Source organism: Cryptomeria japonica, chromosome 10, assembly GCF_030272615.1.
Source record: "Cryptomeria japonica chromosome 10, Sugi_1.0, whole genome shotgun sequence".
Lineage (NCBI taxonomy): Eukaryota > Viridiplantae > Streptophyta > Pinopsida > Cupressales > Cupressaceae > Cryptomeria > Cryptomeria japonica.
In genome coordinates this window covers 652540452-652612540 of record NC_081414.1, presented here as the reverse complement: position 1 = coordinate 652612540, position 72089 = coordinate 652540452, and positions in this window count along the sequence as shown.

Here is a 72089-nt window from a genome sequence, read left to right as displayed (position 1 = left end):
TTAGTAGATATAAGATAGAGGATGGATGGTTGATAAGAAAAAGTTTAAGGCCATTTTGATGTGTATATGAATCATGGGTGTGAGAACTATTAGCATATTCATGGGAATAGATGGGTGTTGGATGTGTGTTGTGATAAGATGGATAGTGGTGGATGAGATAGCCATGAAGGTAATATAGAAGAAGATGGGAAATTGGTGTAAGGATAAACAATGGATAGAGTGTAATAGTGTAGGTACAATCGAACTACTACAAGGTTATAAAATATTAGTTGGAGTAATGTTGAGTATGGTCTAATTGTAGTGTTGGCTAGATTTAGAAGGTTTTGAGGTAATACAAATATGATTTCAATGATTTCTAGACTCATATATCCATTATATAAAATGTAAAGAGACCTAATTCGTGTCTAATATGCTTAAAAAAACTATAATAGTGTAAAATTTTATAAAATTAAAAGGTAGATTGTTGAGAATAGGATAATTTCATATTATTATAAAAATATATGATGGAACCTAGTAGTGCAAGAAAAAAAATGAGACACTATATAAACAAGGTAAAATTATGACATAAGAGTGTGAATCATAATCAAATTAGATTCAAATGAGATAAAGAAGATGACTTAAGTGAGAGTAAAGAATGCAAAATTTAAAATAAAAATCTATAAGAGAATTAGGAATTCTAATATATAATGTAATGGGTGGATATATAAGAATGTATATAATTTAGTATAATTTAATTTATACTTATTGCACAATGCATATCCGGGTTCTCCCTTTTTATTGCCTCGCATAGAGGTTTACTACATATAACATAATATTAAACCTTTGATTATGGTCAATGTTTTGTGTCATCACATAGAAGAGGAAGATGTAGTATATCCTTTAAACAAAGTAGATGAAGCAATTTTAGTACTAATAGTTGTTTAGGATGAACATGGAGCAAGGAAAGATTAGGGTTAAGATCCAATTTAACACAAACATTAGAATATGAAGCCACAAAGATGTGAATGAATTTGACTAACTCTTGACAAAGAAAGTCAAATGGTACTCTCGGGATTCTATTTGTTTTCTTCTTTGGAAAGTGTATGGATTTGAAATGATATTCAACTAAGATCTATATATGATGCAAATGAAAACCTAAAATGCTATAACAAATTAATGCAAAGAAAAAAAACTTCACAAAAAGTATAGAAATGAACATTAAATATAGAGGTGCACCTGTTACTAAAATCTAGGGCCAAATTCATTTGATCGGGTCACCCAAAGTGGTCTAGTCTTCTAACGTTTGCACATAGACTCAACTAATACCTTATAATACCTTATACTCTACTCACCCTAAATTTGGTGTAGATTTCTAAGGACTAGGATTCCTGGAGTACCATGGTCTTTGATAGGGGAGCCTGAAGTGCCCTAATCTAGGGCATTTTTGTCCTAATTTACGGTAGTAGTTTGTATCTGTCTATGGATCTCATATCTTTTTCATAAACCTCTAGTTGCACCTGCAAAATAGAAAGAGGGTAGGGAGGCACAATTATATAAAGTTTTTCCTTGCTTAACCACCTATTTTGGTGATTTCCACCTCAACAAATTGTTAGTATTGAAATTGGAATAGTGTGTGTTCTCTTGAACCTTAAGTGTGTCTAAGATTTCTATGAGCTAAAGTGCATAAATGAAATCTAGACTCTACTCAAATATATTCGAGAGAAACCCTAAATGATATGATTTGAATGTAATAACATATTAATCACATAACCTAAACATAAAAATGTAGATCTAAAGCTTAATGAAATAAATATGGAGAACAACATGAAACCATACCAAATCCCTTAAGAAGAGGTACAAGACAATAATCAGTCAATAATTTTGTATTTTCATCCAATATCTCTTGAAGCTTCTATTGTTGATGAATGTTGATAAAGATTTGGTGATGAATATTTTTTAGATCTGAAATTCCTCCTAAAAGTAGCACAATTACTTCATAGGGATATCTTCAATTTTCACCTTTAATTGTTAATTTTAGATAGATATCACAAATGAGGAAAAATCTGCTATGTATATGAGTTTCCAAGTTTAATTTGATGGATAGTTGACTTAGATTTTTTTATTTTTTTTGCATAGAGCTAGATTTGAATAGGATATGACTACCTTATTATCCTCCCATAGTTGATAGAGAAATTTGTCAGATTGGGATGCTTGGGGTGCACCCGTCCCAACAATTTTAGGCCAACTTCTTAGGGGTGCAAGATAATAGGATCTTAATGCCAATAAAAAGTTTGTGTGACAACACATAATGTTTAGGTAAGGAAAACATGTTTTGATATTAAAATAGGGTAGGATATATGATAAATCAAGATGATTAAAAGATAAAGGGTATATTTAAAATGAAGGAGCCAAATGAGAGTGTGATAAGGTTAACATCAAGAAAGGGCTCATATTTTAAAATAATTATTGATTAGATGCATATGAGATTCCTATAATGCATAGTATAATGGAACATATTAGAATGAGTGCTAATAGAGCATGGAATTGGACACCCTAATTGAAGTTGTATAATTTATGATGCGACATTTAGACCCCACTTTAGCAGTCATATAACACTATATGCATATGCAAGTTACAATGCAAAAAAGTAAACATTCATGTAATAAATGTAATGAATTGATAAGGATGAAGGGAAAGAGTGAGGATAGGTGAATAGCATATTGAGACGGATAAACCTACAAGTATGAAAGTCCAACAACCTACATAGACTAGGGATTTTACTGGATAATACCTCAAACATAGAAATTTTTGGATTTCTTTCAACTATTATTAAAGGAAGAATGATGCAAGGAAATACTTAGAAAAAATTGACTTATGGGACAATAATTTAGACTATCTAAAATTAGTTACAGTGATGATTTTAAAAGAGTGAAGATACATAGTAGGGAGGGGACTCAAGAAAAATTAAATTAAACATTTGAGTCCCAACTTGAGGGTAGTAAAAAAACCATTCTATAGCATAACCCTTAAGACTTATTAGAAATAGTTGACATAGAAGTTATCCTCATATAAAAATTATACTTGTGTGATAATAAATAACCTTAAATATGTATCAAGTTCACCCTTGGCATTATATATGAAGAAAGAAGGTGCCACAAATATCATATGTAGTGGATGTACAACAATATTATCATAAGCCCATGGATTATATTGAGCATATTTTAATTCTTTTTCACCTTTCCTATTGGTTCTTAGTTCTACTATTTTTTCCTAATTCATGTTATGAATTAACACATCTAGGGTAGAGGATGAATGGTTGATAAGACAAGGTTGATAGAAATTATGGTGTGTATATGGATGGTTGTGATAATTATGAGGGATGAAAGAGGTAACATGTTAGGAAAGAGAAATGGAAGAGTAAGGATAATGAAGCATGTACATGGGAATATATAGATGGAGGATGGATGGGTATGATAAATGTGAGGGATGAAAGAAGTAATAAGTTAATAAAGAGACATAATAGGAAGGATGGTGAAATTTATGCATGGGAATGGATAAAGTGGTAGAGCAAGGAATATACATTATAGGAGAAATGATTGTAGATGTAGGAATGCAATGACCAAGAATGTTGTGACTAGAAAGATAATGATGCATTAGATAGGCATGAAGGTAATATAGAAGGTGAGATATAGGAGGAAGGATAAACAAGGTATGGTGTGTGCTAGTGTAGGTGGAAGAATTACTATGAAGTTAGAAACTAGTAGGAGTAATGTAGAATACGAGCTAATGATAGTATTGCCCTAATATAGAAGGTTTTAAGGTACCACAAATATGGATCATTTATAGTCTCATATAACCATTATATCAACTTAAATAGTTCTAAATCATGTCTAAGATACTTAAATAAGATATAAAAGTATGAAATATAACAAAATAAAAAAGGTAAATTTTTGAGAATAAGATAATTAAGTGTTATTATAAAAATATATGATGGAACCAGACATTAGGAATAGGCAGTAAGAGGTTATATAAAGAAAACAAAAATGGGAGATAAGAGTGATTGAACACTTAATACCTACTATATTATTATTTTTTAATTTTTTGTTATTAAGGACTAGCAACATTTAAAAATACCATAAGGATGTCAAATCACTAGAGACAAGTTCTCCTAGGGGCAAGTGCACAAAGCTATGTCCACTTAGTGTTGAATTTTTACACTTGGAAAATAATGACAAATCACACAGAGCACATGAGAAATGAAATGGGATCCTGTTTCACATCGGGATCCCGAGCCAAAATTTGAAACGGGATCCCATTTAGTGTCAGGATCTCGAGCCTAGATCTAAGAAACGAGATCTCCTTTCAAAAACAAAATGGGATCCCGTTTCCCTTTTTTTAATTTTATTTTTAAGTTTTTTTTTGAAGAAAAAAACAAGCTATATATACATGAAATATAACATTTAAGTATAAGTCACATTTCTCTTTGTCTTTTTTTAACTTTCTTTTACTTTAAGTTATATTTCATGTAAATATTGGGAGGATGTTTGAGAGTGGTTTCAAATCTCTAGGAGTTATAATGCAAATTCTAGATTTTAGAAGATCTTATAAAATTTTAGACTTGAGTCAAATTTCAGTAATCAACAATTCAATATTTGGTAACTTTTTTTATGTCAATCTCTTAATCTTCCTTGAGATCTAGACTCATCTCCCTCCATATCTATATTGGCAAGATTTTTGAGAGTGATTTCAAATCTCCAGGAGTGATTTTTGCAAATTCTAGATTTTAGAAGATCTTATAAATTTTTATACTTAGTCAAATTTTAGTAATCAGCAGGCTCCTATCAGCATTTTGTAGCTCTCTTTATCTTTCTTGATCTCTAGACTCATCTCTCTCCATAGTACTCTTCCTCTATCCCCTCTCTACATCTATATCTTACCTTTTTCTCTCTCACATCCCTAATTCTCTACTATCTGTCTCCTCTCTCTCTACACACCTCCCCTCACTCCATGCCTATCACTATTTTTCTACATATATACCTCTCTCTCTCTCTCTCTCTCTCTCTCTCTCTCTCTCTCTCTCTCTACGTACCTTTGTTACTCTCCCTACCAAGATATCTTTCTCTACATACATCTCTCTTCCACTCGAGATCTCTCTCTCTCTCTCTCTCTCTCTCTCTCTCTCTCTCTCTCTCTAACCCTCCCTCATTCCCTCTCTACTTTTATGTCTACTCTATCTCCTCTCTACCTCTCTCTCACATACTTCACTCTCTACTATCTATCTCATCTCTCACTACACTTCCTCTTACTCCCTACCTACCTTTATTTCTCTACATATACTATATATATCTCTCTACATACCTTTCACTCCCTCCCTATTAACATCTCTCTCTCCCTCTATCTCTTCACCCTTCCCTCATTCCCTCTCTAATTTTATGTCCCTTATATCCCCTCTCTACCTCTCTATCTCACTTTGTCCCCTCTCTCCCAAAATCTAAAACTATGTCTCTACCTCTTTCTCACATCCTTAACTCTTAACTCTTTATCTCCGCTCTCTCTATACACCTCCCCCTACCCCCTACCTACCTACATTTTTCTATATATCTCTCTATCTCTCTCTAAACGTTTCACCTCTCTCTTACAACCAACTTGTCTTTCTCTACAAATCTCATAATAGGTCCTACTAAGGGCTCTTATGTCATAATAGGTCCTAGTAAGAGGTATAATGTCATAATAGGTCCTCTTAAGGGATCTTATGACATAATAGGTTGTATTATGACATAATAGGCCGTATTATGACATAATAGGTCGCATTCTGTCATAATAGGACCTATTATGTCACAATGGGACCTATTATGACATAATAGGTCATACTATGACATTATAGGTCCTATTATGTCACAATAGGCCCTATTATGACATAATACCCCTTAATAGGTCCTAGTAAGGGGTATAAAGTCATAATAGGTCCTCTTAAGGGGTTTCATGATATAATATGACCTATGGTGTCATAATAGGACCTATGATGACATAGTAGGACCTATTACATCATCATAGATCCTATTATGTCATTTTTAGTCCTATTATGACATAATACCCTTTAACAGGTCGTACTAAGGGGTATAATGTCATAATAGGTCCTCTTAAGGGGTCTTATGACATTATAGACCCTATTATGACATAATAGGTCCTATTATGTGATAATTGATCCTATTATGTCATAATAGGTCCTACTAAGGGATCTTATGTCATAATAGGTCCTAGTAAGAGGTATAATGTCATCATAGGTCCTCTTAAGGGGTCTTATGACATAACAGGACCTATTATGACATAATAGGTCGTATTATGTCACATTATGACCTATTATGACACAAAAGGACCTATTATGTCACAATGGGACCTATTATGACATAATAGGTCATATTATGACATAATAGGTCATATTATGACATTATAGGTCCTATTATGTCACAATAGGTCCCGTTATGACATAATACCCCTTAACTCTCTTTGAACATACCATCTCTCTCTCCCAACCAACTTATCTTTCTCTACATATGTCATAATAGGTCCTACTCAGGGGTCTTATGCCATAGTAGGTTCTATTAAGAGGTATAATTTCATAATAGGTCATATTATGTCATAATAGGACCTATTATGTTACAATGAGACCTATTATGACATAATAGGTTCTATTATGACATTCTAGGTCCTATAATGTAACAGTAGGTCCTATTATGACATAATACCCCTTAACAAGTCCCAGTAAGGGGTATAAAGTCATAATAGGTCCTCTTAAGTGGTTTTATGACATAATATGACCTATGATGTCATAATAGGACCTATGTTGACATAATATGACCTATGATGTCATAATAGGACCTATGATGACATAATAGGACCTATCACATCATCATAGATCTTATTATGTCATTATTAGTCCTACTATGACATAATACTCTTTAAAAGGACCTCCTAAGAAGTATAATGTTATAATAGGTCCTCTTAAAGGGTTTTATGACATAATACGACCTATTATGACATGACAGGTCCTCTTAAGGGGTCTTATGACATTACAGGACCTATTATGACATAATAGATCCTATTATGTGATAATCGATCCTAATAAGGGGTCTTATGTCATAATAGGTCCTAGTAAGAAATATAATGTCATAATAGGTCCTCTTAAGGGGTCTTATGACATAATAGGACCTATTATGTTACAATAAGACCTATTATGACCCAAAAGGACCTATTATGTCGCAATGGGACCTATTATGACATAATAGGTCGTATTATGACATTATAGGTCCTATTATGTCACAATAGGTCCTCTTATGACATAATACCCCTTAACAAGTCCTAGTAAGGGCTATAAAGTCATAATAGGTCCTCTTAAAGGGTTTTATGACATAATATGACCTATGATGTCATAATAGGACCTATGATGACATAATAGGACCTATTATGTCATCATAGGTCCTATTATGTCATAATCAACCTGATTATGACATAATACCCTTCGAGGACCTATTATGTCATCATAGGTCCTATTATGTCATAATCAGCCTGATTATGACATAATACCCTTCAAAAGGTCCTACTGGGGGGTATAATGTCATAATAGGTCCTCTTAAGGGGTCTTATGACATAATAGGACCTATTATGACATGACAGGTCCTCTTAAGGGGTCTTATGACATTATAGGACCTATTATGACATAATAGGTCCTATTATGTGATGATCAATCCTATTATGTCTTAGTAGGTCCTACTAAGGGGTCTTAAGTCATAATAGGTCCTAGCAAGAGGTATAATGTCATGATAGGTCGTCTTAAGGGGTCTTATGACATAATAGGACCTATTATGACTTAATAGGTCGTATTATGTCATAATAGGACCTATTATGTCACAATATGACCTATTATGATTCAATAGGACCTACTATGTCACAACGAGACCTATTATGACACAATAGGTTGTATTATGACATTATAAGTCCTATTATGTCACAACTTATAAGATCTTCTAAAATCTAGAATCTGTATTATAACTCTTAGAGATCTGAAGCCACTCTCAAACATCCTGCCAATATATACATGAAATATAAATTAAAGTATAAGAAAGGAAAAACAAAAAGGGAAATGTGAATTGTACTTAAATGTTATATTTCATGTATATATATAGTTTGTTTGTTTTTTTGTTTTTTTTTTTAAATTGAAAAAAGGGAAACAGGATCCTATTTTGTTTTTGAAAAGGGATCTCATTTGCTTAATATTTTTTTAATTATTTTAAAAAACAAAACAGGTAAACGAGATCTCATTTCTAAAAATTTTAAACTTTGGTTCGGTTGTAGCTTTAGTTTTGGCTTGGGAAGTGGCTTGGAGAGCTAAACCTTTGGCTTGGACCTAGTTTGACCTACAACTTGAAGGCCAAATCAATCTTCATATAAAATATTGACTTCAAAAATATATCTGAACACCAAATTTTTAGAATTTTTTTAAACAATGAAAACCCATTATAGTAGAGACTATCTAGATTCTAAATATGTAATTTTTTTAGAAAATGGATCAATATTTTTATTTTTAAAATAATTACTAATGAAAGAGGTCCATAAACTTGAAATAACAGGGCTTTTTAGTTTTTTGTAATCTTTTTTGTCTGTAAGCCTTTTGGAGAAAACATTATATGGCATCAAACTAGAGAGAATTTTATACAGTTTAAAAATTAAAAAAAAAAAAATTAGGTTAAATTATGCTTGCCGTACACAAGAATTTTTCAAAACAATGATTATGCATAATAAAAAATTAACAAAAAAAAATATGTAGAAAAAAATTACAAAAAAATATTCTCCTCCAAGGTGAGTGAGTTGCAGATCTTTTCCCAAAAAGATTTATAAAAATAATTTCATTTAGGTCAAATTATGCTTCCCATACACGGGCATGGTATGGTCCTGAAAAAGTGACTTTTAAACTATAGGTTTTAGTAATGCCTATTCAAACTTCATTTTTAAGATCTGGGTATTAAAATAAATTACATATTTGGAATGTAGACTTCGAGCACTACATTTTCTATTGTTGAAATTTTTCAAGATTCACTCTTTAAGTGTGTCAAATCTTTAGGTCAAATAGGATGAAAATGAAAAAAAAGGGAAAAAACTTCCACTTTTTGGCCAAAAAGGACACAACTTCTTGCAGGTGCCCCTAGGTGAAACTTGAAGAGAGACTATCTTTTTGGAGATGTTAAAGATCAAAAAAATATCAGGTACATAATTCTTCTAGATGATGATTACAAGGTAAACATTGTCCCTTCTTAAGGCATCAATTAAAGTATTTATCTAATAAACTATGTTTATATATAAATGTTTATTAAATGGTTTAAATTGATATGAATTAATGTCCATGTGAATAAATATTAATACTAGTATATCAATAATAATGCAAAAAAATTGTCAATCGATCTCAAGGTAGGATTGAAATAGGCACAAATAAATCAAATTTGAAATTACTTTTTTGAATTCCAGGGGTTAAAAATATAGATACAAGATCAAATCCATGCTCTCCAATTGATCCAAGAAGACATGGAGGTGCCATAAATATAAATTACACAAGAACATGTACAAAAAATTATAAGGCACACTTAGATATGTGGGAATGTGTGTAAATGGATATAGATAAATGACAATAAAATAAGCCAACTCTATATGAGATTGTACCATTTATCGACATCTAATTATATTAAGATACTCTTGTAGAGAACACAAAAATAATCTAGAAATTTCTACAAAGATGCAAATTTTATCACTATAATAATTTAAAAGAGAATAATATCTAGCAATTGTGCTTTGGTGTGCAATGGGTACGTTAAAGAGCCATGGAAGGTCAATTAGGGAATTTTTTGGTGTATTTTGCATACATTTGTTTAGTGTGTAAGGTCAAGTTGTAGGCCATTTAAAAATTGATGTTATTTGTGCAACCAAAGTTTCAATCAAGAAGTGATAGCTTAAAATGAACTATGCATCTACCTATAGGGATCCAAACATGACTAAAAAGGCTTTAAATTAGGAAGCTAATTAGATTCCATTACCAATAGGATCATGTTATGTTTGCAATAGATATAGAGGGAGATAGATATATTAATAGAGAGAGAGAGAGAGAGAGAGAGAGAGAGAGAGAGAGAGAGAGAGAGAAGGTAATAAAGAGAAGAAGAGAAGGTGATAGAGAGAATAAGAGATAGGGAGAGAGATAAAGATAGAGATAGAGATAAGAAAGAAGAAACAAGGATTGTCTGAGTAATAATTAGAGAGATGGATAGATAAAGGATAGAGAAATAAAGAGATGTAGGAAGAGGGAGTATCATAGAGAGGAGAGAGAGAGGTACAAATAGGGAGAGATAGGGATATAGAGAGGGAATGATAGAGATAGGCATAGTGGGAGAGAGAGAGAGACAAAGAGAGACAGAGAGATGCATGAAGAGGTGAGAAGATAGAAATAGGGGAGAGAGATAGAGAGAGGAATGTGGATACGGAGAGGGAGATGGAGATGAGAAGATAGAGAGATCAAGAGTGATGGAGAGATAAATTAAATGTATTATATAAATAAAAATAGAAATTCAAAATATAAATGTTCTCCAATAAATTAAAATTTAAATAAGATAAATAATTATAAATTAAATTAATTTTAATAAATTTTAAGTACTATTTATAATTTTTTAAAAAGACATAAATAATTATAAATAAATTTCAAACTTAAGTCTGAAAAAAAATATTAAAATAGAATAAACTAAATGCAAAGTCAAAAATATATGAAAAACCAAATATTAATAAAAATAATAATTAAAAAATTTATACTAAATGATAAATATTTTAAATTTAAAAAATAATTAAATAAAAAATAAAACTATTTTTTTTAATTTACTAGATCAAATATATACCTAAAAAATATTTAATAGATTAATGAACATTAATTGAATCACAGTCCAAATCTTCACCTAAGGTTTATATGCATTATGTAGTTAGTTAGGGTATGTTCTCTCATTATTAAGATCATATCTTTGGAAATTGTATTGTGCCTAATATATGAACTAGTACTTGTTTTGTTTCTCTGTGGGATTAAATATTATTGGATCTAATATTATTAATCAAATCACTACAATATTAAAAACATTAAAAAAAACATTATGTTTTATTTAAAAAATCACTTTTAACAAGAAAATAACTTAAAATAAAAAAAAACGGAGACGCGTTTATTCTGGCTGCGATTGACTAACCTGTGGCTAACATGCTGTACGAAAAGTATGTTTTATGCCCAAATCAATATAATTAATCCCGCAGCAATCTATCTAAATTTTATAAATGCCTCTCCAATCATAGAAAGGGAGGGTTTCCACCACATTAATCACAGCCCTGCAAACCAGAATGGGCAGAATTTATTATTTTATAAATGCCTCGTTCTACAATTATCTTCCCGTTTCCCAGATACTCCAGACACCCCAACAGAATAGGCAGAATAGTTTCCCTCACTGCGGCTTCCATGGTCGTCCTATCACACTGAACAATTACATTAAAGGGCCACAGCAGGGAAGGATCATTTCCATAAATAGGGGGAACAGCGGTTTTACTTTAGACACATATTAGCAATTTTAGCCTCCAAAGCCTCTAATATTGCCTGCACGTATCTGCAATGCCTGAAGATGCATCTCCCTGCAAATTGGCTCACTGCTTGTCGAATATTTGGTTGCTTCTCATCGACATGGTCTTCACTGGAAAGAAAAGAAATCGTTGCTTTGACATTCTCGATGACAAAATCTAAAATGTCATTCTTCTGTTTATTAAGCCTTGCATTCAAATCGGGCAATACACTCAAACTCAGAGAGGACGATAGATCTCTGTTTGGTCCAAATACTCATTCTGAGAAGAATTTCAGAATGAAGATGAAGATGAAGTGGATTTCCCTGTCACACCGGTGGAATTTGAGGCCACAAATTGATGCCGCTGGGTCATCATTTGCTGATTACGTTTTGAATCCGTCATTTCTTGATCCACAGTTTGCTCGTTAGGTTTTTTGAATCCATGCCTAATTGGATCTTTCTGTTTGGAATCACTGCAATAGCACAAGCAATAATAATAAAACTCAGAGAAAATCATGATGAAGGATAAGATTGAAGGTAAATAAAAATGGAAGATAAATGTAATAGAGACAGCAATATCTTAATCTAATTTTTTTATTTCTGCTTAGATTGAGAGCTGAAATAAAGTGCACTCCAATTTTACTTGATTTGTTTCTTGAGGATATGATAATTGTAGATTAAATAGAAATTTCTTCTGCATAAGGTTATGGAAGAACATAACATTTAGATAGAAAATTGGACAGCATAAATAATGTTGAATGAAGATATGTAAATAATGTGAGAAACTTCTTATTTATTGAATTCTCAAAAGTTAAAATCAAGGGATAGATTGACAATGGATGGCTAAAATTAGAGCAAAGATTAGGGTTAAACTCAAAGTTGTGATCATGTGATACTTGTCACATGATGGATAGAATTTAGGGTTAGGAAGTGCATTAAAGCAACATTCTTATGAGAAGAGCTAAGATTAAGATGTTTAGTTTAAAATGAATGGATGAGATGAAAAGCTAGTTTGACTTTTGTGAAGTGTCTAGATTAATTAAACATGTGAAAGGGATACTTGTCATTTGATAGAAAGTTTATTCTACAATCCATGTAAGCAATTTAAAGGTAGGATTGAATGGACAATAATAAAGAAATAAAACTAAAGTTTTAAAATTAATTAATTAAAAGAATAAATATTTATTTAATTAGTGAGATCAAGCAAAGGACAAATTAATGAAATAAATAGTAGATATATATATTTAATTAAAAGTCAGGATAGAATTGGATATATGGTGAAATTATTTAAATACATAATATGTATTTAATTAAGCAAAATTAAATGTAATTAGATATGCACAAAAATAGGTGTCTACATTTTGCCCTTCTTGAGATGATGTTGCAACTATTTTGAGAGTGAGTAATACTTATAAACTTTGGGCTTAAATTAAACCTAACCAATTATATTCCTAGAGGTGCCATAAACAAGATTTTACATCTCTTAAAATATAGCGTCACAACAATAATTAGTAGCTATACCCAAATGAATACTTGACCCTAAGCATTTGTGACTAGGTCAAGGTCATTGTAGATGCATTTATAGATTCAATAAATCATACAACTTATTACAATAATCAATTAATTTTTAAAGACTATGGCAATGGGTAGATATACTAAACATATTTTTTTTAGTATTTAACATTTAGGCTATCTTATAATAATTTTTTGGTTAACAATGCTAAATAATGAAGAATATACATAACCTAAATAGCACTGATCTACTCCTACCACTAGCTATAAAAAGGATGCCATTTCAATTAAAGTCTCCATTAAGTAATGAATACCAAACTAAAATGGAATATATTCAATACAACATCAATAGAACCATATTTTTATTTTGAGAAAACCAAAGATTATCTAAAATAAAGTGTACATACTTAATAATCTATATTAGAACTATGATGACCCTTGTGCAATAAAATATGACCACTAAAAAGTATTTGTAATTTTTAAGATGTTTTCCTACATACATCGAACTTCTATTATAGTTTCACAAGTAAATGTGGTGAGAAGAGATATATAATTGTGACTTTACATTCCCCATAATCTTTACAGAGTGTCATGGAGATACTCATTATAAAATATATATAATAAAAACCCTTTATACACTATATTAAATAATAAATTCAATTCATTTGCAGCTGAAATGTGCATCTACCACTAGTACATTTGAGGCTCAATTCCGACAGTCGCTTGTCAAAATTATGACTCTTTTTCATCAGACTGTTGACAAACGCAGTCATCAAAAACTTGTTGTCGGATACTCTGACGATGCTCGTCAACATCGAAATTCCGACGGAAACCATCAGGTCTCCATCGGTGTATGTCTTACCAATAGCCTCATCGGCTATTGGCAAGACCAAATGTTCCCTTCACCACTAGTGTAAGTCCTGCCAATGGATTTCATCGGCATGTACTACCTCGACGACACCCGAGACATGAGGTCTGAATTGGTGTATGTCTTGCCAATATACGATGTCAGCTATCGACAAGATATACACCGATGGAGACTTGATGTCTCGAGTGCTGTTGGGGTAGTACATGCTGATGAAATCCATTCACAAGACTTACACTAGTGACGAAGGGAACATTTGGTCTTGCCGATAGCCGATGAGGCTATCGGTAAGACATACACCGATGGAGGTTTCAGGTCTCTATCAGTGTATGTCTTACTGATAGCCTCATTGGCTATCGGGAAGACCAAATGTTCCCTTTTCCGCAAGTGTAAGTCCTGTCGATGGATTTCATCAGCATGTGCCAACCCAACCGCTCATCCGCCGAGAGAATGTCGTCGGTCATATAGCATCCTCGTCGGATGTTTTCATTGATTTTCATCGAAATACCGACACCGTCCAATGGAAACCAGGAACTATGTACTGACGAGGATGATGTATGCCCGATGGTATAGTCGTTGGTGCAAATATAAGGGGCATAGGAATTTCAATGATTATTTATTTATTTATTTATTTTAAATAATACAAAAAATCATATAATGACTACTGAAATCTGATAGTTTCACATCAACACATTAATTGTTTTACGATGTGAGACATGTTTCAGATCAAAACCCCACACAAAATCTAGCCTATCTGCTAATAATGCAACAATATTTTGATCAATTCAAGCAAATCATTAGAACTTGTTAGCTATCCTTCTTAACTATGCCCAATACAGGGATTTGTCTCTAGGTTTCTATCATGGCTTGTGCTCTATCAAATCTCCTCTATTTGAGCTACCTTGAATGCATGCCTACCACTATTTGAAACTTTGATAATCTATATCATGTATATTGCTAACGTTGAAAGGCTCCTTTATCACTATGAATATTGGCTCAGGTGTATGGCTTCTACAATAAGCATAGGATAGTATTTATATTGATTTGATACAAAAAAATTTACTCACAACTGTCTTTGCAATAGTGAATATCCTTACTATCACATACAATGAGTATGATGGCATCCTTGTCATCTTTTAAAAATGATATCTTATCTAAGTGTTTTCTCATATTGTTTTGATTATCTCACCACTAAAAAACCTTCATCACCATGATTTGCTAACTATCTACACTCATGGAGAGTTATTTGACCGCTCTTCGTATCATCTATGGATTTAGGGCTTTTGGTTTGACTGGCAACTCTTGGTCTCTAACTTTGTATGACTTCAATTTTCACTACTCATTCTCTTCAAGTTGACATATATATTACTATTGCTATATCTTTCCTATGATTGAAAGCTTTGATATCTCAACTATAGTGAGGTTTGACTGTGAATGAGGATACTTCACGACCCCTTTTGTGATAAGTTTCTTTTAGATAAAAATATGACCTAGATGATCATCAAATGAGAAATATTGGCTATCATCATCAATATGCATAATGAGTTTTTCTTAGAGAGATCAAGTATTGTATTAACAAAGGAATGAATTTACAAGGCTATGTGCTCAATGGGTCTCTTAACTTGTAAAAAATGCCAACATTCATGAAGAAAAATGAAAAAATGTCATTAGTGAAATAATTACTCATTGAGATCATCTTAAGATGACTTAAAATACAACCATCATATCCCACAAAAATAAATACTTTCCAAATATGCCTCAGAAGCCTCTAATTACTTAAAATTTAATACTATCCTCTAGATATCAAAAGAAATTTGGTCCTATGAATTGACCGCTACAATTTGGAGTGCAAAAGAGGAAATGTACCTGCTAGTCCACTACAATTTTAAGAACAAAGAGACTCTATGGCACTAAGAGGTTGCAATCATAGCCTATGTTGGCCATAATCCCTGTTGCAGCAATAATGAGAAGTGAGGTAATAGTTATAAAATTTGGATGAACTCAAAGAGACATTTACAAATACAACCTACCCTTTATAATACCTAATTGAAAAAATGGATGAAATGCAAGTCCTTGTATCAATAACATCTGGCAGATAGTAAAAAACTAGAACAATAAATTCTATTTAAAAGTGGTTAGACTTACAATGATAAGGAAAATTAAAAAATGCTAAAAAAAATGTCAACTAATAAAAAAACTTACAAGGATGAGGCATATTCACAGCTTTTGCAGTCACACCATGCATATCAGCACTAGAAGTAACTCATAGTATTAGTGTACATACAAGACAATATGGGAGTTCATTATACCCAACAACTTGTGGTGTTGTTGTTCATGTTGGCTCTGTTGGACCCTGCAATTAAGATTCAATATACATTATTCAATAATATTAATTGTGCAGCATAATGAAATATTGAAAAGTGTGTTATCTTATTGAGCTTCTCTTTGTTTCGAGAATAGTTTAAGATGCTCTACTTAACAGGGCCAACCACGTGAATGTGGAAGCTCATTTGGCCCTTCCCCCCCCCAAAATCACTCTAAATTCCCTGTTAACATCTAACATTCATTTATTCCTTCATTCATTATTAAAATATATCATTCATTCATTATCACATAATGTTCATTAACACATATTATTCATTAACATTAATTAACAAGCAACATTCATCAATATTAATTAACACATATCATTCATGAACATTCATTAGCACATAACTACATTCATTAACACATAAAAATCAGTCATTATCAAATAAGGTAGATTACAATAATTTTTTTAATTTTTTTTGAAGCTATGTAAAAACTAATTGGAGCATCGTTTTCTTCATCATTTCCCCCATCTCTAGTTGTCCTTCCCTCTGCTAGTGATCTCAATGTATGCCTAGTCCTATACAGAGGACGAGGACACTAAACCAAAGGGGGGTCGTCTGCAATAACAAAGAAATGGGTTAAATTCAAAATATTTTTTATTACTATTACAAGTATTTCATTAATTTAAAGAACATAATTGGGACGCTCTTTACTTGATGGGTTGACATCATCTTCCACATAATTTTGTCTAGCCACCTCAACATGTTGAACAACCTCTAGATCCTTTAGAGTTGAAATACGAAATGTTACATTAATCAATACACCAATTGTAATTAAATTTGTTTAAAGGAATAGTAGTGGTCTTGTTTACCTAATTGGGGAATATCACGTTCCTAATGTTGTCTACCTAGATCATGCTCCACTTGGTCACCACCGACTACATGCTCTGAAATATTAACAAAAAGGGTTACATTAATTACTACACTAGTTACAATTTAATTAAAATGGTTAATTGTATTAATAATTACATAAAAAAAATTGAGTAGAAAATGAATACCTCCACTACTATAATGCACATCCAGACCTTCATGTCTAGGTTGTGTTCCACGATTAATAGGCTGCATTCCAATGTCATGCGCATTGTTATCATTGCTTGGTTATTTAAAAAGAATATAGCCACTTTATGTTGGAACTTAACATCAAATAGGTTATTGGTAAAGTATTCAATTTGAAATCATTTTCATTTAGCTTATTTACCTTTGTGATGGATGCATCAAAATCTCATGTTTGCCCACTCAATTCTCATAGCTGTTCAACCACGACTGTATAGCCTTGCTGGTAGGCAATTCTCTTGTCATCTTCTGTGGGTGCTCTATTGAATTCAGAGCCTTCCACTTTTTCTTAGTATCGTGAATTTTGCTTGTATTGTTTGATAAAAAAAAAATGTTTATAATTTATAAATATTTTGATGTGACATTTTATTTACTGTTTCTTAAAATTTGTGCAGGAAGTTTCATATAACCACCAAAGTCGAGTTTGTGTTTCTCGTGTTTTTCTTGTCTTGCCTTGGTTGCCTTGGACGTGTCACTTTGTCTATGAAAAATTTGAAATATGTTAGATTATATATATATAAAGAGTAATTAGTACATAATTACATTTTTAATATTATCACATAACTTCTTCTAGCATCTGGTGTTGTATTTCCTTTTTTCCTTTCAATTCTCTCCTTCGCATCCAAAATCAGGTCCTTCCACTCCCTCTCTGGAATCATGGGGGAACGCTCGTACTTTACGTTCTTCTCTAAATGTGTCCTGTATTGGTCCCTCGCATACTTTAGATATGTGCCATCTTTTTCAAGGACCTTGGTTTTGTTGAATGTGTCATTTCCGAACAACCCAACCATATGGTTTGTTAGTTCATCTTTTAACTTTTTTTCTTGGTCATTCCACCTTTAAAGAAAAATTGAAGCTACCTTTGATATAGTTCAAAAAAAGGATCAAAGGAAAAAACTATTCTAGCAATGATACGAAATCAAAGTAGTGAATTAGGGTTAGGTCACATATGATATTCCACCTTTTACGTATGGTGGGCCCAAATATCTGGAATGCAATGTCATTTAGATTTTTATAAAAAATATCATTTCGTGAGAAAAAAACATGGGATCATTAGTCCAAAACAAGTGATCAGTAAGTAAATTATAATTAGACTATATATAATCATAATTTTAAATTACATGGAACCTTCTGTATCTTTAAGGGAATCAATTTGTCGTTGCTCATCAGCAATGTGGCCTGCAACGTTCTCGTACTATCAACATGAGAAGATCCAAGAAATGGTGGTATGTTATCAGCAATAGTCACCTCTAGCACATCCTCATGTGCATATCTTGCTGCAAAAAATGATCCACTATGAAATACCCCCAAGAAAGAACACTTCAAGGGAAATAAACACATAACAAAAGAGAGAGAAAAAGAGGGATCTACCGATAGTGGGTGGGTCAACATGATGTGTAGTAGATGATGTCTGCATGTTGCGTGTTGCCAACATTGTAGTTGGCAATACAGGTGGGGATAACCTCGGATGAGGTGGCATTTGCATAGGAACATTGACAACACCTGAAGAATAAATAATTAAATATATGAAAACTGCAAGAATTTTAAACAAGGATGAACCTTTATTAAGAATTGTAAAGAAAGATGAACCTTTATTAATGTTCGATGCTAATCTTAATGACAGAACAACATGAAGAAGGACAAAGGTAGCTAAATTTATGACAAGAGGGTAGTGTAAAGGAAGAAGGAAGGAGACACCTTGAATAACACTATAATGTATTATGGTTTGATAAAATCAATAAAATTTTGTGTTTTGGAACTTGTTAATTGCAAATTTCCATAATAGTCACATTTCATGCACTGTTTCAAGTTTCTTCTCATCAAGAAAATAGATTAAAAATATCTAATCAAGGATTGAAGGGTGAATTTTAATGAATTAACTTTATTTTGTGCCAAGTTAGAGCAATGGCCGTGAAGAATGAGGAGAGTTTGAATTGTTTTTCTCTAAACTGTCCAAAACCCTCAGTTCCAGGTCAGTCACAAGGGTTTGTTAATATCCATTGATTTAGTCATTGAAAAAATCTCAAATTCTACATTCCTATTACTGACTCAAGTATCTTTCATCTTTAATTGTTCTTATATTGAATGGTTGTACAAATGTCAAGAAAACTAGTGCCCTAGCAAACTGAGACAAAGTTTTCCCTGTTTTGGGACAACAAACCATGTTGTTTTGTTGAGTGATGTCCAATGGGTTGAAATGGGACCGTTTTGATTAAATAAGGTTGGAACAACTCTAAATAACCTTGCCCAGTATGATGGAAATCGATAAGACAAGAAATTTTCAATCTACTTGTTTGATCATGATAGTCACAATGAATGGTAGTTTGGGTTCCTTATTTTGCAGTTTTGAAATTTGTAAGGATTCTATGAGTAAATGCAGATTATAAGTTCTTGGGTAGTTGGAGAAGACATTAATGAGATGATGACAATGAAATAACTCTCTTGGAGGACAGGGGTAAGTATATGCTAAGGTATGATGGTTGAAATACTTGGTATTTTCACAATGTTAAGGCTAACATGGAGTTGCTTGAACATGTAATTTGTCTAGTTGGAAGTTGAGCTCAAGTAGAATGTGATCTCAAGTAGAATATGACGAGCTTTAAAATGAGAGAGTATCATATAGTGAGAGGTGAGCTGGCAGTGAAGAATAAATCATAGTATGAAGCTCTCAAAAATGATAAGTGATGAAGTGAGAGGTTGATCCAAGTCAAGGATCTAGAAAAAGGATGTATTGGGGGTTTGTTGAGAACAAGTGAAGGGATGTGTAAGGGGATTTGTTTCCCTAATGTATGAATGATCAGTCATGAAGAGCATCAACTAGATCTCTCTGCATCAACTACATAATAAATATATGATCAATAACACTAGCATTAAAAAAGCAAGTTCACAAGCCAAAGGAGGATTAGTTTTAATGTATAAAAAATGGTCATCACCTGAAATACCTACAATACCCTAATCATGGCCACTAGGTTGATGAGGGCACATAAAATCCTGTAAAAACAACACATACATATTTTAGTTAATGACATAAAAGAGAATAAAATAGAAACCATTATTGAACTTTTGCTATAATTAAAGCTTTCATTAATCCTTACTTGCAAGTTATGTGTTGTCGACATCAATTGTTGCACCATGCCTTTTATTTTATTGGTCTGAGGGCTCATGGATGCCAAAGAAAGAATCTCTCTATTAATTTTTCTAACAGAATGTTTCATCATTTCTATAGGGTTTCTGCTAAATGCAATGTCATCATCACATAATACTATTGAGTCCCCATCCCTTTGAGGTGCTGAGGTACTACAAGTCCCTTTCCCTTTCCCTGAACATCCGTCTATGACAAGAATATTATTAATACTATCAAAATTACTCAAAAATACTCAAGAAAAGAACATAATAATATAATAGTTTGCTTCTATCTAATTTGTACAATTACAATGAGGTTTACCTACTCAGTAGAAGTGTCAAGACCTACATCCTTGTCTGTGCTATGTGATGGATCCATCTCACCATGTGACAAAGAAAAAATATAAAAAATATTAGCAAAATGAAACCAATAGACTTAGCAAAAAACTTAATAATAAAATGGTATATTGGAGTCATTAGATGGAGGTTAGATTAAATGGTATATAGTACATAGCACCCCCATGATAGTAACTTTGTTTGTATCTATGCGATTCAAATTATAATTGATTAGTAGCTCTTCCCCTATAGTTATTAATTTTATCGCACATACGAATACATGGTTTCCCTCATGCGCCTCAAATATGCAATTAGGTTTCTTATTAGTTGACCCAGGTCGTGTACTATTTAGAAAACCTACAACATTCCCTGTTGCTTTTGGCCTTCCATCAATGTATACAGGAACTTGTCTACTTTGATCATTATCTTTCTGCTGTATATAATTTGTTGATAGTGTATACCTACGCATACTTTTTTTATATCAAACAATTTGCATCCAACTTTTGTAATTGTAACAAAGTTCGACAAACTCCATCAATTCAGCAACTTTGTTGTAATAGACCTTTATGTCATCCATGGAAAATAGGCCCAAACCATGTAATTATGAAGGTGTTATGCAATATATCCTATCGTTAACACCAAAATCAATGTTAATTGGAGGAAGTTCCTTGGGTACCCATTGTTTCTATAGATTTTTGTACCTCAAGGGCACCTCGATGTTTCCTTTTGTCTCATCATCGTAAGAACATGACCCCCCTTGAGAAAGGAAAAATTCCATGTGTTTATTGAATTTTCTTCTAATATTTTGACCTCTAGTTTATCTCCCTATTTTAGATCTACTACTTGTCTCACTTTCATTTTCTATTCTTGCATTTCCCTCACTCGAGGAAGACACATCTGACAAATACCTATTTTTTGATAGATGTACTCCATAAAATGAGAGAGTTAGTTGGTAATGAGAGATATATTTTATAAATGAGGGTAATGTTGATGAAGAAGTCGACCCTAAAGTTGATGTTGAGATTAAAATTTGAATAAGTCCAACTAGGGCCTCAAGTGTTGATAACTGTATTAGATTTACTGCTAATGTCGAGGTGTGAAAAACTAAGGAAGTTTGTTTTCCTAGTATTTTTTTAAAAATAAACTGTTTCTATAGGGTGTACTAACTTATACCCATTGATCCATGAGACTGTGCAGGATCCTCATCAAAAGGGTTCAAGTTCCTGCATATGTAATTCAATTATCTTATGTTAGCTAAAAATTACATGATACATATACTAAAAATTACATAGTACACAACATGAACAATATGCAGTCATCATAATCATTGTATATTTGTTTATTCCTTACCTTTACTTTATGTAGACTATGTAGGATCCTCAAGTAAAGGGTTGATGATGTCTGTAATCAATTACCTATTTCCACCAAGGGTGGTAGCATCACACAAAATATACACATGAAATCAGCACCAACAATTGAGCATCATAAGCATTACATTTGTAATTTGATAAACAATAAATACATATGTATCATATGCATCATAAGCATCACATATGTATCATCATAAACATGTAATCCATCAAATATATATCATAAATCACCATCTATCACATAGCTAATAAATAGTCCACATAATGAATTAATTATGTAACCATATAAGTCAAATAAATTTCTATCAAGAAATCAATATTAAATAGATAATATACTAATCACATACGTCATACATTTATTCATGTCATTGATATTCTTCTTCATCTAGCTCATCATCACGACCATCATGATCATCATCGCCATCATCATGATCATCATCATCATCATCATCATCATCATCATCATCATCATCATCATCATCATCATCATCATCATCATCATCATCATCATCATCATCATCATCATCATCATCATCATCATCATCGTCATCATCATCATCATCATCATCATCATCATCATCATCACCATCATCGTCATCGTCATCATCATCACCATCACCATCATCATCATCATCATCACCATCACCATCACCATCACCATCACCATCACCATCCCCATCACCATCAGCAGCAATAGCATCATCATCATCAGCTTATTCTTCTTCGTGAACATTTTTCGTCAGGAACATCATCAACTAATTATCGATCGTGATCATCATCTACATCATCTTCTACTTCTTAGGTATCTTCTTCTTCAATCAAATTATACTCTATTGGCCTTCCTCTTGGATCTTGTCTAACAACAAATGACCAACTCGGTTTATGTGGAACGTCTTAGTAAAATACCTGCTCACATTGGCTTGGAAGAACACAGGGCTCATCCCCAACTGGCTCAAATGACCTTGTATTAACCATTGTAAATCCATCATCATGGTCAATAATAGTTCTATCAGGATCATTTTTATTTTGTCATAGCCTATACCATTTGATGACGAACATAACTAATTTGAAGGAATTAAAGTCACATTCAAGTATACCATCCAAAATGTCATAGTATCAATTTTGAGACTCTTGAGGATGTATGTCATTTCTAGATGAAATATCGGTCACCTCAAAGACTATAGTTATCCGACAATCACAAGTTTTCTTCATGTCATCCAACTTTTTGATGTGAAATTTATGACCATTGAAGTACATAGCCTTGTAGTGTTTGACCTGCAACATCTCAAACATGTAAAATTAATGCATTGTGAGTTGATAAACTTATGGGTGATTAATACACTTATACATACCTATAAATCTCTTAAACCATGTGCGACCAGAATGTTGACATTGTTCAATCCATACCGTCATCCAATCAAGATTGTTTGCAATATACAAATGTAGTGCATCCCACTCTCGACCAACTGTACAAAAAATAAATAGACGACATACAACTGAGTTATTTTGAAGATTAAGATTTAGTTAGATACAATAGCATCTTATAATTACCTCTCACTTTCCTCAATCTACCTTTCCCCATCAAGTAGTCCCCTTCAAATTTGTTAATGGGGTTGGGATCCTAAATGCAATCTATGTGGATCTTTGCTGCAAACTTAGGAAGATATTCAGTAATGTACACCATAGTCTGGTATATTATATACCCCTCCACCATAGAACCCTCAGGATGTGCTCTTTGTCGAACCAAAGCCCTCAAAAATTTCAAGTGCCTCTCAACCATCCACATTGACCTAGTGTGTACAAGTCCACACAATTCAATCTCCTCAACCTGGTGTATGAGATAGTGTTCTTGTGCATTGAAAAATCTTAAAGGTGGACACTTTTGCATTTCACACATTAGATGAGGAATTTTTCTCTTCCAATATTTTATATCTTCTTTATGGATTTCTCTAGAGGATAACCACCTGCAAGAGATTCAAGACATAAAAATATATAAACGAGACTTTACAAAATAATAGACAATATATTACATAACAAGTAAAACAAATCGCAAATATAATATCTATATAAAAAATTGAACCAACATCACTACTTACCTCATGTATTTTCCAAGATCATATATGACTTGCTTTAAATTATTGTCGAAGTGGTCTGGGAAAGATAGAGGTAGAATGTACTGCGACAATTATAAAATGATCTTTTCATTATTTTCTAACATAATACAATGAAAAGTACATGTGCAGTATACAAATATATAGTAAATACACAAGAATATGAATTACCTTAATGAACGTATGCCAATCATGTGTTTTTATCCCTGACCCAGATTCACTTTTCTTTGATATGAGATTATTTATGTTTGCATCAAATTCTGTGGGAAATCGAATTTTTCATATGACTTCCTTTATAGCATTGCTTTTCTGCTCTGTTAATAACCAAGGAAGGGCACTTATATTAATCTAGTCTCCACTGCTATTTGATTGAATGAATTTTTTCATTGCATGATTGGATTCCTGAATGTCACTACAAATTTTGACATTTTTTTCTTTGTCACGCCTTCCATCCAATATTTTCCATAATGTCTTTGTTATATTCTTTCCAATATGCATAGTATCAACCAAATGCATAATTTGTAGCTTCTCATAGTAAGGCAACCTACTAAATTGTCTATCATAAATTTTTAGTCCCCTTGGAAGGTGGTCATCCATGCCTTGACGACCTTCACGATCATCAATTACATCATCAGTAAACAAAAAATGATAGAAAAATACAAATTCCAAACATAAACCATTAGATGGAATGACATTACCTTGACGATCAATTCTATTATATTCCAATTTCCATAGGTGAGGTTTCATTCTTCGTGGCTTTGATGTAATCTCTTCTTTCCCATTGGAAAGATGTTTATGAGTATTCTGATACTTATGATTTTGGTGGAGGAAGTGCCCATGCTCATCAAACACCTGCTTTCTTAAAAAAATTGAATGATGAGATTTCATCTTTGGACCACATACTAGACATGCAAATTTTCCCTTTGTTTGAAGACCTAGAAGATAATGTATAATTTGATTAAATATGTAAATTTTTATAATTATAATTATCATGTGCAACTTGAACACTATAACATAACACAAATATGTGTTAGCCCTAGGGCATCGTGTATTGTCCATACAAGCATTGCATGGAATTGAAATTGTCTTTGTCCTATTGGTCTAGAGACATCATACATGGTGACACCATTCCATAACTCCAACAACTTGTCAATAAGAGGTTCAATATATAAATTCATATCTTTAACTTGGTACTTACCTAGTGTAATGAACAAAACCATTACCTAATTATTATGACCATTTTCCTGCAATATTTATAATTAAATATAGATGACTATTAAATGAGAAAATACTTGGAACAATCATTGCCAACATTATGTGCTCCCTCTTTATTGACATCCATGGAGGAATTTTATTGTTTATAACAAAAATAGGTCACACTGAGTAAGCACATCTCATCTCTCCAAATGGATTGACACCATCTGCTGCCAATGAAAGCCCGAGATTACGAGGTTCTTCTTTAAAGTGTCCCCACTTTTCCTGTATGTCCATAAATGCTGAACCATCCACAAGCATTCAAATAATGATATCTCAACTTTTATTGCATATATGGTAATCAATAAATTATGTGAAGCTAATGCACCTGAATAATCATTGCATACATGGAATAATGAGACTATAATGAAGAACCTTGCAAGACCCCTTTTTTGTTTATTTGATCTGTTTGATATCTACTGATATGACATTCAGGGCATTCTGTTATGAATTAATGTTGTTTATGATATATAATATGATCATTGGGACAAGCATCTATTGCTTATACTCCATTCCAATATCTTTCATAATGGCAGATAATTCTCAGTATGAGCAAGGTAGAATATTTGATGGTGGTAAAAAAAACTCACCTATCAATCTAAAGCAAAAAATAGAATTTATTAATATAAGTAATATTAATGGTACATGATTCACCATTTATTAACTATAATGACATATATGACATACCTTAACATACATGAGATTGTTATGTTGGATAAACCATTCCTAACCTTCAAGTTTACCAACAACAATACAATGGAGAGAAGAGTTGTTTGGGAGCCTTCATAAAGGGCCTCATATGCCTTCTTGAGTAGAGGTAAATCATGAACAACATCAAGGTCATCTTGACCATCATGATCACATGTACTAGTACTAAATGTGTCATGGATCAATGTATTTGTACCATCTTCAATTGTGTTTTCTGGCCCATGGTCATCATCTTCCATGGGATCATTATCTTCAGCTTCAATATTCACACCTCCATGTTCCTCCACTTTGATAACCATATTCTCTGAGTTGTGTTGGTCCATATCATGTGCCCTAGGGTGCTCGACCTATATAAAAATGATCAACATAAATAAACCATGATCATGATCTCATCATCAAGTGATTTCTTATGTATATAAATTGTTAAAATGATATAATGAACAACTTACCAATAGATGATAATCATGTCCCCCTTCAATGTGGCCATGTTGCCTACAATGTTTCTTAGTTGTTTTGATTAGAAGTCTTCTATTCTTTAATCCCTTACAAATTTTGCAGGGACAATAACATTTTCCATCACCTTTTCTTTTCAAGTTAGACCACAATCTAGCAATTGTCTCCTTATTTTGTTCTTCACTAATATTATCTGACATGGTCTTTCTTCATAGGAAAAAAATCAGGCTATGGAAAAATTGCAAATCAAACCAAAACCATTTAACTCTTCTTTTTCATCTTAAAATATTAAACTTAATAGAGAACGTATTTAGTATAGCTAGTGGTCACAAATTCTTTTGAGATACATGTTCAGTCATTAGATGTTCAACATAAATTCTTTTTCCTCTCCCACCAACTCTTCCTCCCTCCCTCTTTCTTTCCCTCCCAACAAAAGATGTTTAGTGCAAATGCTAAATGGTATCAACAAAACTTCCCTCATCATGATGTTTATAAAAATACTAAAGGAGGAAAATAGTTGGAGTGAGATGATTATAAGTGCCATCAACTGTGCATTGGAATTATTTTGAGTGCAGTCAACTTGAGTGAATTAGGTAGATTCATTGAGGACAACTCATTCAATAGTCATATTTGCATCCATCAAATTAGGCACTGAACACAGGCTTCACATTAGACTTCAGTTAGTGATTGTGATTAGTAACCAATCAAACAAGTATATATAATATCTTCTCATGTAATTTGAACATTATATTGAAAACTTTGATCTGAACTTAATGTTGGGTTTTTCCTCCAATCTGGAGGTTTTTCCAAGGTAATTGCGTGTGTTTTTTAATATGGGAAAATAGGTTTTGATGGGGACCTGAAACCTAGTACAGTCATAAAATCAAAAGATAAACATTACAACACAACAAAAGACAATAAACAAAAGAAAGACAACTAGCGAACCAAACACTAGCAAACAAGAGAATGCAGATTATAGACCAAAAAAGACTGACAGTAGTCTAGGCTTAGGTTAATTTCTGAAGCATCTCCACCGTGAGGTAATCTGCGTGTGATGTCTTGTGTTTTTGCTTGTATTGTTTATTTTTGAGTTTTATTATTACTTTTGATCACTAAAATTATCACCTTCTATATAAGTGAGAGGGTTCCTTAAGGTGTTCATAGTGATCCTTCAGAATAAAATAAACTCATAATTTTAGTAATTCACTATGTTATAAGTAAGACAAAATTACTTGGAGAAGTGAGGACACATTTGAATTTTATAACGTGTCTAGAGTTTCTTCCTAGAGGGGATCTTACTAGTATATTGATGATAATAGATTATTTATTAGAGTTTTTTCCTAGTTCAATTTTTCACAAGGTAAATCACTTGCATTATGTACTTGTCATGTGGTGTTTCTTTTATATCTAGTATATAATTGCTAACTAAATTTTTAATTTGAATAAAGGGCCTTTTCACCTTCCCAATTTATTTGATTCAAGTCCTCTTGAGGTAAATGACATGATATTGGACAAAATGAAAAAATAATTAGAAGCCAGGTTCCTAGCAAAATGAGCAAACCATTTCATCCCACGGCAGGCACAGTCCATATTTATAAACTGCAAATTTACCAAAAATCAAGGGGAAAAATGCTTAAAATTGTATGATCTCCTTGTAGTTACCCAAAAGATGTGATGTTAAATCTATTTCTATATATAATTCTTTGATGTATAATGAGAGTATTGTTAATCATGTTAATACTGTGTGGCATTATAATTCATCCCCTTCTCAATGGGGCAAGATGTTTAGGAATATTTGGAACTCTCTTGTTGCTCCTAAAAAGAAAGCTTTTAAATGGTTGCTTCTACTTGATAAGTTACCTATCAGATATAAACATTATAATGATGTTTTTGGTAACATTTGCAATGTTAAAGAGACAGTTAGCATATTTTCTTTGACTGCTCTGTAGCTAAGGAGGTTTGGAAGTTGTTTGGGTTTATTTTTCCTTGGCATATTAGCATACTTGATGTTCTATCTAGTTTTATTAGAGGATTTTAAAAAAGATACAAATCAGTTTTGGAATTTGCTTTCATGTGAAATTATTTGGTACATTTGGAGGATTAGAAAGTTAGAGAAGTATCAAGGGATAGAAAGGGCCCTTACTGATTCTTTTTCGTAGACTCACATTCCATACTTAAGTTAAAAAACTTCGGTCTATAACCTTCACAAACTAAGCAAAAAGATGTCGCAAGTATGGAAGTCTTCTTAGAACTAGTTATAAAGAGCTTGAAATGTTAGTTATGAAATGATGCTTCAGTATAATATACCAAATTGAAATACTTAAACATAGAAAAATTGCAAAACGAACCAAAACCATTGAAAATTCAACACAGTAACATCATGAACAATAGTCATTGACAGATCACAAGAGAAACAACTATATTGGATCAATGTCAAAGCACTCTGATAAGATCTAATAGCACATAATTTTTCAAATTAATTATGCTCTTAAAAATGCTATTCTCTTATATTTTTTCTTTTGATTTTATACATTGAACACTTTCTATCATAATAATAGTTACTACTAGGTTTTATGTGATGGTTGACATGGATGAGCTTTCACTTTGAAAGGTCTTGGCAAAATGTATATTTCAAAAGCATCTCAGGGAACATAATGAGAAAAGGAAGAGCTCCTATGTATGTTAGAGGTTTTGTTCAGTTTATATTGAATCCATTAAGTAGATTATTAATATTCGTATTCTTAAGAAGAAGTAAAAGATGCAAATAATTGAAAATTGTATTATTGGGTTAAGTTATCCCGATAAGAACACTTGAACAAAAAAGGCCAAAATTCGATCAGGGTATCATATACTGATAAAGGCAATGAAGGAAATCCATCGGCGAAGGTTATAATGAAAAGAAGGTCATCGACATAACCAAAGGGATCGGGATGTGTTATTTTGAGTTACCCCGATGCCCGAAAAAGACATCGGGAAAGCATGTATTGATGGAACATACTTGATTAGGAAAGCTTTGCCTATGGTTGTAATTCATTCCAAGCTATCCCTATACCCGATGGAAGAGTTGGTCGATTAAGTGGAATGAACCGAATACAATGGGAAGAGTTCCGCCAAAGGAGAAAGTCATTGGGGAAACAATGCTAATCTCTTTGACATCTAATGATCTAACCCGATGCCCAAAGGGAGTATCAGGTTGACTTACACCGATACAACAAAAGATAAGTTATCAGCTAAGGATATCCCAATAAAGGAGAGTAAAGTACCATAATAAAAGAAGGGTTTTGTAGGTGGTGCAAAAAGGAAGTATACATCAGAGAGATACATGTCTTCGAGTCGTTGCCATATCTGAATTCAAAACTGAAATAGTGATTTCTTATTTAATGCTTGTAGCAGGTACATCTATGGTTCACACGAGGTAATTTTATGAGAGACTCATCAATGTAAATCTGTATGTAGATGCATTGGGCATATAAACTAAAACTGCCTAATCTAAGTGTCACACAAGCAAAAGATAATTCACAGAGAGAATAGATTGAGTTTCTAAAAACCAAAGTGAAGAATTATGATTACAAAGATGGACACTTCAAGTTTAACTAGAAATAAAAGGGCAACAAAGAGCACAGAATCTAAGGGAAAGAAGACTAAGATAGAGGATGTGCCTCCTGTTAGAAGACTAAATGAAGAAATGATTCAACAAATGCAAGCACCCGACCCAAAGTCCAAAAGGTTGAAGCAACACCTGCCTCAAAGGGAGCAGTTGGAAGATAGATACGAAGAGGCCAGGGATGTCTGGACTAAGGTGAGGGGACACAAATTGTTCCTGTTCTATTATCTGAGATGAAATAAGGAAATGTCGCTTTTCAATCATTGGATGACAAATTTGGGTAAGTGAACTATCCCAAAGGTCTTTGTGAACATAAGGTTGCTGGAGGTTTTGGTTAAAAATTACAATTCTGTGAAGAGATACATTCAACTCCCAAATGGTGATGCATTTATTAGGTTTTCCATGGGTACTGTGAATGAAGTTTTTAATTTAGATCCCAACCTCGACAAATCCCTATCCTTTGGGGAGTTAGAGGATGAATATCTTAGGATGGACACTAAATACACTAGTTGGAAAATTCCTATTCATAAAAGGCAACCAGGGAAATTGACTGAGGAAGATGGGCCATCATTTAGCATTGATTTATTTAGATAGTACTTGTAGTATAGATACATGTTATGCAAGAAAGTAGGAGGAGTTGAGGTGCTTGATTTGATGAGTACTAGGCCATTGGTTTTAGCTTCTGATTTACAAATGTATGAGCCCAAACCTTTTGACTATGCTACATATCTGGTAGAGAAGTTACATGAAGGTTTTCTAAACCTTAAAGATAATAGGAACCCTACCTTAAAATTTTATTCACTGTTAATGCATTTGGTTTTTTCTATGGACATGTGAAGGGTTTGTGGCTAGAAGATTTAAAATTGAATACAACAAATAAGGAAGGTGAAGAACAACTTGTGCAATTATGGACATTTATTTGGGACTCTTGGTATATGAGATCCAATTATATTAAGTTTGAAGAACTTATAGTGAAACCACTATACATGATATATGGGGTTCTGTGTGGAGGATCTATCTCTAATGGAATTAAGAGCTTTTTAAGGCCTAAGTATTGTGATGAAAGGTGAATTATTGACCACAACTGGGGAGACTGGTTTGTAAATAAAGATTTCACATATTTCAGAATATATGGATTTGAGGGAATCCCTTATATGTTGCCTAAATTAGTTCCAGATAGAATAGCCAACTTAGAGATTGTAAGGCAATTGAGTGTGTCAAACACTAAAATTTTTGTGGATCAGTGCAAACAAGCCTTCCTGCACAGAACAATAAGTTTTGGAGATTTTACAATAGTGTCTACTAAAGATTATGATATAATTGATAGAAAATTGATGGAAGAATACAACTTATTTAAGCACTATTCCAAGAAGAATTATGTTGCTAAAGGTTATGTTCATTCTTGCAAGAAAAAGAAAAACTTGGGAGATTATCTACACTCAAGTTTGGAGGCTGAAGATATGTTTGGGAATATGGAGGATGTAGAAGCCCAAGAGGTAATTGATAGACTGAATAGAGAATTGGCAGAAAAGAGACAAAGATTGTAGGAAATGGAAATTGAGGAGGAGGAGGCAAAAAGTGAAACATATGAAAATGTATCCATCTCTAATTATCAAGTACCAACAAGGGAAGAAGAGCCCAATGTGCAAGAGAAAATTGTGACAAAATTGAAGGTTCATGTTGATTCTTGGCTGGAGGAATATTTTGCCTTTGTTGGAGATGATGTCTTTATACAATCAAAAGAATTTAAATCATTTTTGTACAATTTTAAAGAAAAGAATAGGGATTCTATTCCCAAAATTACACCAGAAAATGAAGTTGAACTGTTGAGGAAGTTAAAAGAACAAATAGATGCTGAATTGGCCACAATAACTCCTCAAAAGGGGAAACAAATGCTTATATAGGATGGTCTAATCTTATTTCTTGGATGGGATCTTAGTGCTTCATTTATTTTTGATAGTTTATTACATTTAGAGAATAAGGAGTTTAAATTAGATATACAGGGTGTAAATAATGTGTTCATTGGGTCAAGGTTCGATCAAGCTGAGGAAGCCTTATTGTTATGGGATTTATATCCTCCTAATAAAATACCTAAGATTATTAATGTTGATAAGTTCTTTGGCCATATGATGAAGCTTAAAGTTGGGGAGATTGATCCCATCATTTCTACAGACATTGGAGTAGATATCTCAAAGTTTAACAAGGCACAAATGGTCATGACAGTAAGAGAAAGAAACCAATATAAAGGATTGTATGAAGAACTACTGAGAACAAGTGGACAACCAATGCCAATGGTTCTTTCTCCTGATAAATCATAGTGGAAGAAAATGTGTGAGTAATTACAACAAGAAAACAAGAAGATTCTTAAACAGATGGAAAGTGTGAGGACATATACTGCCTCTGTATTGTTAACCAAAAGATTTGAGACTTTGCAAGGCTTTTCTGGAAGTGTTTTGGATAGTTTTTTAGAAGAACATGGATAATGTAGTCTCACACAATAGGATTCAAAACAGATTGGGAACTAGACTGCATGATAGAATAGTAGCCAAAGCAAAAAATGAGGAGATTGAAAAGATAAAGAAGTTATTGACAAGACACAATTAATTTAATGAACAGTTATAGATTGAGTATGATGAGTGCAAGCACATAACTTGCAATGTTTCCCAAAATTGGTTGATCAGAAAGGTGATATTAAAGATAAGGATAAATGGATCTCAGAATGCCAGAGTCTTCTCAATGCCACCCTTGATATTGCCTAGACTGATGGAATTGAATTAAAAAAGACTATAGAACAGATGGAGAATTTTGTCACACTGGAGATCATCATCAGGGATATAATTCATGATACAGATACATACAAGTCAGAAAAATACCTAGAGCACATTTAGAAATGTGGCAAGATGTTGGGAGATCAGACTTGATTTTTAAAAATGTCTCAAGGAAATGTCAGTTTTTAGGTAGTTAGTCTTTAGTTAGACTTAGTTAATTTTAATTCCAAATGAAAGGGTATTCCCTTTCATTGTGGAATTGAATCTCATCTATATTTTTTACTCTGTCAAGACAATCTTTTATGCAATGCTTATGGAGTTTGTTTTTAAGAAAGACAGTATCAAGTTGGTGCATGACGATATTTATTGAAATCATCTGGTTTTATTATCTATTTTCAATATAAAGATCAAGTTTTCTTCATCTTTGATGGTATCTACATTTTCAATTGATTGATTAGTTCCCTATGATAAATATATTCAATTAGATTGCTTCAATGTGCTATCTTATGTTGTTGTGATTGAGATTATTTTTTTCAGTTTGAATATTAGTTTGAAGGATTGGTTGGCAAGCTTCAAATCGTCTTATTGGTCTTTCAGAGTAAAGTTAAATTCAATATGACTAATTGCATATTATATTTTGATTACAACTCATATAGATGCCTTTGACATGATGATCTTGGTTTATTTTCTGGTAATGCCAAACTGGTGAAAATACATTGTGCTATATGTAATTAGTTGATTATCTTATGTTTATTTCAATACAAAGATAAAGTGCTTTTTATCTCTGATGGGATTTATCTTTTTGATTGTTTGATTAGTTCTCTGTGATAAATCTATCCATTTAGATTGTTTTAACGTATTGTCCCATGTTATTATAGTTTGAGTTAAGTTTTAGTTTGATTATCAGTTTGAAGGATTGGATGTCAAGGTTGATTATGTCTTATTTGTCTTTTAGAGAAAAGTTAAATTCAGTAAGACTAATTGCAACATTATGTCAGGGATGAAGGCACTAGTCTACTATTATTTGAAGATAATTTAATCAAGTATTTTCAAAGTAATCTCAATTAAGAAATTATACTTATAATAAAGTAACCTTTTATTGAAAGCATTCATTTACAAGCAAGTAATTCAAAGTTTTCAGTAATTATTTAATTGAAGTGACATAAACCTTTGAAACATTCAATTCCAATCAGGCATGCTTAACAACATGGGATTAATACCCATCAAAAGTCTCTTCTCAATCTTCAAAACACCCTTACAAGACAACAACTTAATAGGCACCAACAATACTTTGAGGAAGACAAACATGACAAAGGCTTTCCTTATCTTGTAATGAAGTCAATCGCTCCGGTCAGTCTCTTGATATCATTATTACAGACTTATCCTCCATTTTATAGAAAGATCCAATGGTTCAAATGAAATTTATGATAATTCTTCCAAAACTTGTGTCACATGAACTAGCCAAGAAAATGGCCGAGGATGTATACTGTGAAGATGTGGGACAGGATATAGATAATATGGATGAGGAAACACAAGAAATGGCAGTTGAACGTGTCAAAAAATATCACCATGTGTTAAAGGCCCTTGATATTGATGAATATTCTGGAAGTGTGGAACAACGGACATCCAATAAAAAGCGGGAAACTCTTGTTGACATAAAGATTGAATCGACAATATGAATGTAAACAACAAAAAATAACTTTCTACAATTCATGGGTTAAACTCTATTTTAGTTTCTCTTTATATCTCTATGCTATGGAAATGCCCTAAAGTTTTTTTTTAAATTAGTTTTTGTCTCTATGCCTACAATTTGTTATGTTTTTTAAAATCTGATTTTTTCCTGATTTTTATTGATGCACATGAACTAGCCAAGAAAATGGCTGAGGATGTATACTATGAAGATGCAAGACAGGATATCGATGATATGGATGAGGAAACACAAGAAATAGTGAACATGTCAAAAAATATCCCCATGTGTTAAAGGCTCTTAATATTGATGAATATGCTAGAAGTGTGGAACAACAGACATCCAATAAAAACCGGGAAACTCTTGCTGACATAAAGATTGAATCAGCAATATGAATACATCAACAACAAAAATTAATTTTCTACAATTCATGGACTAAACTCTATTTTAGTTTCTCTTTATATCTCTATGCTATGGAAATGCCCTTAAGTTTTTTTAAAAATTAGTTTTTGTCTCTATGCCTACAATTTGTTATGTTTTTTTTAAATCTGATTTTTTTCCGATTTGTATTGATGCACATGAACTAGCCAAGAAGATCGTTGAGGATGTATACTGTGAAGATGCAAGATAGGATATAAATGATATGGATGAGGAAACATAAGAAATGGTAGTTGAATATGTCAAAAAATATCCCCATGTGTTAAAGGCCCTTGATATTGATGATTATGCTAGAAGTGTGGAACAACAGACATCCAATAAAAAGCGGGAAACTCTTGCTGACATAAAGATTGAATCGGCAATATGAATGTAAACAACAAAAAATAACATTGTACAATTCATGGGTTAAACTCTATTTTAGTTTCTCTTTATATCTCTATGCTATGGAAATGCCCTTAAGTTTTTTTTAAAAATAGTTTTTGTCTCTATGCCTACAATATGTTATGTTTTTTTTAAATCTGATTTTTTTTCGATTTTTATTGATGCACATGAACTAGCCAAGAAAATGGTTGAGGATGTATACTGTTAAGATGCAAGACAGGATATAGATGATATGGATGAGGAAACACAAGAAATGGTAGTTGAACATGTCAAAAAATATCCCCATGTGTTAAAGGCCCTTGATATTGAGGAATATGCTAGAAGTGTGGAACAATGAGCATCGAATAAAAAGCCAAAACTCTTGCTGACATAAAGATTGAATCAACAATATGAATATAAACAACAAAAATTATTTTTTTACAATTCATGGGTTAAACTCTATTTTAGTTTCTCTTCATGTCTCTATTCTATGGAAATTCCCTTAGGTTTATTTAAAAATAGTTTTTGTCTCTATGCCTACAATTTGTTATGTTTTTTTTTTTAATTTGATTTTTTTTAAATTTTTCCACGATTTTTTGAAAAAAAATCGAATAGTTTTGGTTTGCTGATTTTTTCCCCAAACTATTTTTGCTACTATGAAATAAAGAGCCATCCCATGATGATAAATTTTATCTACTAACTGGAAAAAATGAAGAGACCCTTTCAGTGGGGAAAATTATACAACCAACTGCCCATAGAGTCCTAAATAATCGTATAAAAGTTGCTTCCATACAAAGAGCTATTTTGAGGGCTGGAAGGGTTTAGAGTTGCAGCAAATTATCAAATAGGTAATAGTTACAGTAACCAACCAAGTTGGTGTTGACATAAACCTAGCAACATCACATGAATGGATGATTTATCCTTTGCAATTTGTAGCTGGCCTTGGACCTAGAAAAAATGCTTACATACAAAGGGCTATTTTGAGGGCTTGAAGGGTTTATAGTCGTAGAGAATTGTTCACCCCTCTAGAAGGTATGAAGAAACTTGTCTTTATAACAAACATCCACAACATGGAGAGGTTAAGGAGGTTGAGGATCCATACTTTGCCAAAGAGGATACCATTAAACAAAGTGAATAAGAGAATACAAGGAAAGAAAATGAACTTGCAAAACAATCTTGATGACAAGAATGAAAGGACCAACCTCTTGTACAGTTGTTGGTGAGCATCTATTTGCAGAAATTGTGCCCTAATTTTAATTTTTACTCATTATTGATGCATTTAATCTTATTATGTGGACGTTTTTGGGGTATATGGTCCGATGAATTGAGGCTTAACATCAAAAGTAGCCAAGGGGAGGAGCAACATGTTCAATTGTTGACTTTTGTTTGGGATTCTCATTACACAAGATCAAATTGTAACTAAATCAAGACCTAAAGATTTTCATGATAGAAAGATAGTGAATCATAACTTGGGCGATTGGTTTGTCCAGTGACTTATCTTTATAACTGGCAGCCGCAAAATGGAGAAGTTAATGAGGTTGAGGATCCATATTTTGCCAAAGCCGATACCATTAAACAAAGTGAACAAGAGAATGCAAGGAAAGAAAAGGAACTTGCAAAAAAATCTTTATGACAAGAATGAAAGGACCAACCTCTTGTATAGTACACAACATGAAGCGCAGGAGGTAAGAGGTAGTAACAACAATGGTGATGGTCGTTGTGTCAATGGCACCGCCATTTGTTGCTTCAATTTTTTTAATTTGAATTTGGTGAGTAAAAGTAGAGTGAATTCGCTAGGGTTTACGGTTTCCAGCTCTAATGGTTTGCTTCCCATGTGCACCAAATTTTCAACGAAGAGTTTCGCATTTGATTCTCAACAGGGACTCATGACAAAGAGAAAGAGAGGATTGTGAACGAGAAAAGGTTGCTTGCCGTTTCCACGGGCGAATTCTTCATCAACATCTATGTGCAATAATTGTGCCTGCTTCCTCCCAATTTTTGAACCTTGATGAGCCAGCGTATAATGATGACACGTAGTTACTCTTGTTTTAAAAATACCATGTGTTCATTAGAATTTTGATGTGAAATATGAAATCTGCACTATCAACAAAAGTCAACCTGATGGTAACACAACTAGAAGCATGTCATCGGGATATAATACACAAGAGAAGTCCATCAGCATAACGTACACTAGCGGCAAAGCAGAGATCATGTATTGCCGATAGGTGATGATGCTGTCGGTAATACTTTTCCCCATGGACACTAGTAAAAGTAAAAATCATCAGAAAAGGTTAAGAGGATATAGGGTCAAAGCTTATGCTAAGGAGACATAACGTATTGGGAGGAGCTACGCCAAGGGAAAAGACATCGGGGAAATCATGCCCATCGCTTGAATACATTTTAAGCTATCCCGATGACCGATGAGACTAGCAGGATAACTCACATCGATCAACAGGAAGATAGGTCATTGGCTTATATTATCCCGATGAGTAAGAAGACAACCAGAGGCTGTGAAAATCATCAGACCAACATATGCTGATCAACAGGTAAAATCCATCTTCATCGGAATGCTGAGGTGAAATTTCAAGACTTTGGTTTTAGTCGGAATTCCAACGTGAAATTTTACCACATAGGAATTTCGACAAACACGGGGCAATTTTTGAAAAAAAAATCAATCCAACAAAGCAAAAGAAATCGCATAGGTCGTCAGAAATGCTCGTCAAAATTTGAGGCCAAATATATTAGTGTACTAATGCCCTATAAGATAGTTATATATTAGTAAACCAGTGAGTTGGCTTGATGACTGAAAATTTACATGAAAAATCAAATTGGTATATAATATCTTTCATTTTGGTATCCAACTTGTAGATGACAACATAAGGATGATAAAAATTTGGATGATATTAGAAAACCCATCATCACATTCTCATAATTATTGATGTATTATAATTAATATTGAAAACATGTGATAGTTCTACTAGGAAATGAGTTCAAATATCATGGAAGCAAGGAGCCTCATTTACCTACAAATCGCTTAATACATTCATGATCCATCTAAATTTGGAGTGATATGGTATGGTTGATCCATAAAATTTGTTGCAAATATTGTGGTGAGAGATATATTGAAGACCATCAAGATTAAAAATCTTAAATCTCATATTAAATACAATATACATGCTACTTATATCTGTTATTCCCATCAAATTTATATTCTTTTGATAAAATAATGATTCTTGAAAAATAATGTAATATTATTGAGCTACTTTAGAGATTGAACAAAGCATTTGAGGAATTTGGCTTAATTTTATCTTTATTGGTTGCAACCTACATGGAAATCCAAACCATTTTAAAGAATAATTGTTTCTAGGTGGAGAAACAATTTTCTAGTGGTCAATATAACAAATTTAGTCATAATTTTGACTTTGGTATGTACTGAGGGGTAATCAAGTTTGGATAGTAAAAATTATGAGAGTTTTAATAATCAAGGGTCAAAGATAACTTGTACCATTGAAGGAATGTGGAATGGTGAAATTCTAAATAAAAAAATTACCGAAGAAGGTGAGAGAATGTTGGAATGTCAAAGGTTGGGGGTCACACATACATTATGAAAAGTACTTGGGGAGAGGGAAATTCAAAATTCCAACACTAAAAGAGTACTCAATGTAAAGGTCTCTAATTTAGGAGGTTGGAGTTGGTGAAGAAGGCATGGTGTGAAGGGATGTTTGAAATTTGGACAAAAAATATTTGAAAACTTTCAAAATTGGGGGAATGAGATGACAGGATACAAGAACTAAATCAGATGAAATCCTACAACTACAACTTTTTTAAACAAAGTAAGGAAAAACTGACTCGAGTTAAAAAATAGAGGAGGTCCACAGGATTCAAAAAGATAGAAAAATGCTTAACACCAAATAAATTAGAGGTTGTGTATGACATATAAGGCATTCCAAAAATGGGAAGTCCAATGATTTGATAAGGATGAAGGGAAAAGGTGAGGATGGATGAATTGTTTATTGGGATGGATAAACCTGCAACTATAAAAATATAACAACTTGCATAGACTTAGGATTTTATTATAAAATACATGAGACATTGAATCTTTTGGATTTCTTTGAACTATTACAATATTGGTAATGGCACAAGGAAATAAGGAAATACTTGAAGAAATTTGACTCATGGGAAACTTACTTAAACTATCTCATATTGGTTATAAGTGGAGATTTTCAAAGAGTTCAAATACAAAAAAGGGAAGGAAATCAAGAAAAATGGCATTCATCCTTTGATTCCTAAAAAGGGTAGTAAAAACACCATTCTATAACATATAACCCTTAAAATTTCATAGAAATAATTAACATATAATTTTTTTCCCATATAAATGATATTAAATGTGAATTAATATCACTCTTGGCATTATAAATTAAGAAAAAAAGTTTCATCATTGAATTCTTCATAACCTTTTCTATTGTTTCTTACTTCCATTATTTTCATTATGAATTGGCACATATAGGTTGAAGGATGGATGTTTGATAAGAGAAGGCTTAAATCCACTATTGTGTGTATATGAATAGGTGTGATAAGTATGAGGGATGAAAGGGGTAATAGGCTAGGAAAGTGAAATAGAAGAGTAAGAATAAAAAAGCATGTGCATGGGAATAGGTAGAGGTTGGATAGGTTTGAGAAATATGTGGAATGAAAGAGATGATAATTTAAGAAAGGGACATAGAATAAGAAGGACAATGAAATGTCTCCATGGGAGTTGATATAGGGATATAATAAGGAATAGACATTTTGTGAGAGAGGATGGTAGATGTAGGAATACAATAACCAAGAGTAGTTGTGATTAGTCAAATAGTGGTGGATAAGATAGGTATGAAGGTAATTTAGAAGGTGGGAGGTTGAAAAAAGGATAAAAAATATATGGTATATACTAGTTAATGTGGGAGAACTACTATGGGGCTTGATAACGTTAGTAGGAGTAATGTAAAATATGGGCCAATGGTAGTGTTGGCTAGATATATAAGGTTTTCAAGTACCACAAATATAATTTAGAGCATTTATAGACTCATATATACAAGTCATATAGCCCTAAATACAATGTCTAGTATACTTAAATTAGATATAGAAATATAAAAGATAATTAAATAAAAAGTTGAATTCTCGAGAATAAGATAATTAAGTATTATTATTAAAATATATTATGGAACATGTGGAATTGTGAAAATGCATTTAGAGGCTATATAGAGAAGTAAAACATGGGAGATAAGAGTATGAAATATATGAATTAAATGTATATGAAATAAATAAGATGATAAGTGAGAGTAAAACATGGCAAATATAATATGAGATATGTATAAGCCATTGAAGAATCTTAATATATAATGGGTGTATATAAATGAAGGTAGAGTTTATCATGGTATAATTTGTTTTATACTTATTAAATATCTCATTTCTCTCTTTTTATTGAATCACATTGATTTTTACTATATATTTGACCTAATATTAAACATTAGACTTCAATCAATATTTTTACATAATCAAGTAGAAAACGAAGAGGAGATATCCTATTGACAAAGTAGATGAAGAAATTTGAGCTCTAATAGCTTATAAAATTTCATATCATTATGTATAATCGATGAAGATATTTTAAATCATATTAGATAACTTTGTGTAGGATTTTTAATGTTGGCCAAACTAACAAGCTAATTTATTAAATTTCTTTGTCATGAGTGTAATTTTAGTTATATAATTATAAATTTATCATAATGAGAATTATTCATATATTATTTTCAATAGAAGCATAAATATAAATTTTATTCTCATTATATTACGTTCCCATCTTAATATTTATATGAGCACACTTTGATGGAAGATAAGGATCATAAGTAGCCCAAGCCATCAATAAAATATAGGATTATAAATTTACCTAATTCAGTTTCAAATTATAAAAAATAGAAATATCAATTTAGCATAGGGTATTTAAGGTGGTCCAAACAAGGAGTTTGTGTACCTATATCCCTATAGACAATCATCCACTATTATAAGTAGAGTAGGAAATCTTAGAGCTCATTTCTACAAGTCCTAAAAAACATTGAGATAAATTGGTCAACTAGCATACAATTTGGAACTACTTGAGAAAAGAAGAGTTTACACTGTCTTCAATGTTTGGTGTATCACTCTATTGGATGAAGAAGGAAAACTAACTTTTATTTTGGACTTAGTTATGGATGTGAAAAAAGGGAAGATGAGGAGCTAAGAGATTACTGGGTGTCTATTCTAATGGAAAGACCTTGATGACGATGCCATGTGAGGAGCATCATGAATTTGGGAGCATCCTAATTTGAACTTGTTTGAGGGAAAGTAATTTTGAGTGGGGAAGACTTCTCTTTCCTCCCTTTATGTAATAATATTATGATGTGTCAAAATTCCTTGATTGAAAGACCTCTTATCCACTCTCAAACATAAATTATATTTATACAAGTCTCATCTTCCTCATTTGTTGTCATTATAGGTTGCTCATCTTTATACACTTTGGTGAGTTAGGTAATTTAGATCTAAAAATGAAACCCTAATGGAGTATGTAAGGGTGGGTATGGTCATGAAAAGAGATACCCAACAATAAAAATTAACCCTAAAATAAAATGTGCATTTTAATGAAGTAGAAATGAAAATAACACAAATCCTCACAAGATTTAAAGTGATAATGAAGTATAACGTATAGATATCAAACCAAAAAATAGTGCAGGTACAAAACCTATAGTAAAACCCTAGGGTGGCATAAGATGAGATAGATTCACTAAAATACACTAGAAAATAATCTTTTCTATGCTAGAAGTAATCTAGGCTAACCAAATGAAATGCATGAATATAAGCATAAACTAACCTAGATAAATAATTTGAATTATATGGAAATGGATAATTTAAAATTAAATTCTAAGAAAGGAAAGAAAATGAAAGGGTTTGGGGTATTTATTTTGTGGAATTTTGAGGAAGAATACAACCTAACGATGTGAAAATATCTAAATTGTGTTCACACAAGTAGACAATAATAAGGTGTGCTCATTGTTTGGGATGTTGTGCTAAACTATCACTATCTCATAGGCAAATCAATGGATTGAGTTCCATTTTCAATGTATGGATCTATCATGTGTCTCATGAGTCTAATCTTGGTGATTGAGCAACTAGTACCTAGTATATTATTTCTTCAATTATTTGTTTTCAATGACTAGCAACATTTAAAATACCTTAAGGATGTTGTCAAATCACTAGGGACAACTTCTCCTAGGTGGACTCCAAAGAGAGACTAGCTTTATGGAGATGTTAAAGATCAAAAAATACAATGTAAATATTCTAGATGGTGATTAGAAAGTAAGTGTTGCCCCTTTTAGCACATCAATTAATGTATTTATCTAATAAACTCTCTTTACATGTGAATGTTTATTCAATGGTTTATGGATATGAATTAATGTCCAAATGAATATCTTCAAACATTAGTATAGCAATAATCATACAAAACACTTGTCAAGCCATCTTAGGGTAGGAATGAAATAGGCACAAATCAACCAACTTTGAATTTAAATTTTTTAATTCAAGAGTTAGATTGATAGATAGAAATCAAATTCATGCCCTTGCAATTAAACAAAAGATAAGTAAATGATAATATATGTGTGGGGAATAAATGTGTAGACATGGAGGCTCCATAAATTTCAAGTGCATGAGAACAAACAAAAAAATTCATACGACACAATAAGATGTAGCAATATGAGTAATTGGAGATGGAAAATAATTATAGAATTAGCCTAACTAATTAATACACTATTACACTAATTTTTTATTTATAATTATATTAAAATACACATAAAATGAACATAAATATAATCTAGAAATTACTATAAGGATATTTATTTTAACATTGTAATAGTTTAAAGCAAAATAACAATAAATAAGAAATCTTGATATTCATTTTGTTTCTAACCATTAACTATACAAGATATGAAAAAAAAAAAAAAATCATTATATTTAAAATCATAAATTTATAATTTTATGATAAAAATAATAAATATCAATTAAATAAAATTATGCAGTGTTAAGATATATGAGATTTAATAATGGTCGTCATCCTTCTCTCCCAAAGTAAACCTCAATAAGGTCTACAAAATCATTATAAAGAAAGAAGAACCAATGAAAATAAGTCACTAAATTCATGTCCAAATATTAAAATATTAACTAAAAGCAAATCTAATAAAATTATCTAAACACGAGAAATATTATAATACCTAAAGTTATACAAGAGACAATATCCACATAGCTCAAAGTATGTATGCATCAGGAAGGAATTATTGTCTAGATTTTATTATTATTCTTCAATCACTCAGCCTTTCTTAGAAGTTTTCAATCAAAAAATTATTGTCCATAGTTTATTATTAGTTTTTTTTAATGGAGGTCCAAACCTGCAAGCATGGCAACCCAGCAAGGGCACAAAGCCACTAGCCCAACGAGTGCCTTCACAAATAAAAAATTCCACCTGATATGGGAGCACAAGACAATAGGCTAGAGCCTCTTTGGGTAAGAGCCAAGGACTGAGGGGTATCCATTCCACCAAATTCACCTAGGGTATGATCCTGACCTCATCCCTATTGATGTCAGAGCATTGCACTCAGCAAGACTTGATCCCTGGTGGGCTCATTTGGAGCTATTCAACTTCACCTGTAGACCAAGGGCCCATTGACTCATAAAATATTATTATTCTTATGTTGCACTTCATAATTGTGCTCCAAGACACTACATGGTAAACATGTACTACCAAAAATGATTTACAGTAAACCCAAATCTCAATAATAGTCAACAATTAACAAAAATGATTTATAGTGGGTTTTGTGTATAACCTTCATATAATTTGAAAGATATGGTTTTAAATAAACTTAGTCTTCCATGGGCATCGATGGGGCATATTAGAATATAGTGCTATAAATTATTTTTCAGATTGACCTTTCATGTTGTTATATACTCTTAAAAATGGCATTAACTAACATGCATAATAAAGCTAATAATATTTTCAAGATTGTATTGCCTATTTCGGTTGTATGAATATTTATTATATTTGGTGATAACCTTGGTTAATGGAAGATTTCATCATCTTCTTATTGAACCATGGAAGATTTATTATATTTGGTAATATCTTAGTTTATGGAAGATTTATTATATTTGATTGTCGACTCTACCTGCCAACACATGTTTTATTTTAAAAATCATCCACTAGTGTAATGTCCACCACGAAACCCTAGAGAAACTAACACTTAATCTAGGAAAATAAGGATAATTTTTTAAAAGATAAGAAATACTCAAATCGAGCCACATCTTTACATTAATTATTTCAAGTTACAAATACAACATGAACATGAACATATGAAACTAATTGCACAAATGGATAAACATATATACATGTAATAATCTTCCAATTTTATAATCCACATCTTACATTTTCATGTTCCCTAGGGTATCATAACATCACTATTGAATAGTACACAATATCCATAAATGATCAATGTCCATATACAATCTACATCCATGTTTCACTAACAACATTACATAAGTCACCACAAGATTATATATTACATCATGTACAAGTATCCTATCATAAATATGCATCTCCTTCTACAAATGAATAATCATATAGAATGAGATCTAAAGAAATAGAAACATCCATCACACTCACAACCATCCAACGTAGAGATAATATCCCAATGGAACAAAGGCATAAACCACTCGACCATGTGGAACCAAAAGTACCAACCCCCCACACACACTAAGCTTAAATTGACACCAAACTTCCAAAGAAAATAAAATAATACAAGACATAGGCTCAAATCTAGATAAAGGTAAATGACGATGACTTCCATGAAACAAGGCTGAGACCAAGGAAAAATCTGTAGGGAGAAGTGTCATCGCATGCTGACAACTAGAAATCTAAGCATCCTTAATGTGAACCTCTTGGTAGTCTATACCTCCAATCATCCTTATGTGGAACCTCTATGTAGGTGACACTCATGCGGAACCAACTCAATCTCTCATGAAGACAAGGGAGTACAATCATGTCATCAAGGATTTCCCAATCTCGTCCTGAGACTATAATAGTACTCTAGATCATGAGTGGGGTACTACAACACATATTATTATCTTATTAATGTGAAAACTACCAAACCCCTAAATTAATTAGTTAAGGTTATCACTTATTTACAAATAAGTCCCATGAGGTCTCCTGGCAGTCCTCCAAACATCCTTACAAGGAACCCTCTTGGCAGTGACCCCAACACTCATTGGAAGCCACTTCCCTTACTATGATCCTATGATCTAGGGATATAACACAAATCAATAACCATCTATAATGCATAATCCATTTATTCCCATATTATAAAACTGAAGCATTATAATAATTTGATTTTTCAAGCTCAATATAATTTTCAAGAGAGCACATCATAAACAATATCAAGTATCTTTGCAACTTCATTTAGAAGAGAAATAAATCAATTCTACAAAACTATCACAAAAATATAAAGTCCAAAACAAGTCTTCGGTCTAACTTAGACTGACGAAAATAAACCCAAAATTCCAAAAAGATCAAAAACATAAAAAAAATTTAGTGTAGTGTATACGATGCATCTTTTAGCCCATACATGGATTCTTTTAGCGCATCCATGGAGTCTTTTAGCACATAAGAAAAATCAGTTAATTTACAAATTTTGAAAGAAAAAATAGAGATTATTCAGACCAAGGAAGAATCTTAGACAAAATACAAAATGCAAAATCTATCTAGAGGAAAGCATTTAATCTCTAAAAGTCAAAACAAGAGAATTCAAAGAAAGAGAAATGATTTCATGACAAGAATTTTACAAAACAAAGATCACAACCACAAAAAGAAATTCCCGACCATTATAACCATAGAGAAATCTAAACTTCATACTAAAGGACATGATTTTAATAAAAAATACACAAAGATAATTTCTCCACAAAATCAACCACTATTCTCATAGACTGAATACAGAATATCAGAAAATAAATTTTCATGGGGACAATTTTGATAGACCAAAAGTCTATACACAAATAAATCTCAACCATTATTTTAGAAATACCCATACATAATAAACATGGTTCCTGATTATAGAAATTTTTCAAATTCTCCCCAAGTTCCAGAAAAAAATATCCAAACATAGAGAGTACAATCTTTTCCTTTCTCAAATATAAAATTAATATCAAGATCAAAGGTATTAGAAAATCTACAACTTGGAATATAGAAGAATGGTCTAAAAACTAAGATAAGAAATTGAAGACGCAACCACAATCCAGGTACACCAAGAAAATTCTACAGGAACCAAGAAATATTCCAATACGCAAATCACAATGAACAACTGTACAAAAAAATCTCTTTGAAAACCCAAAAGCAATTATTTTTCAAAATTCACCAAAAACTCTCCATAGCAATACACTGCAAAACTTCTCCAAGATTCATCCAATGAATTAATAATGGAAAACTCTCTTCGAAAAATTCTCAAAAAGCCCTAAATAATGTATAATACAAAATTCCAAAAAAAAAAAAAATAATAATAGAAATATTACATGTAGAAAACTAAATAAAGATTCAATGCAAAGCTTAAGGCTCACTCCAGTTCCACCTTTGAAAAGAAGAAAAAATAAATAAAAATATTAATTACTATATAAAACACCCAATAAATCAATAAAGAAGAATAAAATAAAAGAATAAATAATTAAAGTCGAAGGGGTTGAGCTTAATTGGTTAAAACACTGGGTTCTCATTGTGGAGAGCCAAGTTCAATTCCCAATAGGGACATCTGTAGTGGAATTATAAGTTGTGATTCTTGGCCTTCCATGGGATGGGGAAGGTCTTGGCAAACATAATAATAATAATAATTCAAAGATATGTAATGGGGATGGGGCCCCCTACAGTGTCCCCACTGGTTCATAGCTCCAGTCAAAAGCTATTCAGGCTTCGACCAATTACCGATAAAAAAAAAGAATAAATAATTAATTAACAATTAAATAAATAGCATTAATAAAATAGTCAATTAAAATCCCAATTAAATATTAAAGCTTAAATAGATAAATATATAAGTAAACAAACAAATAAATAAATTAATAAATAATAATTAAATTCCCAAGAAGGCTCCAACAAATAATTCCTAATAAAAAGAATTATTTATTAACATTAAACTCACAATAAATGTTATTTATTAATTACACATTAGAAATCATAACATCATTAATTAATTATCACAATAAAATCAAACCACACAACAATTAAATAAATATTAGATGACCACTTAACCAAAATACTAGAACTACATCCATAGGGGGAATACCTATGAGAAGAACTTCGGCAAGTCCGTAGGGTTTCAGTGTTCGTGTAGGGGTTCTTGGCCTCTAACTTGGAGGAGTACAGGTGGCCTCCTCCATGTAGGTAATTTTCTTTTCCTCTTCCTCTCATCTCTTCTTCATTTATTATCTTGTTTATGTCAAGCCACCATCTGGTCATTTCCATGGGCTCTTTGTTGTTCTTTATGCCCTATTACACACTCGAGCATTTATGTCTAGAGATTCTAGTGGTGGCCCTCATGTCAAGGGCTCGACTCCTCCTAAGTCATTCAAATTAGCGTTGCTTGATTTGGACTCTAACCCTATTTCTGATTTAGATAGATTTGACATTAGGGTGCTAGACTCTCCTACAGGGTCCGATGGGATCGATGGAAAAGAAGGTACACTCCCTCCCTCTTCTCGCTCTTCCCTCTCTATAACTCCAAACTCTTCTATGTTGGATGCTATTGATGCATAAAAAATAGATTGAAGGATGTTGCTAATTTTTTAACAGCCACAAATGTTTCTAATATACTGGCCCACTAATTTATGGATGAATGGTTGAAGAACATTTGGATTAAAAACTAGGTCTAAATTTTTCTTTCTAGAGAATGATTCAAAAGGGTTTATTTATTATTTTTTTCAAAGATGCTAGTTCACAGGCTCAAGTAGCTAGCAAACAATTTTGGATGGTTGGCAAATGTTCTTTTAGGGCTATCAAGTGGTCTCCCGAGGTGGTTAGCGATGAGATCACTTCCCTTTCGATCTCTAGATGGATCATTATCAAGAATCTTCCCCCACTATTGTGGAGATTCATTCCACAACTCCTTCAGCCGATTGGAAGGATTATTAGGGTTGATCATTCGCCCTCTTTTAATCCAAACCTTGATGCTCAGGCTCTCATTGTGATTGCCCTCGGTAAATATATTCTTGACACCATCAAAATCTTGATGAGTGATGATCTCATTTCCTGTTCCATTGAGATTCTTAGGGGGCTGAATGCATGCTTCCTCTATAGAAATGAAGGGCATATGCATAAAAATTGTCTTATTTTGGTTAAACATAACCCTAACCCAACTACTAAGAAAGGCCAAGAGAGAAGCCAAAATATGGCTTCCTCTGCTAAACCAATGGAAGTGCAAACCCCTATTTGAGACAAGCTAAATGAGTTGAGTAAATCGATAGCTAAGGATATGGCTAAGCCGGTTGGCCCTCTCCCATCTTTTGATGAAAATATGGAGTTTGAGAGCTTTAATGCTCACCTGCCTCCTCATTCTCTGCTGGAAATATCACTTGCTCAGATGAATGATGCCCCCACCAAATCAGGAAGGATGAGGGTAAAAAATGAGCAATAGTTGGTGTTGGATAAATTGAAATCCCTCCCTCATCCAAAGACCAATCTTACTGAGGTTTTTAATCTTACTTCTCCTCCCCGCTTAAAAGGTAAACTCTCATTTGTTCAATCGATAGTCCAAGATCCTAAAGGAAAATCTATTTCTGTGTATAATTTAAATAAGGATAGTGATGCATATAAGATGACTATTGATAATAAGGATCCTAATTATACTATTGTTAATTTTGTTAATAAGGAAGATAATGTTGTGGATGTTAATTCTGTTAATTCAGTTGATGTGAACTTTATTAATTAGGATGTTAATTCTCTTACTAAAGATACTATCTCTAATAATTATGTAGATGTTAATTCTATAAATAAGGATGCTAAACATATGGTTACTGTTAATACCAATAATATCGACCCCCCTAACAAGAGTAGTTTTAATGAGAGTGATTTAGCATCTCTGCAAAACCCTCTCCCCATTGTCCCTGACCTAGAGGTGGAGAGTATTGAAATCATCAAGGCCAAACCCATTGTTAGTAATCAAACGCTGGCATCCCTTGAGCTTTTGGTTTCTGATCAATTTGGTTGAGTCATTTCCAAACCATTATTTGAAGATCCTAATGGGGAGCAGAGATCCCTGCCCATCGATGTATCCAACAAAGAGAATCTCTCCCCAAGTGTGGAGATTGAATAAGGGGACACCCTTATCATGGATGGTGAAGGTCCTTTCAGTGTTGTTAAAGAAGGAGAGGGAGGCCATTAGGCAAGAAAAAGATATCCCCTCTCCCTAATAGAAAGAACAACAAAAGTGATGTTCCCAAATGCTTTAGTGGCTTCAAAGCTACCAAGGATATTCCTAATTAATTTCATCTGTGATGGATCTTATAGTCATCACCGAGAACATTAGGGGGCTTGAGTCCCCTGATCAAAAGCTAATTATTAGGATATTTCTCAACCTGCATAAGAACCTGTATATCTTACTTCTAAAAAAAGTTAAAGCATCTGAATTTCTACTAGAGGTAAATCTCATATTCATCTAGAGGGATGCTATTCATTTCACCACCAATCATGAAAAAGGTAGAGGTGGTGCAGTCATTTTGATTAATAAGAAATGGTCCTCATTGAATGTAGATAATGGATCATCTCCTTGAAATAGACCTACATGACTGATATTAGAGGAAGATGGACATAGAACCGACATCTGCTCTATTTATGCCCCAAATGATTACTGAGATAGGATAGAACTATGGAAATTATTGTCTACTCTCCCTAATATTCCATATATTTTTGGAGGAGAATTTAGTATGATTGAAGAATCTCAAGATAAGGTTGGTGGGCTTAACATGGAATGGAAGTGTGGTGAGAAGTTATATTGGGATATAATGAAAAATAAGTTTCACCTCTTTGGCTCCATCCAAGGAAAGAAAAAGGAGATCAATCACATCTAGTACACATGGTGCAATGCCTAGCAAGGATCCAAGAGGATATATTCAAGACTAGATAGATTCTATGCAAACTCTATTGCTTGTTCTTTCAATCTAGATCCCTCTAGATGTGTGATCAAGGTTATTGTTACTAGATTTTCACTTTCTGGCTCAATCAGGTAGAGCCATGATGTTGTCAAGAATAAAGGTGTATTTTAAAATCTTTACATGGTATTCACCATTATAAAATACAATTATCTTTAAATATTAAGATTACATAGTTCAAGAAGATCCTTTCATTTTTTAAGGAAAATGAGCATAACATAGAAAGATTTGTGCAATCTTTTCTAAAAAATAATGTAATCTTTATTCATCAAATATAAAAATGTACATGTAGTCTGACACAGGCTGTGAGACTGGCCTTTACCTCTTTGAAAGAAAAGAAGAAGAACAAATATATGAAATAAGTAAAATAAAGGCATAAGCATGTAAAGAGGGTAACCAGTCATTGCCTGGATGATTGGTTATGCATCTTCAATGGTGGTCTGAAGTTGATTGTTTCTGCACATCCTAAGTCCTTCCAGGTGCCCCGTTTCCTACATTAGTCACAACAGCAAGGCTAGATCTTGAAGGATCTAAGCAATGACTACTTATACGCCACATGATCACATGCTTATAAATATACATGTTGATATCAGTGTGCATCAAAGAAGTAAAGTCATGTATCAGCAAATATTTTAAATAAAAGGAATATTTTGCTAACTGGTTTGTTCCATGTGTATTAACAGGTCTAATCAGTTCTAGTATCAGCATGTGGGGTAAAATGTGACTCCCACAAGGGTTGAGCCCCACATGAAAATGAAAGGTACAATAACTATATTTTCCCCAAAGACTATTTAAGTCTAGAGTCCTGCTAAAGGAAATAATCAGATTTGAAAGGAAGCTTTGTATTTGTCATCCAATGATTCTTTTGGCAGAAACTCAGGACTTAAATGGTCTCAAAGTATTCATTTCTTTAATGAAGTAATGAGTGATAGCATACATCAACACTGACACTAGTACATTCAGGTCAAAATTTCGACGGCAAATCATCGTAATTCCGACACAATTTCATCACACTAACAACAAAAAAAGTCATCAAAAACTTTGTGTCAGAAGTTCCTACTATCCTTGTGGTCGTCACAATTCCAACATCACCTTGAACCTTTCTGATGGCCGCCATGGATGCTCATACCCTGAAAGAATACCATCACGATCTTGGCGTATCATTGGAATTCCGACAGAGGAGTGCCGTTGGAATTTTATCCTTTGGAGTCGAAATTTTGACGGTCGGCCAATTTTTCGGAAATTTTTTTTTTTAGAAAAAGATTGACATTGGTATCTCTCTTCTATCTCTCTTCTCTATCCCTCTCTACTATCTCTCTTCTCTCTCCCCTCTCTAGGTCTCTTTCTCCATCCCTCTCTTCTTCTCTCCCTCTCTACTTCTCTTTCTCTACCCTCTCCAGGTCATTATCTCTTCCTCCCACCCTCTCTCTCTCTCTCACCTCTATAGGTCTCACCTTCCATTCCTCAATCATTACCCATGTTGTCAAGTTGCAAGATATTTCCCAAAGTACTTGGTTGCTAGGGTTGATTTGCTTAAGTGTTGGAGTCGGAGTTAGATGAGACCTGCATGATTAAGCTGTATTAAGTGATCAAGTCACCAAGATCTCAATTGTAAACATAGCTAGGTTCTAGGGTTTTAGGGTATAGCATAGGTCAAGATTGAGGTATGGTGGTCAAGAATTACCTTCCAATGACAAAAGAAATCCAAATGATGAAGAATGAAGGCGATGAACTCATAGAAGTTTGGAGGAGATAATTTGACTAAGTTAAAATTTTGTTTAAGTCATGGTCATGATACTAGCTTTCTCATCAAGAGCAATTTGTACGAATGAACCCTAGAAATGTGCCCATGCTAGAGAAGCAAGAATTCCAATAAAACCTAAGGCAATGCTAGTAAGGGGTCAAAATTAAAGAATTAGGGTACAAAAAACAAAATTTGGCTAAGTCGAGATGTTGCTCAAGGATGACCTAAATCATGGAGTGTAAATTAATCATGAAACATGAGAATGGATAGGTCTTGACCCAAGCAACATAATTCCCCCTTGTGATTCCAGCAGATATCACATCACAATCATTGAGTCTATCTGCAATATAAAGTCAAGACCTGACTATTGGAATCTTGGAGTCATCCCATTTGATCACATAGTTTAGCACTTGGGAGGATTTTGTTAAAGAGAGGATAGAATACTTGGTATTTTATTTTGTGTTGCATAGTGCATCAAAAACACATCAACAGAAACCATTGAAAGGTTTGGTTAAAGCCTTTTAATCACAATCTCTATGAGAAGCTATCAAGAGTGCCCAGAATTTGGAAACTTTAGTATCCAAGAACATAATTCATAAGGCACCACTTTTAGAGCAACCAAAGAAGCCTATCAATGTAATATTTTATTTACCTTGGATATGTTTTATCCTAAGTGTGATATTCCACTATTAAAAAGCTTAATTAGGTAATATTTTTACTTAGGTAGAATAAGACAATGAGTTGCACATTCTCCTTCTTTGATTGAGATTCTACTTTTTCCTTGTCACAAATTTGGAAACTTGGATAAGCAATTTCTTTTTTCGGTTTTCTACCTCTTCATGATCCTCATGGATTTGGAATCTTGGAAGCTATATATTGTAGGTTTTCCTCGATTAACATATCAAATGAAACTATTGTGAGCTTTCATATCTTAAAATACCAAGGGCTTAAGTTTGGGGACGATAGGGGGATGACGAAGGGGGCAGGGTGGGATGCAAATATATATACAACTTAAAAAATTAATTATAAAAGGATGTGTATAGAATAAGTATAGCAATTGTAAATAAAAATTTGCCACACTATGTAAATTTTACAATAAACATTAAAAATATGTCAATGATTGCATTGAAATTTGAACATTAACAATGGTGGTAGAGTTTTGGAACTTTGGGAACAAACTAAGAATAAGTATAAGAATTGTAGATGAAACTTTGGCATACTAAGTGTTTAAACTAGTCAACATAAAAAAAATGGAAATGATTGCATTAACAATAAGAATGGTGGGTAGAGGTTTGGGATCAATGGGTAGTGCCCCTTGTGGGGGGTTTGGGGAAGAGCCCCCATCAAGGTTAGGGGGCATTGCCAAACCTTTAATACTGATGACATTTTCACAATAATTTCACCATTTTTGTTTAGAATTTGAGTTTCTAATTGGGGGCCATGGGAGACTCATAGGCATCCTCAAGATGGTCAAGAGACTCCTTGGAGTCCCTAGGACGTCCCTAAGTGGTGTGGCGAGGGGATGTTTCCCCTAAGTATTGCATCCTGAAAAAATAGGGATTTTGGAGGGGGGGAAGGGGCCCCCATGTTTCAATGGTTTCAAAAGATTCTAAGTTTTTTTTTATCTTGTCATAACAAAATATACTTCTCTTACATCCTTGGATGATTTGAAAATTGAAAACAATTTGACAAGAAAAAACTAACTTCTAAAGTTTAGACTTAGTTTTCTTTTTTTATCAAAGTCACTACAACATTTCAATGATCAAAGTAGCTTTTTTTTGGTGGTTTCGAAGCATCCAAAAGGCTTGAGAAATTAAATATTATCTTTCATTCCACCAAAATTGGAGATCAAGAAGCATGCTCACAAACAAGGATTTGTTTGTAACTTAAGGCAATCGACTAGTTTTTGGGGCATTTTCAGGTCTAAATAACCTACCATTGTGTCAAAAATGCCCATAACACCCCATTTTCATCTAAAACTTGTCTCTTTTGGTTGTAGAAGCATTTAAGGAAAAAAAATCACACAACCAATGATATGCCTATACCATACATATTTGAGTTAAAATAAAAATAAAAAATTGACAAGGTTTGGAGACCATTGAACAATTTGGGAGATTTCTAATATATACACTCAATTTATAAAGTCTCAATTTGATGTACTTAATCTTTGAGAGGCCTATACAAAAGCATTTTGTAATTGCAAACTAAGATAAATTTCCATTTTTGGCAGTTTTCATCATGGATTATGGTATTAAATTCCGACATTCTATTGTCAAGATAAATTTAGAGAACCATTTGTACTCAAAACAAGGGATAGTGAAAAATTACATTATGTAGGATCTCCTACCCTATCTCATTGAATTCATTCCTACACCAAGTGACTATGAACAAAAGCGTAGGTATTTAACAACAATGACATGGACTAGTGATCCTCCTCTTGATACTCCATCTACAGATGAGAACATCTCTTATACACGTTGCTACTTCAGAATTAAAAGTTGCTTCTTCTAGAACTTTCCATGATTCTTTGCAATAGGATTATATGTCTTCTAGATTCACCCCACTAGGACACATTCCTATCAAGCATCTTTACATTTTTGAAAAGTAGACCACATTTCAGATCTAGATGACACCATAATGACTTTGATTTCCTCTTGCAAGATATTCCTTCATCATGTATTGCTTCATCAAAGTTCAAATTTGCTTCTTCAAGGGCTCTCAATGATTCTCTATATAGGATTCTTCATGTCTATGAGATCCACTTCATTGGGAGGCCTACTTAAACATTTCACATCTGTTTGTGGACTCTCACCTTTCAAATATTGATGAAACAATTGAGAATATTTGTCTTCTCATTGATGACAATGCCCATCGAGTTACATCGTCTCCCATTGTAAATTCACTTGTTCTATCCCCACCATATCATGCAACATGACACATTCTATTTCACATTAATTAAGGTCTCACACTTCAATGATTGTAGTCCTTGAATCTTCTATGGAACAATCACAGCTTAACATCAACATCAAGACACATGAGTCGCTTCAAAAACCATACATCTGAATTCCTTTCTACATTCCACTTGAATGGGAATTAAACAATTTGACAACTCAAGATTTCCATATTGTGAAAGGAAGGTGCATCATTTGTTGGAAATGAACCTACTACAACATTCACCATTCAACATTTTGCATTGCTTTTCTCTCTTCTTTGTGGAGGCACCAACTTTAGGGGATGGGGTGGGTCTATATTATCCTTCACATATGTCACTTGGGATGGAGTTTTGTCCTATGGATTTTCTAGTCTCTACTTTGAGAGGGTACACTCTCTTTATAATTTGGGGTTATTTCATATTTTACATGGATACCTAACATTGTGACCCATTTCTTCTTACCTCAATTGCACTTAAGGGGGTGTGCCAATGTACCATTTTACTCACCAAGTGGATATGTTTTATCGTAAGTATGATATTGCATTTGTTTGTTTAGTTTACTTAAGTAATTTCTTTTAACTTGAGATAATGAATTGCACATTCTCCTTCTTTCACAGGATTATGTTTTTTTCCTTATCCTCAAAAATTTGCAAACTTGGATAAACAATTCCTTGTCTTTTGGTTTTCTATCTCATCCTCATCTTCATCCTCATGGATTAAAAATCTTGGATATCGAGTGAAGATATTGTGAACTTTTTCATTTTCTCTCTTATGAAATCAACTATGTTATGCTATTTTGATTTTATTATCATTTATATTTAACAATTTTAAAAATGTTATCACTTACATTAATTTCTAGGTTAATATTTATTTTGTAGATTCTAATAGAATTGAATACCATACCCAAACAATATCTAGTATGAACTAGTTAGTTACAGGCTAGGTTCCAAACATACTTGGTAACACAATTTTTGAGCTTGTGTTTGTTTATGATTTCACGATTGATGCATCTAGTTTTGCTATGCATCTACTTTGAATACAATGAGAGGGTGATTTTGTCTAAGCCAAGAGACCCTGCTATCTAATATCACCCAAGAAAGATATTGATATTTTACCTTGGAAATATAAGCCTTTTGTAAGTATAATTCAATGAATTGTGATAATAACTTAAAACGAAGTGAATTAAAATTTGATTGAGTTCCCCATTGTATTTTAACAAATCACCTAGGAAGATGTTCGTTCCTAACAATTTCCAATTCTCTTTCCAAAAGGATGAAAAAGAAGAGAAAGGAACTAATTAATGTTGGGACAGACTTTAGAAGAGCTATGTTTTGTGTCTGAAAGCTACTAGGCTAGAGAGCATGGAAACAATCTAAAGTAATGGGAGAGAGTTTCAATTCTATCTCCAAAAATTATGTCCAGTACTCTTGTATTGAATTTTTAAATCCTTCTAAGTTTAAATGTTCGTGAGGAAACTCTAAAATTTTAATAAAATACATAAATGAAAACCAATTTTGTTTTCATCAAAATACTTTTGAAAATCACATCACCTCAGTAATTGAACTGTAACAATAAGATTGCATACAAAGTGCAGGTTTGCTATGAAACATGTTAAAAGGGTTAAACTGTTTCAATTAATACAAACACTAGAACTATTAAACAACAATAGCTTGTTGGTAATCAAGATTTTGGACTATACCCACATTTTACACCTTTTCATATAGTTACAAAGAACATAGAAAACATGTACATGGAACTACAGATTCCAACATATGTAAAAATACAACAATCTAAATAAGAATGGGAAGCATGTGGAGAATGGTTAGGACATGCATAAATAAAAGGAAAACAAAAATCTCTCAATGTGTATCACAAACAAATCAAGGAAAAAAGCTTTTAGGCAGGGGACCGATATGATCATAAAAATTTCAAAACTTCCAAAGTATAGAGCATTTGAGATTTAATAGAGAATGCGCTAATTCAGCTTTATTCATGATGAGGCATATTCACAACTTTTGTAGTCGCACCATGGTGTTGTTCATTTTGGCTCTATTGGACCCTGCAATTAAGATTCAATATATGTACATTATTCAATAATATTAACTGTGCAACATAATGAAATATTGAAAAGTGTGTTATCTTATTGAGATTCGCTTTGTTTCAAGAATAGTTTAATATTCTCTACTTAACAGGGCCAACCATGTGAAGGTGGAAGCTCATTTGGCCCCTCGCCCCCCCCCCCCCTAACATCACTCTAAATTCCCCATTAACATCTAACATTCATTCATTCTTTCATTCATTCTTTCATCCATTATTTAAATATAGCATTCATTCATTATCACATAACATTCATTAACACATAAAATTCATTAACTTTCATTAACATGCAACATTCATCAATAATCATCAACACATCTCATTCATGAACATTCATTAGCACATAATTACATTCATTAACACATAAAAATCAGTCATTATCAAATAAGGTAGATTACAATCATTTCTTTCTTTGTTTTTTTTTGAAGCTATGTAAAGTCTAAGTGGAGCATCGTCTTCTTCATCATTTTCCCTATCTTTGAATGTTCTGCCCTCTTCTCATGCTCTTGATGTGTGCCTAGTCCTATACAAAGGACAAGGATGCTGAACCAAAGGGGGGTCCTCTGCAATAACAAAGAATTGGGTTAAATTCAAAACAATTTTTTATTATTGTTACAAGTATTTCATTAATTTAAAGAACACAACCGTTACACTCTTTACCTGATGGGGCCACATCATCTTCGACATCATTTTGTCTAGCCTAAACCTCAACATGTTGAACACCCTCTAGATCCTCTAGAGTTGAAATATGAAACATTACATTAATCAATACACCAATTGCACTTAAATTTGTTTAAAGGAATAACAGTGGTCCTCTTTACCTGATTGGGGAACATCATGTTCCTGATGTTGTCTACCCGGATCATGCTCCACTTGGTCACCACTGACTACATGCTCTAAAATATTAACAATAAAGGTTACATTAATTACTACACTAATTTTCAATTTAAGATGTTTAATTGTATTAATAATTACATAAAAAAAATTTAATAGCAAATGAATACCTCCACTACTAGGATGCACATCCAGACCTTCATGTACAGGTTCTGTTCCACGATTATCATGTTGCATTCCAATGTCACATGCAATGTTATCATTGCTTTCTTATTTAAAAGAAAATATAGTCACTTTATCTTGAAACTTAACATCAAATTGATTACTGGTTAAGTATTCAATTTGAAATAATTTTCATTTAGCTTATTTACCATTGTGACAGATGCTTCAGAATCTCGTGTTTGCCCACTCAATTCTTGTAGCCGTTCAGCCATGGCTATATAGCCTTGCTGGTAGCCAATTCTCTTGTCATCTTCTGTGGGTGCTCTATTGAATTCAGAGCCCTGCATCTTTGCTTAGTATTGTGAATTTTGCTTGTATTGTTTGATAAAAAAAAAATTGTTTACAATTTATAAATATTTTGATGTGATACTTAATTTACTGATTCTTACAATTCGTGCGGCAAGTTTCATATAACCACCAGAGCCGAGTTTGTGTTGCCCATGCTTTTCTTGTCTTGCCTTGGTTTCCTTTGATGTGTCACTCAATCTATGAAAAGTTTGAAATATGTTAGATTATAAAAATATAATGAATAATTAGTACATGTTCACATTCTTAATAGTATCACATACCTTCTTCTGGCGTCTAGTGGTGTATTTCCTTTTTTCCTTTCAATTCTCTTCTTTGCATCCAAAATTAGGTCCTTCCACTCCCTCTCTGGAATCATGGGGGGATGCTCATACTTTATGTTCTTCTCTAAATGTGTCATGTATTGGTCCCTCACATACTCTAGATATGTGCCAACTTTTTCCAAGAGCTTAGTCTTGTCGAATGTGTCATTTCCAAACAACCCTACTGTACGGTTTGTGAGTTCATCTTTTAACTTTTTTTCTTGGTCATTCCACCTTTAAAGCAAAAACAAACCGGTTAGATTTAGAAAGAAACTGAAGCTACCTTTGATATAGTTCAAGAAATGGATAAAAGGAAAACTATTCTAGCAATGATATGAAATCAAAATAGTGGATAAGGGTTAGTTCATGTCTGATGTTCCACCTTTTATGTACGGTGGGCCCAAATATCTGCAATGTCATGTCATTAAGATTTTTATAAAAAATATCATTTCCTGCCAAAAAAACATGGGATCATTAGTCCAAAATGAGTGATCAGTAAGTAAATTACAATTAGAGTATATATAATAATAATTTTAAAGTACCTAGTACCTTCTGTATCTTCAAGGGAATCAATTCTTCGTCACTCACCACCAATGTGGCCTGCAACGTTCACGTACTAGCAATACGGGAAGATCCAGGAAATGATGGTATGTTATCACTAGTAGTCACCTCTGGCACATCCTCATGTGCATCTCCTACCACAGTAAATGAATCCACTATGAAATGGCTCCAATAAAGAACACTTCAAGGGTAATAAACACATAATGAAAGAGAAAGAAAAAGAGGGATCTACCACCAGTGGGTGGGTCAACACGAGCTGGTGCAACATATGATGTCTACATGCTACGTGTTGCCAATATTGCAGTCAGCAATACAGTTGGGGTCGACCTCGGACCCTTGTTAGCACCTAAAGAGTAATACATTAAATATATAAGACATTAAAAAAGCAAGTTCACAAGTCCAAAGGAGTGGTTTTAATATATAGAACATGGTCATCACCTGAACTACCCACAATACCCTGATCATCGCCACCAAGATGATGAGGCCTTATAAATTTCTGTAAAAACAACTCATACATATTCTAGTTAATGACATAAAAGAGAAAAAAATATAAACCATTATTGAACTTTTGTTATGATTAAAGCTTTCATTACTACTTACTTGCAAGTTTTCCACTATCCACAACAATAGTTGCACCCTCTCTGTTATCTCATCAGTCTGAGGGCTTATGGTTTCCAAATCAACAATCTCTTGGCTAATTTTTGTAATATTCTTTTGTACCAATTGTATAGGGTTTGCGCTAAGTGTGATGTCATCAGCACATAACACTGTCGAGTGCCCCACATCCCTATGGAGGTGTTAAGGTACTGCAGGTTCCTTTCCCTTATCCTGAACATCCGTATGTGACAATAATATAATTAACACTATCAAAATTACTTCAAAACACTCAAGAAAAGATCATAATGCAACAATTTGCTTCTATCTAATTTGTACAATTACAATGAGGTTTACCTGCTCCATAGAAGTGTTGGGACCTACACCCCTATCTGTGCTATGTGGTGGATCCATGTGGCCCTATGACAAAGAAAAAATATAAAAATGTTAGTGAAATGAAACCAATAGACTTAGCAAAAAAACTTAATAATACAATGGTTTATTGGATTCATTAATTGGAAGTTGGCTTAAATGGTATATATATAGTACGTACCACCCCCATGATAGTAATTTTGTTTGTATCTATACAATTCAAATTGTAATTGATTAGCAGCTCTTCCCCTACACTTATTGGTTTTATTGCACATACAAACACACAATTTCCTTCATGTGCCTCAAATATGCAATTGGGTTGCTTATTAGTTGACCCAGGTCATGTACTATTTATAAACCCTGTAATATTCCCTGTTGCTTTTGGCCTTCCATCAATGTATATAGCCACTTGTTTACTTTGATCATTATCTTTTTGTTGTATATAATTGGCTGACAGTGTATACCTACGCATACTTTTTTTATATCGAACAATCTTCATCCAATCATTATAATTGTAACAAGGTCCAACAAACTCCATCAATTCAACACCTTTGTTGTAAGAGACCTTATGCTGTCCATAGAAAATAGGCCCAAACCATGTAACAACGAAGGTGCTATGCGATATATCCTCTCATTAACACAAAAATCAGTGTTTATTGGAGGAAGTTCCTTGGGTACACATTATTTTAGTAGATGTTTGTACCTCAAGGGCACCTCAATGTCGCCTTTGGTCTCATCATCATAAGAACATGACCCCCCTTGATCAAGAAAAAATTCCATGCATTTATTGAATTTTCTTCTAATCTTTTGACCTCTAGATGATCTCCCTATTTGAGATCTACTACATGTCTCACTTTCCTCTTCTATTCCTGCATTTCCCTCACTCAAGGAAGACACATCAGACAAATACCTATTTGGTGATACCTGTGCACCATCAAATGAGAGAGTTAGTTGGTAATGAGAGGGATATTTTGCAAATGAGGGTAATATTGATGAAGTCGGCCATAAAGTTGATGTTGAGATTAAAATTTGAGTAAGTCCAACTAGGGCCTCAAGTGTTGATAACTGTATTAGATTTGCTGCTAATGTTGAGGTTTGAAAAACTGAGGAAGTTTGTTTTTCTTGTAATTTTTTAAAAATATATTGTTTCTATAAGGTGTATTGAATTATACCTGTCGATCTATGAGACTGTGCAGGATCCTCATCAAAGGGGTTCAGGTTCCTGCACCAACAATTGAGCATCATAAGCATTACATTTGTAATTTGATAAACAATAAATACTGCAGTATCATAAGCATCATAAGCATCACATATGTATCATCATATATGTAATTGAGCATCATAAGAATCACATATGTATCATCATAAACATGTAATCCATCACATACGTATCATAAATCACCATCCATCACATAGCTAATAAGTAGTCCACATTCCATAAATAAACACAAAGTTCAAAAAATGTCACATGTATCATTATAAGCATGTAATCCATCACATATGTATTTTAAATAAACATCTATCACATAGCTAGAGGTGCATAATGAATTAATTAGGTAATGGCATTAGAATTCAAAACATATGAATTATTTATGTAACCATATAAGTCAAATCAATTTCTATCAAGATATCAATATTAAATAGATAATACAATAATCGCATCTCATACATTTCATTCATGTCATTGATCTTCTTCGTCATCCAACTGATCATCATGACCATCACGATGATGATGATGATGATGATGATGATGATGATCATCATCATCATCATCATCATCATCATCATCATCATCATCATCATCATCATCATCATCATCATCATCATCATCATCATCATCATCATCCTCGTCGTCGTTGTTGTCGTCATTGTGTTCATCATCATCATCATCATCACCATCACCGTCACCATCGCCATCACCATCACCATCATCATCAGCAGCAGCAACATCATCATCATCAGCATCTTCTTCATGTACATTTCCGTTAGGAACATCATCGACTAACTGTCGATCGTGATCATCATCTATAGCATCTTCTACTTCTTCGGTATCTTCTTCTTCCATCACATTATACATTATCGATCTTCCTCTTGGATCATGTCTAACAACAAATGACCAACCCAGTTTATGTGGAACCTCCGAGTAAAATACATGCTCACATTGACTTCGAAAAACATAGGGCTCATCCCCAACTCGTTCAAATGACCTTGTATTAACCATTGTAAATCCATTATCATGTTTGATAACAGTTCTATTAGGATCATTTTTATTCAGTCGTAGCCTATACCATTTGATGACGAACAGAACTAATTTGAAGGAATTAAAGTCACACTCAAGTATATCATCCAAAATGCCATAGTATTGATTTTGAGACTCTTGATGATGTATGTCATTTCTAGATGAAATATTGGTCACCTCAAAGACTACAGTTATCCCAGAATCACAAGTTTTCTTCGTGTCATCCAACTGTTTGATGCAAAATTTATGACCATTGCAGCACATAGCCTTGTGGGGTTTGACATGTCTAACATATTAAAATTATTGCATCATGAGTTGATAAACACATGGGTGATTAATAAAATTATATGTACCTATTGATCTCTTAAACCATATGCTAAATCAATTTCCCTTTGTGTAACATTGGAATATCCATTACGATGAGCTTCTTTAACCAATGAAGTGACACCATCCCATGTTAATGTGCAACCAGAATGTTGACATCGTTCAATCCACACTATCATCCAATCAAGATTGTTTGCAATATACAAATGTAGCACATCCCACTCTAGACCAACTGTACAAATAATTAATAGACCACTTACAACTGATTTATTTAGAAGATGAAGAATTAATTTACTACAATAACATCTTATAATTACCTCTCACTTTCTTTAGTCTACTTTTCCCCATCAAGTGCTCCCCTTCAAATTTATCAATGGGGTTGGGATCCCAAATACGATCTACATGGATTTTTGCTGCAAACTTAGGAAGATATTCAGTAATGTACACCATAGTTTGGTATACCATAGAACCCTCAGGATGTGCTCTTTGTTGAACCAAAGCCTTCAAAAATTTCAAGTGCCTCTCAACCATCCACATTGACCTAGTGTGTACAGGTCCACACAATTCGATCTCCTCAACTTGGTGTATGAGGTAGTGTTCTTGTGCATTGAAAAAAGTTGAAGGTAGACACTTTTGCATTTCACACATTAGATGAGGGATTTTTCTCTTCCAATATTTTATATCTTCCTTGTGGATTTCTTTAGATGACAACCACCTAAAATAGATTGAAGACGCAAAAATATATAAATGAGACTTTACAAAATAATATACAATATATTGCATAACAAGTAAAACAAATGGCAATATCTTTTCATTGTTTTCTAACATTATACAATGAAAAGTACATGCACAGTATACAAATATATAGTAAATATACAAGAACACGAATTACCTTAATGAAGGTATGCCAATCATGCATTTTCATCCCTGGCCCAAATTCACTCTTCTTTGATATGAGATTGTTTATGTTCACAGCAAATCCTATGGGAAATCGAATTTTTCGTATGACTTCTTTTATAGAATTGCTTTGCTACTCCGTTAATAACCAAGGAAGGGCACTTATATTAATCTGATCTCCATTGCTATTTGATTGAATGACATTTTTCATTGCATGATTGGATTCCACAATGTCACTACAAATTTTGACAATTTTTTCTTTGTCACGCCTTCCATCCAATATTTTCCATAATGTCTTTGTTATATTCTTTCCAATATGCATTGTATCAAACAAATGCACAATTTGTAGCTACTCGTAGTAAGGCAACCTATTGAATTGTCTGGGATAACTTTTTAGTCCCTTTGGAAGGTGGTCATCCATGCCTTGATGACCTTTTAGTATCATCAATTACATCATCAGTAAACAAAACATGATAGAAAAATTCAAATTCCAAACATAAACCATTAGATGGAATGACATTACCTTGATGATTAATTCTATTATATTCCAACTTCCATAAGTGTGGAGTCATTCTTCATGGATTTGATGTAGTCTCTTCTTTCCCATTGAAAAGATGTTTTTCAGTATTCTGGTACTTATGATTTTTGTGAAGGAAGTGCCTATACTCATCAAACACCTGCTTTCCTAAACTTTTTGAATGACACGATTTCATCTTTGGACCACAAACTAGACATGCAAATTTTCCCTTTATTTGAAGACCTACAAGATAATGTATAATTCTATTAAATCTGTTAATTTTTATAATTATAATTATCATGTGCAACTTGAACACTATAATGTACCACAAAAATGTGTTAGCCCTGGGGCATCAAGTATTGTCCATACAAACATTGCATGGAATTGAAATTGTCTTTGTCCTATTGGTCTAGAGATGTCATACATGGTCACACCATTTCATAACTCCACCAACTCGTCAATAAGAGGCTCAATATATAGATTCATATCTTTAACTTGGTACTTGCCTAGTGGAATGAACAAAAACATTACATAATTATTATGACCATTTTACTGCAATATTTATAATTAAATGTAGATGACTATTAAATGATAAAATACCTAGAACAATCATTGCCAACATTATGTGCTCCCTCTTTATTGACATCCATGGAGGAATATTATTGTTGATAACAAAAATAGGCCACACCGAGTAAATAGATCTCAACAATCCAAATGGATTGACATCGTCTACTGCCAATGAAAGCCTAAGATTACGAGGTTCTTCTTTAAAGTGTGGCCACTTTTCCTCTATGTCCATAAATGTTGAACCATCAGCAGGCATTCGAATAATGTCATCTCGACTTCTATTGCGTGCATTGTAATCCATAAATTGTGCCAAGCTAGTGCACCTAAATAATCATTGCATACGTGGAATAATGGGAATATAACGAAGAACCTTGCGAGGCACGTTTTTTGTTATTTGATCTGTTTGATATCTACTAATATGACATTCAGGGCATTCTGTTCCAAATTCATGTTGTTTATGATATATAATATGATCATTCGGACAAGCATCTATTGTTTGATAGTCCATTCCAATATCTTTCATAATGGCAGATAATTCTCGGTATGAGCGAGGTAGAATATTTGATGGTGGTAAGAAAAACTCACCTATCAATCTACAGCCAAAAAAAAAAGTTTGACATGTTAATATAAAGAATATTAATGGTACATGATTCACCATTTATTAACTATAATGACATGTATGACACACCTTAACATACATGAGATTGTTATGTTGGATAAACCATTCATAACCTTCAAGTTCACCAGCAACAATACAACAGAGAGAATATTTGTTTGGGAGCCTTTGTAAAGGGGCACATATGCCTTCTCAAGAAGAGATAAATCATGAACATCAAGGTCATCCTGATCATCATGATCAGTTGTGGCAGTACTAAATGTGTCATGGATCAATGTATTTGTACCATCATCTTCAATTGTGTTTTCTGGTGCATGATCATCATCTTCCATGGGATCATTATCTTTAGCTTCGATATTCACACCTCCATGTTCCTCCACTTCGAAAACCATATTCTCAGGGTTGTGTTGATCCATACCATGTGCCTCGGGGTGCTCAACCTATATAAAATTGATATACATAAATAAACCATGATCATGATCTCATTATCAAGTGATTTCTTATGTATATAAATTGTTAAAATGATATAATGAACAACTTACTAGTGGATGATAATCATGTCCCCCTTCAATGTGACCATGTTACCTACAATGTTTCTTAGCTATTTTGATTAGAAGTCTTCTACTCTTTAAGCCCTTACAAATTTTGCAAGGACAATAACATTTCCCATCACCTTTTGTAAAGAATTCACATATTCTAAATCATGATCTAATGATGTGAACAACTCATATGCAACTATATGGCATGCAAAGCATTTATTTTAACATACACTTATTCATCCACATTGCAGGGATAACAATACAAGGCTCACATATTGGTCTAAGAGGATGCCATGGTCTCACAAAGTAACCAAGAACCATATGAAATGATGGTCTTGAATCCACACACAACTAGGGAGGATCCATACGATTATTTATGACTTCCCCCTTGTTTTTTTAATGAGATTATCCTCCAAGACATAGCCATCAATAATCACTAAGAATGTACAAGTGGATCGTAGCTACCCATACAACAAACACTTACCCCTATCCTCAAATTTTCCCAATGTTTGATTCCTTATATACACTCATCCAAGGTTATCTACGTTGATCTTGGTGAGGAATCACATCACAACAAAGAAGGCAACATTTAAAAATAGCAAGAGTTTCACTAAACTACCAAAGATCATAAATATTGAAAGAAAGAAAAAATATTACCAATAATAAGTCAAATAAATGTGTTCAATTCCAATAGCAAATCAAACATAGCCACAATAACTACACAATAGAGAAAACTCGCAATAGTGATTAAACTAATTCAAACAAGATAAAATAAAATTGTTGGCCCATGCAACAAAGATGAGAGATCATCAATAATTGAAGGAAACTTCACAATCCTTAAAAGTGCACATTACATAACTATATGACTAGAAATTATGGCTAAATAGAGTGAAGATTCATCATGACTCCAATAATAGTCCCTCATGTGTGCATTTGTGGCATGAACACAAAAACTCCCACATGGCATGGCCATGTACCTAATGTAGAAGACATGCCTAGGCTACATGCCCAAAAAACATGACTATAATAATAGTCCCTCATGCATGCATTTGTGGCTTGGACACTACAAATCCTAACATATCATGGCAATACACCTCATAGAGAAGACACACCTAGGGCCACATTACACATAGCAACGTGCCTCACAAAGAAGACATGCATAGGGCACATGCCACATAGTAATGTGTCTTATGGAAAAATGTGCATGCATGTCACACACAAAAGATATATGTATACATCATGAGGCACATTCATATGTTATCAAACACAACCTATTGTATCTAACATGAGTTCCTCTCTACATGTGTGCAAATCTTCCAACACTAATCACCACTAAGAAGGAATAATATAAAATGCATCTTCAAATATTTGTGTGTCTGTGTGGAATTGTGTCTTTGAACCCAAATCGCTACCATCAACAACATGTAACCATCACCTACACTATATCAAAACATAAGTATGGTGTGACATCATATCTATTTGCATAATGTCAAAACACATGCAAACATGAAAATCATCATAGCATGACAAAAATCAATCTCCACATGTTGAAACAAAGATATAAATAAGATAATAGGGTAAGAGGAAACCCATACCAAGAACCACATACCAACTATCGGCAATGCCATCAAGATAAATGTATGATAGGATACCACTATGAGCCATCCAATGGTCCATTCTATGAGGAGAACTAGGGGATACTATCTTTGAAAGGTGTGGTCAATAGAGATAATCCCTACTAATGCCACAATATGTCAACATAGCTTCTTGAGTTTTCCATTCTTCTACTTAACACCACATTTATTGAGTTCCTCAACAGTAAGGTTGGTTCTCAATAGGATGCACAAACATGTAAACACACAAGCATGATTTCATCATACTTGTACAACAATACAAATTCATTTTTCTAGTTGATTACTTAGTGTAAAAATAACTCCGTTACATAACATAGGGCAATAATCACCATAAGTTTTCAAATAAACTGCCCAAACATCAATTGGAGTTACCCTTTCTAAGGTACAAACATAATTTATTTATAACTACAAAATTAAAATAATCACAATACATCAAAATAAGTTCAATAGTGCATGGAAATGGACAACATGATCCATAATTAAACCCATAAATTACCCTAATTGGATATGCTAATAAAATGGTGTCTCAAATAATAGAGATCATGTTGGACCTATAATAGAGATCTAGACTTCATTTCATCATACACAAGCATGGTTTCATCATACTTGTATCCAAATACACCATCCATAGATAGGTACTCAGTACCACAATCTCATGGGTACCCTTTTAGCTGAATTTACCCTATATTTAGGTGAATCTACCCTTGTATCATTCCTTGATCTAGTATCTCATTCCACCAATCAATAATTTTTCCATATTCTTGGGAGAATACAATATCCCTTAGGTGAATATGCCATATCCTTAAATGAATCCTCCTTGTCATCATCCTAAGTCCTATTTTTGTTAAGTCTTATCCCTTCATCTTTAGGAAAATCCACCTATCCTTATGTGAATCTACTTTCTCTTAGGTGAATCTGTTTCACATAAATCATTTATCTTATCCATCTTTCTTACGCAAATGGTGAATTTTTCCTATCCTTAGATGACTACACTCCCATTTAGGTGAATCTATCTAGTTTTAGTCTCCTTCCATTATTTTGTCCAAATTTGTATCCTCTAGTTTACATGAATCTACTTGTTCTTAGGAAAATCAACCCTATCATTCTAAGGAAAATTCACCTTGTCATCATCCTTAATCATCTACCTTTCAAGTGTATAGTCCATCCATCCTTGGGAGAATCTAACATATTATTGAGTTCAAATCCTCATGAAATACAGTCATGTTTATCTCAATGATGGCTCCAAGTGCATCTACTTATTGCTTGATCTTCATGGTGATGGGATTCACTTTCATGAATATGATGGGGTGTTCAGCAGAACAACATGTGGTGGGGGATGATAGAGGATGGGATCGTGCCTCAGATTTCAAAGGATGGGCTTCCCGCAAGATCTTCCATGTTGGAGATAATCTCTGTAATATTGCCCTTCCCTTGTTATAAATTTGTTCAGAAATTTTAGTAAGCCCTTTGATTAGGGTTTTTTAGGTTATATATGTATGGATGCTATTGGTTCTTTCATATCTATTTAAATCCCATCTGTAGATATTAGATTGGATCTTTCACCATGCCCTATGCCATGGTGAGTGCCTGCTTTTAGATCTTGTCAATCTCTTTTGAGTAGCTCTTTTAGTCGACTTATGGCAGTCAAAATTGGGTTTGCGACGACCTCAGGCATTTTATAAAAAAAAAACACAACGCATTTTCATTTTGAAAGCAAACCGGCCGAAGCAAGCGGTGACCGTCTTGCCTACCTGCCCCCCCTCCCCGCTGGAGTGATCTCTGCACAAGCAAGGTAAGGTTTTTTTTGCAATCAAAGGAACTCTTTGTTTTTCAATGAAGGGCAACTAATTTTTTTTTGCAATCAAGGGCAACTGGTTTTTTTTTTAATTAATCCATTTTGTGCATATCCTGCGATCTTAAAATTCCACAAAATGACATCTCTTTGAGGTATTCCATCATACAGTTCACATGCCGTGTGTATGCTACCCCATTTTGCGATTTTTGTTATTGGAGCATTTGCAACTAATTTCTAACAAAAAACCCCCTTTGATTATGCTTTGATGGATGTCCATACCTTGTTCCAAAGCTCCTATTTTGGCACACGCAGGGAGGATGTTGGCAAACATTGTACAAGATACATATATATATGTCCTTAATCAAACAAAGAGTTGATAAGCTAAAGCATGGCGTAGATAAGCATGGTGATAATAGTGCCACAAATGGAGAGTGTGAGGTTTATGAGAATTGATTTAGGGCAATTAGATAATTGCCTTCGTGATGATGTGGGCCCTTTAGAAATTACCTCCTTTATTGCCCCCTCCTCGATCGAATCATCACTAGTAGAAGCAGCAATATAATGCTCCATTCCATCTGATAATAAATCTAAACCCAAATCATTGGCCACATTGTCAAGCCCATCTGAAACTACATCGAAATTGTCAGATTGGCCATTGTCGAGTCCATTAGATAAAACATTAATGTGCACTTTCATTCCATGTTGACAGTCTTCTGTATTTCCAATGGTAAAATATGTGTCACCCATTTCAATGAGTGGGACTGCATCAAGCCCTCCATCATATAGCTTGATTGGATTGCTCACATCACAATTCTCAAAGTCTTCTCGGCTCTTCAGCTCCAATACACTTTGTTCAAAGGAAGCATAAGAAAACCCTATCAAATGTCAAAATGTAGTTGTTTGCCATCATTTTTCTGGGCACAAAGGCCAAACTTTATCTAACCTAAAATTTTCATTAGAAGAAAGATCTATTATTTAAGTTCTCCGAATTCCGACGAACACGGGCATTTTTTTAAAAAAAATCAAATTTTCACACAATGCTCCTTGTTAGTTGGAATTTGACCCCAAATGCATTAGTGCGAGTACATAAGGATAATAAAGTTACAGTAGATAATTATTTTAGAATAAATGAATGCCCACATTTGCATCACGAGCAGTCAAAAATCCATTAGCCTCTAGATCAAAGTTGAATATGCAGTGTCAGGCTAGTAAGTGGGGATAAATGAGGCTCCCTTAAGGGTTGAGGCCAACTTACTAGCAATAAACATAAAATATAAGAGTAATTGTGCAACATTAAAGGGACATGTATTTTACTCCATGAAACCTTTTGTTTCATAACTATCAGCAAAACAAATCATAGAAGGACACACTCATTAGCGCAGACAACTTATAGGGACCAAATAATCTGAAACTTTCCAAACATACAATGACTAAAGGCACCAAGATAATGGTAAATAATTGTAAATGTTCCTTATATTAGTGCTATAAGAACTATGTTTTCTACAAATATATGCCTTGTATGTGATAGTTAAACACCATGAAAATAAGTGACAGTCCCAAGTTCAAGGTCAAAAATCATCAAAAATCACTATCAGGACCATATTAAGTGTCATGTATTTGTGTGGTGTACCTGTACCTACAACCACAATGCACTCAATAAATCATTATAAGCATGGTTAGAAGATTTAAATCAAAGACATGTAAAACCATAGCTAATTGACTTATTGCCTCCTAGTAAATGCGAGTATCAAAAATGCTCTTAGATCGGATTATGGAAAATTCAGTGACTTGACTACACTTAGATGGAGGATTTGAATGCTGAAAATGCATGATCTAGCAAGAATAGCATGATTAAGCTATATGAATGCATTGATTGATCTAGAATGATTAAGCTAAGATTTAAGCTAAAATGAGCATGATAACATTGCTAAAACTGATAAGCTATAAGCTAGATGCCTATAATAACAATGCTTAAGCTATGAATGAGATCAACTGAGAGGATTGATCTTTGGAATTTTTGTGAGATTGATATCCTGATAGATTTGATTTGATTTCTACAACTGTGGTTTGATGAAAATGTGAGTTCTTTGATTAGCTTGATTGCTTAGGTTGGTAAGATTGAAAAATCTTGATTGATTAGATTCAGTCTTGT